The sequence below is a fragment of the Centroberyx gerrardi genome, chromosome 5, assembly GCF_048128805.1.
Source record: "Centroberyx gerrardi isolate f3 chromosome 5, fCenGer3.hap1.cur.20231027, whole genome shotgun sequence".
Classification (NCBI taxonomy): Eukaryota; Metazoa; Chordata; class Actinopteri; order Beryciformes; family Berycidae; genus Centroberyx; species Centroberyx gerrardi.
In genome coordinates, this window is record NC_136001.1 from 30640408 (window position 1) to 30712496 (window position 72089).

The following is a 72089-nucleotide window of genomic DNA, read 5'->3' on the forward strand; positions in this document are numbered from 1 at the left end:
TAGTATTTACCTAAACATTGATGCTGAGGTTGTTGAAATAAGTTCTGATCCTCACTGCTAAAAGAAAGTCTTTGAAACTCAGAAAGTGGCAGTAACTGATTCATGATCTCATATTAGTGGTGCTAACAGACCACACAAAAAACACAGACAAAATCAGTAAAGAAAATGATTTTGAAGAATAGTGTGGTGTTTACAAAGCGTTTTGAAACGCCATATTGGGTGTTTTGAGCCAGAACTCAGAGATTTGGACCTCTGATTTAAGACACTTTTCCTTTGAAGTGAATGATCTTTGCACATGCTCTGTATTTTTGTTTACAACACTTCACAAGTACAGCTGGCAAACTTAGCTTTAGCCTGCTGGAGTTTAAAAACGCCCACAAACTCCCATTCAGGGCAGACACCTTAACCTCAAGGCCATTGGGATTTTGTGACGTTTTAAGTATGCTTTTTTGGAAAACTACATTGATACACAGGAGCAAATAGAGACAGACAGATAGACATTTGAAGGTTTTTTGGGTTTCACATCAGACTTTATATACAGTGGCACTGCTATAAACTTATTTCAGAGTTTTGCTGCTGTTTCGGGGTGTCCCAAAACAGACAAATGGATTTAGGCTACAAACATCACATTTCAGATTCAATAAGCTGCTTGGTGAATAAAGGAAATTTAACGCTGTTTTAAATCATATTTCCTGGTGCCAAAACATAATCATGGTGTTTCAAATCACTTTTTTTTTAAAGAGCCCTTGCTGTCTAAAGGAGGTTGAAGTGGTAGGCCTAGTTGTAGACTCTCACTAAATATCTTTATTTATTTACAAATTATCAGGAAAATATGTTTGGTTAATTGAGAGAACATTACAGATTTATCTTTTTTTTCTCTCATTTCAGTTTGCTTTTACCATTATGACATGATTACAGAAATATAGTTTAGCCACTATTTTAATGCCTAAACATCACTCAAAATGTAATTGTCTAAAATGTATTTTCAAACAAGCAGTTACTCTGGCCTCAAATAGAACAAATTGGAGCAAAATGACATAATCTGTCATTGTGGTAAGTATTAGTCTAATAACCGTCGCCTGCAGACTGCAGGCGGTTGTGGATGTGATGTAATGTGATGTGATGTCAAGGTTTATTCCACACTGCTGCAAATTGTGGAGCAAAAGAAATAGAAACGTCTGTTGATGAATGCTGATAAGAACTAACTGGTGAATCATGTTGACGCAGTGAAAAAGGTAGGCATTGATATTCCATGCGCACTGTATTTGATCAATATCTGACTTCAAGGTGAATTTTGTTAGATTGCTGTATTAGATTGAAAGAAACGAATGAACGCGATTTTTTATTTGTGCGTGCGTGTGTGTGTGTGTGTGTGTGTGTGTGTGTGTGTGTGTGTGTGAGAGAGAGAGAGAGAGAGAGAGAGAGAGAGAGAGAGAGAGAGAGAGACTACACTAGCATTTCCCTTACGGAGGGAGTAATCCTATAATACATTTTAGAGGGATAAAGAAATATCACAGCTAAACTTAGCATAGGCTACTATAGGAATATTTCAGTAATAAAGCGTACAAGAGTACAAAAAAACCATCAAGCACAATAAGGTCGCTGTAAACTCACTATTGAATACCACAGACACAATATATAATGATTTTTCGTTTGCGTTTGAAACCGCATTTTTAAATCCACAGTTGTAGTTGTATCTGTTTTGCGTGGTTATAGAATCTATTGGGCCGAATTTACTGTATGCTGAGTGAGCTGCCTGGAGGCCATTGGCTGGTTTTCAATGTGCTTAGGCCTGCATTAAATGTGAATAAATGCAGATATGAATTGGCCTGATTGACAAAAAAGACGCAAACCTTTTTGTTGAGCTGAATGAACATAAGGAGTGAAAACTATTTAAACCCTGTTTTGTACCTCGGCCCTATTGGACCATGATAGCATAGCTACAGGCCAAAGTAGTATCAGTATCATTCATAAAGCTAGCATTTCCTAAATTGAAAAGCAGAATGGCTATAGGCTGTAACACCCATAATAGGTCCATCAACAAGAGTGTCAGACTAACCAAAATACCTGAAAAATCAATATGCTATTAGTTTATAGTGGCCTTACCGCGCTTAATGATAATGTTTTATAATATTTATAGGGACATACTGAATATGGACTTTATAGTGACTTTATCTTAGCCTACGTCATGGCACTTCTATCTCTTAGTATCACTATAATATCCCTACTCCTATAGGGATTTAAAGTGTGTCTGTAGCACCCAATAGTAAGTTCATGGAGACATTGCCGCACTTTATGGTATTTTTTCTGGTCCAAAACGTCTTGCATCCACGCATCCATCTAAAATTCATAATAGGATTACCATAGTTTTCCGTAAGGGTAACATTAAAACCTGGAGCGTCACTTTGACCACAGTCACTTACCAAGGACACTTTAAATTTTACGCACGAGGCATAAGGCCTATAGGGCTCATTTGACTTTATGGCGCATCCATTAGGCCTCCTGCCGTGCTTGTTGTGTCAAGCCTAATAAATTAAAATACTCTCACCATTGCCAGTTCAATGATATTGAAACACACGTAGGGAAGTGAATTGACTTTGTACTACAGGCTCTTATTGGAGATGACCTCCAATATGAATGCTTCATAGCATTCCTGAGATCTACTCTTAATTTCAGACAAACCCAAAGGGATACTATTCAAATGTCACAGTGAAGCTATTGGGCTATTATAGGAACTCTAAAAATTCCATAAAACACGATAAGGTCACTTAACTCACCATTCATACCACAGACACACTATAAGTCCCTATAGAAATATTATAGTGAATGTTCATAGGGAAACTGTGTACATTGAGCCAGAAATCTATCAGTGTTGACAATTAGTCTTCGATTTATGCACCGTGAGAGCATCCAGGCCCTCAGATGAAATATAAAACTTGACATGTAAAAAATAATAATAATAAAAAAGAATAGGTGCATAGAATCCCACCTATGTTGCGGTATACTGTTTTTGAGGAAAATAATGTTCCCTAGCTTTTATCATTAGAATTGGTCATGTGATAACGTCAGACCTGTGCGCGCTGGCTTTGATCATATATAGTATCTCAGTGTGAATTAACGCCCATTTGGTCTCTGTTAGACCTTCAGCCTGAGACTCAAATTTCCCCGGGCTTTGTAGTCTAAAGATTGGATGTATGTTGTGTTGTCTATTGATTATGGCCCATGCTTTCATCTGAGGCTATTCTTTTTTTTTTTTTTTTTTTTTTACATATTTCTGGGTGGATAAATTGGCATGCAACAGAAAAAAACGGACAAAATTCCCGACCTGCATTGAAAGAAAATGTAACATTTTTCCTTAATTTTTTCTGCTTGCAAATAGGCTAAGAGTGTAAATTACAGTCAACTTTAAGGAATTAGTAGTAAGAACTTAAAGCAGGGGCTGTTATGGGAAATGTGACCTCATATTCATTTTTTTTCTGCAAGCGTTTTCCCAGAGCTGCAAAAATGCGTCTCCGTTGGGGTTTAATCCCCGTGCCATCTAGACATCATTCAGACACAACAGTTTGCTGGATGCAGCTTTTTCCTCCCACAACACTGAATGGTGGTTGACATAAAGCTTTAGTATTAATTATAAATAAGCATAAACATTGCACACACAATAACTGAGCTGTTGTCCTTACCTGGATGATGAGAAAAATTCGAATAAACTGCAACAAGTAGAACAAATTAAGGTTTGATTAATATTCAAGTTTTCATGCAATCTTGCTGCGATTAGATTCAACGGCTCCTCCCCTATAAACGCAACAAGCACCGTCAACCCTCTCCCTACTGTCATAAACTATTTCTCTCATCTAATTTATAATTAATCCAGTGTGGAGGCTCAAGGTAAGGTTGAATGTTAATAAAGACAGTATCTGTAAAAATAATTAAAAAAATAATAAGATAAGAATAGAAATAAAACAACATTTTGAGCATCTGCCTGGCCGGCTCATTCGCCTTCAAGAATTATAGTAATACATTTTAGAAGGATATATACGTATATATACAATATCAGCAAAACTTTAAATACCACTATAGGTCAAAAACCAGAGAAAATCCTATAGTAATATGAGATAATAAAATACCATAAAGTACGTTAAGGTCACTATTAACTAACTATTGAGCACCACAGACACTGTATAATCCCCTATAGGAATATCATAGGAATGTAACAGACTAGTGGTTTTTCGTAGCCTACTCTCAAGCGACTGATCCATATATAATAATCCGAATATAACATGCAATCGACTATTGAGATGAATATGAAATAACATAGACCAAATTAGGTTAAATTGTGGACATGAAGCCATGTAATCACAGTGTTCTCATAACTGCAATAAGATACATTAAAACTATTAAAAACAAAAGTACTACTAATAATGTCACACCTACATTATAGTGGGAAATACTAAACAAACTTTAACTAATGCATTTCATTGATTTTAAGTGACATATGGCCACATTATTTTTTAGGTAAAGAGTTCCCTTGGACTCTTTTCTTACTTTCTACTTAGTCCTTTTGTCTCAGTCTTGGTCTCTTATTCTGCTTAAGACTCTCTCACACTTACAAGAAGCAGAAACCTCCATCTGAGAGCACTGTCTCTTTTTATACTCAATTAAAAACAGAGTGGTGGTTCACTACTGTTCACTACACTTCAATACATGCATGGTGTCATGTCCAATTCTAAGCAAGAGATGCATGGTTCCTACTAAATGGGGATGTGATTTTCTTGATTATACAGAAGAGATGGTAACAATAAACCTGGATGCATTAGTCTCTCTCTCTCTCTCTCTCTCTCTCTCTCTCTCTCTCTCTCTCTGTCAAGCACGTCCATTTGCGTGTGCACCAGTTGCCATATGGCCACATGCCCTCCAAAATATGTCAGGACTTAACGAGACGTTTTCTGATGATGACGCTATGTAGCCATATTAGGCCCTGTGCCATGTGAATGACTGTGTGTGGCTGATAAGCCTATAATCTATCATCATCACCGGCATAAAAACCCATATATTCACTTGTAAGCTAGACAAACTAGATCAAAAGCCCAACTTGGGGCCTATTCCCTTTAGAATGAAAGGAGAACCGTATTAGTGAAAATATATTTAATAATTAAACATAACATAGTTACACAAAAGGAATGCAAAAAACGGAAGAGTGAAAGTGGGTCCTTAGAATATGCAATGAAAGGGTAAGACCTACTGCGAAGGTTTGTGTTCCCTCCTCAGCAGCGGGCAAGTTCATGGTGAGGGAATGCATGGTGGGGCAACTGAGACAAAACACATGGGCCTTGAAAGATGACGGCTTGCAGCAGCCTGGGCCTTTCTGCAGGGCCTGTCAGTCCTTTGCAATAGGAAATAGGAGGCTGCAAAAGAAGTTCCGCCTTCGGGAGGATCAGTGCAGATCTTCTCCACGCCGTAATGCCATTTTGGGTTTTGGGGCCTTATCCGAGAGACGCGCATGGAGCGTCCCAGACGTTGCGCACACGAGTCAGAATTCAGAGTCAAAAATATCTGGCAGCCATCTGCCGGGTCACTCCTCCTGATTGTTGTCTGAGTGGGAGCTGGAGGCTTCGGACTGACGGTCGAGCTCGCCGGCAGACCTTTCTTGTTCAGAGAGCTGCTCGCTAGTGGGTATGGAGTTCTTCTTGGGACGGCCTTTGGGTTTAGTGGGCGACTCCAGGCCTCCTCCTTGTAACACCTGCGGGTCAGACGTGAAGAGAAAAGTCAGGTTTAGGTTGATTCCTACAGGCCTACAGACAGTGATGTGGTGGTAAATGCAAAGAAGGGTGAACTATGACCTCCAGTCGGTGATCATAAGGCCCAGCAATAACTAATATGATCAAAAATCAATTATACTCTCAGAAAATCATTCATTTATGCTGTTTTTCCCTTGAAAGACACCATCCTTATATAACTTACATCACTTTAATATTACTTACTATGATGTATACAATGGATTTCATATGATAAAAGTTTATGTCCGCCTATAAAGGTGGTAATCTCTTTTCCTGCAAATAAAAAGATGTGCAAACTGATTTATAGTTGGGTTTACACTCCGTTACATCCCATACTGTACATCTAAGTCGACCCTAATGCAAAGGTCAGGGTCAATTTGATTCCATTTCAATTGATTCCATGCTAATCCATTCCACTGCAGTTCATTTCCCATAAGGCCTGTATTGCACAACGAACATCTGTATCAGTAGTGTAAAACAGAACTGATCCCAATAGGTTGTTGTTGTATTAACCTTATGTAAAAGTCCATTACCACAACATCATTATGACAGTCATCATCATCATCATCATCATCATCATCATCATCATCATCATACAGAAATATAACTTACTATTTTCTTCCATTTCATCCTTCTATTCTGGTACCACGTTTTCACTTGCAGCTGACTGAGGCCCAAAGACTCAGCAAGATCTATTCTGTAGGAAAAAAAACAAAACATTTTTTCAGGCTATTTTTTTTATATATATAGTCATATTTCTTATTGTTTTGAAGCATAATAGGCAGTTTTGGTGTGAGGTCTTTTTCTCATTCCATGATTATAACAAGGGTGTTAATTCACTAAACCATTTGCCACAAAAAATTCCATAAAAACTACATTTCTGGGGACAAAGTGGAGCAATGACTGATGACTGATGATTATTATTTGGTCAATGTGATAAATGATTAGATGTATGTCACCAAACTATCAGCTTAGAGGGAACATTGATCCTGAATGCTCCTCTGATGTGATTTTATTATTTTTGGCATAACAGTGTAAATAAAAATAATATTAATAATAAAAATAATAGTCATAATAATAACAATATTAATCGGCTATGTAACATCAATAATAATAATACAACATTATAATAATAATAATAATACATGTCATACGATTTCATACGATTTTGTTTGACCTTTGCTCTCCATTCTAATGATAAAAACTACAGTATTAAATTTGTACTCGCGCCTTGCCGTACCCCGTACGGACTACAACCCTACCTGTCCGGCGTGGAGAGATACTTCTGCTTCTCAAACCGCTTCTCCAGGCCCATGAGCTGCAGCTCGGTGAAGACTGTGCGGCTCCGTCTGCCCTTCTTGGTCTTGCTCCCGTCGCCGCCGTGCTCCAGCTTCCCCCGGAGGTGGAGGTCCAGCGGCAGGTGGTGGGACGCCGGGCCGACCTGCAGGCCCGGGGGCCCGGCCAGCAGCGGCGAGCCCAGCGGGGAGCCCAGCGAGCAGGACAGCGGGGACATGGGGAACTTCAGCAGGCTCGTCTGGTCGGCCTTCAGGACTGCGGGACCGCGGGGAAGAAAATCATGGAGGTTGTTTGATAAATGTAACCGAGGCTATGGGTTGTTTTTATTGGTCCTGTAGGTTCATCTAAGCTGTTGTAAAAAGAGATAAAATGCACGGTGGCCTATAGGAGCCACAGGGAGACGGATGTGCAGTAGGCTATGGGGTCCTGGGGAGCTCCGGGGGCCCTTGAAGGAGTCTCCAGCAAAATGAAGAATCATTTAACTTTATTTTTTATTTCACTCAGTAGAGGTTAGACCCTTATAATTATCCACACTTGCAGTGTAGACAGTTATGTAGCCTATGTAGCCTATATAAAGTCATATCTGACAATAAAATCCTCTCAGATGAGGGTCAATAGGGTCAAATGTTATTAAATGGGGGCCCATGCTTGGGTGTCCTTGATATGAAAAAGTGTGGGAACCCCTGGCCCTGGCCTCATAGGATTTTTATCAATAATGTTCATTAATGTCTTTATAACAAATATGACACTGTAGCTATTATTCCTGGTGCAGGAGGAGTTTCAGGACAACAATAACGGGGCCTAATAAACGCGCAGGGCCTAATATTTTGGGATATGACATTTTATATAATCATGTAACTATTTAAAACATAGGCAACTGGTCAATAATTATGTCAATCCGACACTTATTGAGCCCACTCGTTAGAGTTATGTTACCTAATTTGCTTCATAATATAAAAAATAATATTTGGGATAGAGCCTACACAACGCATGACATGGGCTACTTTTCATACAAATTGGAATGAATGGAAAAAAAATTCTACACTTGTCAACACCGTCTTAAATTATTGTTTTCAGTCAGATACATTTTTTAAAATGTTTTGGTTGTTCTTGCTCTGTGAATCGGGTCGAAAACCTCCGAGACACGACGCGCGTCTCTGCGCAATTCTCCTCCGTTTTTCGATTGGTTTCATGGTATAAACCGGCCTTTGTTACAGAAACGAATGGATGTTTTGCATTGCGGTATTTAAATCTACCATAACTATAATCACGTAGAATATTTTCATCTGGAGAGCTCTTTGGGCACACTGATGCGCCTGGATCCAGGCTATTATCACGCAATTTTACGCACCCTACGCAAAATATTTAAGCTTGTATTGAGTCTTAATTCCCCCCCCCCCCCATTCTTCTTAAAACAAGTGAAATCTGCCAATAGGGTGAGATAACTCCACTTGTTTCTAATGCGAATCAACTTGTTCCAAGAGTTTTCTTGAATTAAGAGCCACTTTCTTGACACTAGTGGAGCGATCTGACTTATCCTGCCTATTTCAAGTCATTATTAATTCTAAGAAAAAAGAAAGAAAGAAAGTAAAACAGGAATGAAACAAAACTACATTTGAAAGAAGTGAAATTATCTGACCTCACACTGGCAGATTGTTTCATTTGTTTAAGAAATAATATTTTCAGACGCAACACAGAATGACTTCTTCAGATGTACATTTTGCACTGCTTTTAATGCGGAAAGCTCATCGTAATCTTTCACGCAAGCAAATAATTAACCATTACAATACAGAATCTATTAAAATCCTACAAATTTCACCGCAATGCCAGACCGCTCATATCGACACGACCCCGTCGCTTATTCTAACTTTTCATAGCCATGGAGTTGAAATCCGCCCAGCTTACCCAGGTGGCTGTGGAAAGGCCGGGCCGACAGGAGAGCTTGCACCCCGAATTTGAGCAGCTCCCCGGCCGGGGCAGACACCTTGTGCTCCGGATGGTCGGTCAGGATCTCCTCTATCATGAAACTCCTGTAACGATGGGATCTGTGGTCGGGGTGAGCCTCCGGAGGATAGTAATGCGCCCCCAGGTCCAAGGGATGCTGCATTATCTGAGTTTTTCTTTCTTTTATTGTCACCGTAAAAGACACCAAGCGATTACGCACCGATTCTCACTCCTTCAGTGGCCCAAGCCAGCGCTCATATTCCCTCTATAGACTGGAGAGCGGTGCTGTAAAGAAAAATATCCTCAGGTTCTGGATCAAACAAAAAAAACAAAAAAAAAAACACAAGTCCAGGTAAGTGCTGACTTCTTGTCTGCGCGTCCTCGTCGGGTTTTGCGCGCTACTGGAGCCCAAATTTGGTTGAATTTGGCGAGGAAACGGGGAACCAAGCGCAAACCTTTGACCCAAAACTTCCAAAGCCAGCCTTGTTCATGCCCAGTGTGTGTGTGTGTGTGAGAGAGTTGTAGAGCTCTGAGCGATTTGTCAGCCGCCGAGCGCGTCACCTTGGCAGTGAATTGAAGAATAAGCTTTGGGTTTTATGAGTCTCGTCTCTTAGCTCCACCCCAGTCTCAGGGCTTGTCTACTCGCTGCCTTCCCAGGACCCACAGTTAAATGCAAAGTCGCGCTACTCCTGCGTGGATTTGCATGCAACAGGGGGAACATGGAAGAGGGAATTAGGACCTAAAACGACAGACATTTTAAATTCCCTGCAGGTGATACTGAAAGTCAGTGTAGCCACGAGTCTCAGATCACTATCATGATGATGTGGGGCTGCAGGAACCTCTGAGGTGAGGAGGTGAAATGAAAACTAAAAAACAACAAGATATTCTTTTTTTTTCTGCTTAGGTCTATGCAAGGTCATCAATAAAGATTTGAAACTATAGCCTATTTCACTGCTTGATAATACCCATACAACACACCTTCAGGTCTTATAGGCCTATAGCCTTATAAAACATATAGGATTTTTTAGATGATAGAATATATACATGTACTTTTTTCTTTTGTTTTTAGGACAGCAAGATTATCCAATGCATTTGGAGGTGTCAGACCATACCAGCAAATCCAGATTTTTTTTTAATCATAATTATTTTTGGGAAAATATGATTTGTTTGCTATTGCAGATGCTTATGCTGTTTTATGAAAGAAAAAAAAAAGAAAACATGTCTCATTGGCGCATAAGATTGATGGCTGTTTGTTTTGTAGCATGTGAACAATAAACCTCATCACCTTGGGCCTAACACTTGTTCATGTAGTTAATAGCAGTACAACATGTCTGTGTACATCTGATGATATAAGGCCGTTACAAAAGCAAGCAAACATCAGTTGATGATATCAGTGTTTAAAGTCTGCAGTGAAGACACTGAAGCAGTGCGAGGGAAAAACTATCATGCTAGAGATCACAAGACCCATTCCACAGCACCTCTGGGATTTTTCCTTTGAGGTTATTTGCCCCAAAAAAATTGAGAAATATCCACCACAGCATATTTTTAGCATGACTCAGGGTTTATTTGTGAAAAGTTCTCTGGTCTTCTAAAATCAACCATGGAGCTGAGAGCTTCAAAGAACCGTAGAATGCATGACTGTTGGTTGCCTATTTAGATTTTTTCTTATTGAATCCTTATTTATTTGACTGTTTTCTTGAATGCATTATATAGTTTACCGTGAAATGTGAAAGGGAAGATTGAAGAGAGAGGGAGGTGACATGTGACAAACATTATGAGCCAGACTCAAACTCACAACATCATGAGAGGATCATGATGGGAAGCAGGATGCCACGTTTAACCTGCTGAGCGACAGGAATACCTCTTAAAACCTTTATTTAACCACTTATTACGCAAACATTTTCAGGTGAACCACGGCAAGATCCAAAAAAGTTACAAATTATACATCTGAAAAAATCCAAGCTGATAAAAGCGGTATAAGATGCCAGAATGTGCAGCCTTCCCTTCCCAATTTCAGTATTCTCATCCTGTTTTGTTTATGACCTGTGGATGAGCATACAATGACAATGCCAAAGCACAATATTGTTGAATAGTAGCATGGGTCGACCACTTCAGGGACAGCGGTGAAAATCGGAAAAAAAAGGCACTCCCTCAAAAATGCTAGAGGTTTTATGGGCATGTGTTGCCCAAAAAATACATTTTGAGAAACTGCTTTTAAATACTCATTTCTGGGGAGAGAGGGCTCGTGACTTTCAACTATTACATTAAAACAGCATCAAAGGCTGAATCTTTAAGCATCAACAGAACAGAGAGAAACATTAGAGGAATATAGTTTTCAAAATTTCAAATTGCTCTAAGTGTTAAATGTATTTTGAATCTGTGAAAGGCATGTTGAGGTATGTGTGCACCGTATGCAACACTATGATTTCTAAACAAATCAGCTGAAAACATGAATACTGTAACGGTATAAAAGCTTCAGGAATTGCGGAATGAAAAAATAGCAAAATCTTTTAATTTCATTTCATAATTTCATATGCCTTTTGAGAATCTGTGTACACCTTAACATAGTCCACTGAGAAAAGAAGGAAAGATTAAAACTTTAAAGCAAATGAAGCTCTAGCAAAATGAGATGAAATAAGTCTAGTGAATTGCAATCAGATGCCAATTACATTCTGTCTGCTACACTGTGCTAAAAGGAAACCGCTTCTCATATTCAAGATGATCTTCAGCATCCATCCCACAAACTTTGAGTCACCTTGTCTGTGCCTCAACACCATTCCATAAAGTCTGAAAAACAACTGCTGTCCTCAGGAATGACTAGTTAGACTAATACTGTTGTGTTCAAAGGTACAAGGAGGTGGCAGCTTCTAGTTTACAGACCTTAGTGTGTCTTCTCCAGTAGAATGAACTGACATTGCTGGACCTTTTCTGCCTCTGTTGGTCACTGCTGAGACTGCAGGTGGAGTAAAAGCTTTCCCGCCTGCTCATGTTGAATTGCTGCCACTGTAGTGCATGATCTGCACTGTTTAAGCAGAATAGTGGGAACACACTAAGAGAATAGATGTATTGTCTGTTCTCACTGGAAAAGATTACATGCAACAACATATTCGCTGCTGTAGAGTCAGATGAAGATTTGTACTGGCAGCTCCATCCATAACTGTTGCTATTGTTAGTCTAGTCGTATCTATCGTGTTTTTGTGATTCTATTCTTAAACAAAAACTTAAAAATGTTACTTTCATTAATGACAATTCATGAGCTATTTTCCATTTTTTTGCATTTCTGCTTCACTGGATATTTGAAAGAGAAGGTAAGATGGGAGAGAGGCAAGAGTGTAGATTTAATTTCAGCTTTGAAGGTGGTGTGTGTGTGTGTGTGTTCGTGTGTGTGTGTGTGTGTGTGTGTACTATGGGTAGTACAAGAGTAGTACAAGAAGGCTAAATGCAGCTCCGGTTTCGCTCACTTTATTTAGCAAGATTGGAACAAAAAATATACATTTACATGAGAAAAGTATGAAGAAAGAGTGATGAGAATTATTGGTTAATGTGAAATCCAGTGATAAATTGTTAAACTAAACCCTGATCTGAAGGGCGAACATTAATCAAAATATGAAACATGGCTGTCTAATTTGTTGTTGAAATGTTTTCTAAGGCATTAATGGGAGGACTCCATCTTTAAGGGGAATGGGGTGTTTCTGCTTGTGACCCAATCTGTTTCAAGGAATATAGACCAATGTTAGTGAGTTTTCTTGCTCATGTCTATCATATCTCCACCACTTCTAACCCATTTAGATCATTGTTCAGAACATCTTTAGTTCAAATTTGGATTATCTTCACACTGTTCTTGAGATCCCGTTCAGGTTGAAATGCCACTGATAAGAATTCTAGTCAACTGAAAGCCAGAACAGAGTCTTTTCAAGTAAAACCTTAATAACAGACAGCTCCTGGATCAGTCGTGTTTAAATCAATACGCTCAGCAGGAAAAAAATAGTTTGCAGTGGAGCTGACATTTATTGGACAGATATATTGTTCATGAAGGAAGTGGAAATCCCTCATCCAGCTGGCTCTTCCTGTGGGTTTACACTTTCACATTTACACAGTATTTCATTCATAAAATAAAATCAGGAAATATTAAGGGGTTAAAGTGAAATAAAAAGTATTCTAAGAAAAGGCCCATTAAATTGCAGTGTCAGTATCAGTTGTAGAAGTGAGAATAGGTTTTTTGGACACACTGACTTAAAGTAAATACAGTCACAAACTATTATTAATATTAAACGTTAATGGAATTGATGTTTCATGTTTGTAATACATCAGTAAAATCACACTGCTGGTGTCTTCCTTTGCATCTCAAGTGAGTCATGTGATTGATTCAACCTCGCATTACTCTATTACAATGGGAACATTTTAAACTGACAATTTGTGACATATTACAGATTTATTTTCAATAGTTTAAATTCCCCCTAATGGGTCATCCTGTGGTACCATGTGTTTAACCTCAAATTTCCTGGGGCAAACTAATCAAAAAGTAAGGGAATATCTTCAGAACACTTCACAGAGTTGGAGTAATGTAGCGGATCAGGTTACTGATTACAGTTTTAAATGAGTAATTAATAACCTGCAATTAATTATGTTTTGAAAGTACATTTCTAAACGGAATATATGGATGACAGCCAAAAATCCTCCCACTGGGCTGCAGGAGGATATGAACTGTCTGATGATACTGATAGGGGTTAGGGTTCTTCTAACATAGATTATCGTGGAGGCAGAAAAATATCCATGATCAAAAGCTGACAATCTTTACTTTTGCTTCATATTCAGATTTTGATCTGAAATACAGATCAGATAAGTCTTCAATCAAAAGGAACAATTTTAGCTGACTGTCTCAATGTGCATCTGTATTGCATATCCATTCACAATGCAACAGCGTCATTTTAATAAATAACCACTAGGCTGCAGCAGAGGACTTCAGAATAAAGATAAGACACATTGAACACAGTCACACTGAACACTTGCTGAGCAGAACTGGGACTCTTTCCCTTACACCTAGAAATAAAATAAAAAAGGAAAATTAATCTAACATTTGGTGATCTGAAAGCAAATTACAAAATAAATTGCAATGTTACTCCCTTCTTCATCGAAAAATTGAATTAGGTCATTATCTGAACAACCAAAACGTACAAGAATGAACAATCCTTACAAATCTGTGGATTAGTGATCTTAATCTGAATATTGAAAGGGGGAGATATAAAAAAGTATGGTGCCCAAAGACTAAAGGCTGAGACAGCATTGCATTTTTCTATTAGAATGTCCAAAATATTAAAGTATACAAAAAATATACATCCCAAAGTAAAGTGCAATTTGAAAGTGCCATTGTTAATTTCTATTTCCTCCGAAATTCATTCACACTCCCATATAATTACTGTATTTGCCTATTCTTCATTGCACCATATACATCTGTGTTGCACCTTATTTTATCCTGTACTATTGTAATAATCTTTGGCAACACTACTTGATTCATGCCAATAAAGCTTTCTCTGAATCTGAATCTAAAAGCAGGTACTTTGTAAAAACTTTGCTTCCAATACAATGTCCACGACAACATCAATGTGATTCACAGAATGTCATAGGTATACTAGAATGTTTTTTTAAAATATGTTTAATGGGATTTTAATTGTATTTAAGAAAACAGAAAAAACAAACAGCACATCGAGGCACTCTTGACAGAATGGGGAAAAAGAAAGGAAAGGGTAAGAATGAGTGAGTGTATGAATGAGTGAATGAATAACTAAATGCTAACAATAAAACTGCCTACTTTGAAAGTTACCTACACTTGTTTCAAAGTACTGTAGGCTGTTTCATTGTTAAATTGCCTGTAAATCAGGCTCATCCTACTGTAAAAATACATGAACAAACAAACAAAAATTCAAAAAAGTTATTATTTATGACTATATAGTTACATTATCAGAATATGATACAAATTTGATATCTACACTATTGATCTCTGGCTGTGGTCACGTGATGCTACTGGAGCGTTTCAAAATGACAACATGTCAGGTTGCTAACTTAGCTAGTAAGCTAGCTTTGCTTAGCGAGCCAAATGATGTGGCTAGAGGAAACATCTAGCTTGCTACGTGCAAGGGATGAAATGACTAACGTTATGGCTTCAGGTAGATAAATCGACTATGTCAAAATTCCCACGGAAAGTACCGGACCCAGAGGAGAAAACCACGGTAAGTTAGGCCTACTGTGGCTACCAAGCTAACGTTAGCTAATTAGCTAACGCGTTAGCATGCAGCATCAGCACCAGTCACACCAGTTTGGAGTTACACAACACTCAGCGAGAATCAGCGTTGTGACACTCGTGCATGTTGGCTATCAACTAACTTAACCTTAGTAAACATTATGAGCTAAGCTAGTTAGCCAGTCAGCCAATTTAACCAGAGAGAGCGGACAGTTGTGCAGCAAAATAGCAAAGATAATCTGCTTGCTAGCTAATTAGACTGGCCAAACGTTGACTTGTATCCTATTTTTTACAGCCTATGCTTGTACCAGACTTTGACACGTACAGAACCTCTGAAAGCATGGTTATCAACAACTTATCTCAGCTGGACATATTCTTTGGAGGACCAGGCTACGTCCTTGATACACATATTTCTATCCTGGCTCATTTAGAGATGACAGGTGGAGTGGCTCCTTTACTGTAGCTCTGTGGCTCAATACTATTGTGCGAACGCTCCATCTATTGAATTTGAGGTGATGAATTGAGCTCAGAGTTTTCAAGGACTGTATTCACAGAAAAGGTCAAGCTTTTCCAACAGAGAGCCTCATCTGTTAACACATCACATTTCACTTGAATGCAATTCATCAACTTAAAATCGGTTATCAGCAAGAAATATTAGACTACACTTTTAATGTAGTTCATTTATGGTCAGTTTGGCCCCATAAGATCTAGGCTGATTATAGTGTAATGTTAGTCATAGAGGTACTGTGTCTCACAATGTCTAACATAGCGGTTTTCAATCTTGGTCCTCAGGACCCAGAACCCTGCTGGTTTTCATTCTAGCCATCTAATCAGGGACGATTGAACACCTGGGATGCAAGGTAAAGCAATCAACTGCAATTAACTACGTGGGCAGATAGAAACCCAGCAGTACCCCAGGTCCTGAGGACCAGACTTGACAACCACTAGTTTCTTTACAGTACACATTTTTAGCCCATGGTTATCATTAGTCCTTGGCTAAAGTTGACCCAGGGTTATTTCAGCCCTCTTTCAATCTGCATCCATTTGCCCAGGACCAGGTTCTCATGCCAAGACTGCCAAATCAGAGTTTCTTCTGCCATTCTCTGGGCTAACTGTTCCTGGTCTACAGTCAGGGTTAGTAGCTTAGTTAGCACACCATTAAAAAGGTCCTAGAATGCTGTGAGCCCTGGTCTAAGTACTATGTCCAACAGGATTGCAGATAGCAAAGCTGTAGTGTTAAGGCAGTCCACTCTGCTCTTCAGCTTGCTGTCTGATTGGGATCCCTTCAGACACGATATCTATCAGATAGAACATGGTGTGACTGTGAAAAGCACCATCTCATGGGGCATATTTCTTTATTAGCAAGCTCAGTGGAAATGGCTCTCGCGTCCCTCTCTCATGCTGACTCATTGGCAGCATCTCTACAAGATCACTCTCAACCTTCACACTGTCTCTCGCTCTCATATCCACCAACAGATTGGCCTCCTAGTGGACATCAGCTTATGGTTCCACCGAGAATGTGTGAAGCATGCTTTTGGTTTGGTTGTCTTCAGAAGTGGATGAGCTGAGGGGATTGAGGTGGTGTTATGTGGTAGCCATATTAACCCTGTTTCATAATATTTTATGCAAGCACATGCCCTTTGTCTGGAAGAACACCACCTCATTCACCAGCTTGTTACCATCAAGAGCTTCCTATAAACAATGGCAAGTGGTGTTGGGCTCCAGCTGGACAGACTGGTGAATTAGCAGTAATGTCAGAGACACTTAAACCACTGTCATATTGTGTTTTGGTGCCATATCAGTTTGTAAAGTGACGTGTAGATTACAGTATCAAAGAAGTCCAAAAACACTGCTGGAAACACACAGACTCTAACTTTACACCATGAATTATACATAGACTACAGGAGCATTGGGTCTCAACTGGTTTTGCATCCTCACCTAAATTTGACCCTGTCCATTAAGTTGCAACAGTTGCCACTAAATAGGTTATGCTTGGTATTGCTTAATTTTGTTCCAGCTCAAAAAAACGTTCTTCACTTAAGAAAGTGGCACTTGCAGCGCAGTAGGGAACAACGGATCACAACTAGTGAAAGCACAGTATTTCCCCAACGGGCACAGAAGGACATGTGAGCACAACATGAGCATTTTGTTGGTTGGTCTAGGCTATTCTTGGTGGGCAAGCCAAATGAATCTTCCCTAGGAATCTAACAAGCTTTTTACCTATTATTATTTTATTGAGAAGGATTATATTATGCAACTTTGTAAAGCCATGAAAATGGAAGTGAAACTGTGGTTTGTGCTTGGAAATTGCTCTTAATACAACAATAAAGATAATACTGGAAAGGTGATTTGCAGAAGTTTTAAAAGGTAAAAGTGCATTCAGCTTGTAGATAAGTTGGCAACAACACTCACATTTTCTATTTGGGTGAAAAATGTAAACAAGTCAAACCGTCCCTCAGGTAAACTCCTCCCATCTCTTTGATAAACAGTGGGCATAATCCCTGACCTTTGCCCATCAAAAAGTTAACATGTGATGTAGAGTGTGCCTACTCAATTGTTAATGGATCACAGTGAAGCTGTAAAGGTGCCGTGTTTCAGTTGTGCAACACTAGTCAGTACAACAGTGATGAGGCCTATTAGGGCTCTTGGTGTAATGTGAGAAACATTTGGTCCGCAGAGTTAAACTGACACTCTTGGTGCACTATGTGACACCACTCTGATATTGGGCTCATAAATCAGATGTGTAAGTCAAGACGTGTTGCTTTAAACCAGCACAATAGCCAGTGGATACTGTGGTCACATCAATAATTGATATATGTGGCATCTTCCTCCTTAAAATGCAGGATTTAATCTCAAACGTGGTTTAAGGTATTCTTGCAATTAGTAGAGTAGAGGCTCAGCCGAGTGTAGCTGAGACTGGAAAGGCTATTTGAATGTAAGCCCATTTGAAAAGCTCTTCATTTTCCTCTGTTGGCGATCTTAAAGTCGTCGTGGTTTGTAACTCGGCACCTCGGCTCTCGGATGCGCTCCTGGCTCCCTCTGTTCTCCCCAGGCCACACCCACCTGCTCCCAGAGGTGCAGCGGTCAGACCGACACATGAGCTGGTGACATGGTGGCTCAGTTTGCACATTTCCCTCTCTCCCTTGAGTTATCCTGCCAGGCAACGCTGCTCCCGCTCCTCACAGCTCATCAGTGTGCACCTTGTGATTGTTTGCTTAATCAGCAGCAGCTTAGCTTGTGCTTGCCAGCGTTTTTTTTTTTTTTTTTTTTTGGTCGTCTGCCTTTGACACAATGTTTATTCACACCTTTCAGCCCCTGCCATGGCAGCTGGTGTCAGTCTGCTGAGTGACCTGCCTTACTCCATCAGTAGAGCTTGCAGTGGAGAGATCAGCGCAGACATGGAGACAGGTAGGGAGAGCTCTACAACACAACAACGGCGGGAAAAGGAAAGCGGTTTGATTTTTACTTAGCAAAGCCAAGGCACAGGATTGTTAGCTTGCGATGGTCTAATTCAGTTTGGTCATGTAGTCTATTTATAGCTTGCTGAAGTTAAAAGAGAATTACAAATCAGATTTTTTTTATGTGGGCTTATGGGTCAGTCGATATCAAGGTCAGCTTCAGCATCAAGAAATGAACTTGCAAATGTCAGATGAAGGAAATTATACATTTATTTCAATGGTCAGATTTTTTTTTACCATTTCATTTACCATAATGTATCTGTTTTTACTATTGGCTGGGGTTTAAGAAAACTATAAATTGACCTGAGTTGACCATCTTAAACTTAGAGCTTAGTGAAGACGAACAACAAAAATGCAATAAATCTGTTCTCTGATTATTATATTTGATTTAAATAACCATACACTAAGAAATAGTCAAAGACATAATAGTCTGAGCCATAATTGCCTATAAATCATCACCAAAATCAGTGTAATTTGTTAACCACTTAAAAACTACTCAAATAAAATTAATATGTCTAAAGTCTGTGACAAAAACAGTGAGTTGAACGATATTACGAATAGAATTGTTAAGAAATCTGTTATAAATAATTGGGTATTTCAGACCCTGTTACATCGGTAACACTTGAATGTCATGTCCATATGGTTAATTTTCTTCTGTTTTGTAAGGAACATGATGCAAACTTGTCATATCTATGCATATTAAGGCCTTCTAGCCAAAGTACCGTACCTTACAGCTCCACATTTTACAGCTTTTTGTTAGAATGTGGGCACTCTCTCAAAATTGCTTGTGCGTTTTCATACATGCTGTTAGCCATTTTATTTAAAAATTTAATTTTGGGTTTTGATTCCTTCACTACACTCATAGGACACTATGTGCATTAAGTTTTTCAGTTATATTAAATAGTTGCTCTTCTGAGGTGTTCTGCCAGTCTAAAGTCCAAAGGCTCATCCATAACACTGGACTTGTCCTTATCTAGGCTTGCTAAAATGTTCTAGTATTAATTTCAGAAGAGTATGGTCTTGAGCTCATTTGTGTGTAAGACAATAAATCAGTTTCATGATAACATATTAACTGGTACAATATAGAAGTCAACTGATCAATGTGGCCGGTTCTCAGTATATTTAGTGAGCGTACTTATATAGTTTCTACAACTAGTGACTCTACACCTTCTGGCCCTGCAGCCTCTCTCATGGCTGCTGGATGCTTACAGCCAGCCTGCCTGCTCTTCCCACACAGAGAGGTCTGAGTGAGCCAACAGTATCACTTCACCTTTTGGCTTCAGTTTGATGGGGAACTGGGCGCTGAATTGTTGAGTGGACTTTCAAGCCTGCATTAATACCACAAGTCTAATACAAGTCTTACCATTGTTTGTAGCTGATCTAGTGTTTTTTTATCTTAAAGAAAAGTGTGAACAAAAAATATACAATAACAACATAACTGTTAAGTTGTTTTAGTAGTAGTAATTAAATGTAATTATATTTAAAGAATATATATTCTTTTAGATGAAAAGAAAACGACTAAACTAGAGAAGAAAAAAATAGAAACTGTGATGTTTTTCAAATAAATATAGTTCAATTAATATTATTTCTTTAATGAATTGGAAGAATAAGTTTGAGTTTAATGAGCTTATATTCTACAATTTTATAATTGAAAGATTTTTAACCTTTCTGTTAAAGCTACTAATTTAAAGTCACATCCCTGTGCTTTTTGTGTTAACCACTTGGCTGTTGTTGATGAAATCAAATGGCAGAAAAAATCAATCAATCAATCAATCAATCAATCAATCAATCAGAAAGACTGTTGTGGAGGCAGTGTGTTGGGTACTTTATGCAACCATATGTTTGGCCTTTAGATAGAGTACATGCAGCATTATCATCTTTCAATAACAACCCGATCGCGTCAGAGCGCGCACGTGTATGTGTTCACACTATTCGCCCCCATCCACCTCCTACTGACGATTTTGGAGGTGGTTGTCATGGAGACACTTCAAAAGCTGCTGATGAACTGATAGGTTGTATTGGCCTCTCTTATGCCAACGGGTGATTGTTCTGCGATGATTCACCGTGGGCACAGAGCTGTCGAGCCCGGAGCCTCTGTCAGCAGAGAGGCGCTCGCGCTGCGACCGGCAACACAGCCTGGACCGTAAGATGCAGCGTCGAGGCCGCCGCTCCCTCGGGGAAACGATGGGCAGCGGCAGGAGGCAGGACCGCAGGCACTCTGCCTCGGACATCCTGCTGAAGGTCCTGCAGCGCAGACGGAGCTCCGTCGTGGAGATCCTCTCCTCCTCCTCCCAGAGGGTCATGGTGGCTGTCAGCGTAAACCAGGCTCAGCCTCCCACTGAACGCAAGACCAGGAGATGTAATGACAGCTTCAGCAGAGATACCGTCTCACTGATTGTTTACCGCTGATAAAATAACTAGCATTTTGCGTAGGGGGTCGTGCCGAAGACTTGAGTCGCAAGGGAAATTAATCTTAGAAGTTTAGGAAAAGCAGTGATGTGTGTTGTTGTATTGTTTTGATGTATTTTTTTCTGTTCTTCCCAGCCAACGCAAGGGTCCCCACAGCAAAGTATACCAAGATGGGGGAGACACTGAGGCACGTCATCCCCGGTCACATGCAGTGCTCCATGGCATGTGGAGGGAAAGCCTGTAAATATGAGAACCCCTCTCGCTGGAGTGATGAGGAGCAAGCCATCAAAGGACTCTACTCGTCCTGGTAAGTTGTGCACTCTTAACACTTTGTATAACTCTCTTTTGTTGCATTATTCGTGTAGGGTATCTTTCCCGTCAGTACTAAGCTCTGTTAGAGTTCACATGGCGTCCACATCAATAACCACACACATGAAGTCCACATCAATAACTACAGTACACATATGAAGTCCACATCAATAACTACACAAAAAAGTCAATATGTGCCTGGCTTCTGCTTTGTACTGTAATCCTTTGTCTCATGTTGGAATGGAATAATTGAACAAAGCAGAGATTTTGTTTCAGTGCATCAATATGTTTGCGGGGCTGCTTTGATATATTGAGCTCTTGCAAGTTGTGTGTTTTTGCTTTGTATTAAAGTGAAAGCATGAGAAATTGCCTTTGCTCCTAATCAAGCCTAATTAAACATTCCTTTCTGTTTATGATTATGCTGTTTATATCACAGACCCCGCACACACACACCAACCTTTTTGTACTTTCAGCATCTAAAATTACCCAATGCCCTCTCCTTAATCTAACCTGTAATATCCTCCACTTACAGGATTACAGACAACTTGCTAGCTATGGCAAGGCCTTCCACTGAAATTATAGAGAAATATAATATAATTGAACAATTTCAAAGGTACAGTATAGTTTCATGTTTTTTTGCAAACCTTATTTGAATTTGAAATTTGAGTTTGATTTACTTTTTATGTGATGCTTTATTAACCAATTGAAAAACGATTAGATTAATTAGATTGATTATCGAATGATTTGTTTTAGCCATATAATATGCTGCAATGGTCTCAGATGTCGGTGTCAAAAGAGAACTGCGGATGGATGCGGTCTGTTGTCTTGTGGTCTGTCGTGTGGAGTCTTCTGCATGCTGACATGGGCATGTTGCTGTGCTCAGGTGCGGTTTGAGGACGGTCATTAACCTGCAGCGCCCTGGAGAACACGCCAGCTGCGGCAACTCACTGGAGCAGGAGAGTGGTTTCACTTACCGACCTGAAACCTTCATGGAGGCAGGCAGTGAGTTTCTCTCCATCTACCGTCACCAGCACATGGTCAGACCCACCTGGAAGGGTGAAACATACCAACATGTATATACTGTATGTATTGGTAGTGTGATTCACAGACTAGATAGGTGATTGGAGAGCTTTGGGAAAAAAATCACTGAATGTTGGTGGTGGACTGCACATGAACTGATGGTGATATGCATGCTGAAAATGTATTTTAATGTCACTCTAGAGTCGTGTTCACACTATTTACATTTTTCAAAATGCCAGTGCCTTTTTTACTTCACAGGAAAGAGGGAGCGGCTGCTTTTGCTGATGTTGTGTTTTTAGACAGAGTGGAGCGCTTTCTAAAATTGAGAAAAGTCATGAAAAGGCTTTTCCTCCATTTGCAACTTTTGAGAGATTTAGGACTCTAATCTGTAATGTGGCCCCTGGTCAAAGAAGTCTATCTGGGGCAAAGTCATGTCATGTCAAGTCATGTCTAATAGTATTGACTTAACATTCTGGTATTTCCACTTTGTTTTGTTTGTTTTCCTGTTACATACCAAGGGATTACACACGTGTTATGTCTTCTGAGGTTGGCAATGTTGATTCCTCTTCCTAATAAGCTCTCCTGAGATTCCTACCCAAGCCACACACTCGAAGCATGAGCTGCACTTTGAATAGTCTCGTCCTTCGTTTGACACTCAACAATAAGCCTCCAGTGTAAACACTGGCTTCTTATGCAGCCCTGGGTATTCAGTGGACTGCATGTACAGTTCTTCAAGGTTAAATCGAGACACTTCTTTTTTCTAAGCAAAACTCTGTAGCTAGATATTGATCTTTGAATCCTATTTTCTGACTTTTTGTATTTCAGTCTACTTCTACAACTTTGGGTGGAAGGACTATGGTGTGGCATCTCTAACTACAATCCTTGACATGGTGAAAGTCATGTCATTCGCCATCCAAGAGGGCAAAATGGCTGTCCACTGCCATGCTGGTCTTGGAAGAACAGGTTTGTAACACAAGCAATCATAATGGTTTTGAAAATGCTCAATTTCCCATTTACGCTTGGAAAAGTATCAATTGTATTTTTTCCATATAGGTGTGTTGTTGGCTTGCTACTTGGTGTTCACATCCCGGATGAGCGCTGACCAGGCCATTCTGTTTGTGCGAGCCAAGAGACCCAACTCCATCCAGACTAGAGGCCAGCTGCTGTGCGTCAGGGAGTTTGCCCAGTTCCTGGTTCCGCTCAGAAGCGTCTTCTCCTGCGCTGAACCCAAAGCGAACGCCGTCACCTTGTCCCAGTACCTTACCCGGCAGCGCCACCTGCTGCACGGCTACGAGGCACGGCAGATGAAGAATGTGCCAAAGATCGTTCAGCTGGTGTGCGGGCTCCTCTTGGACATCGCGGCAAACCGGCAGGTGCTGGTCGAGGAGGAGTTGCTGGAGATCCCCGACCTCACGGCCGAGGTGGAGAAGACCGTGTCCCAGCAGGCCCTCCAGCAGCTGGGGAAGGAGATGAGAGGAAAGGGGATCCCCGTGCCTTCACCTTGCTCATCTCATCCTCCCAACCCACCCGTTCAGCAATCTAAATCTCTTCACGATCAACCTCTCGCCAGCGATAACGAGCTGGACCCGCTCTGGAGACAGCAGAATGTAGAAAGCCCCCTGAGATCTCTTCTTTCTGGCATCAGGAGGCTCAGTTACAGTGATTCTGCCCTAAACAAACTGGGACCATGGCGGAACCATTTAGGGAGTCTTCGGAGTAAGAAACTACAAATCAACCACCTGATCAAACGCTCCCTATCTCACAACAGCCTTACAGCCTGTAACCAACCCAGATTTCATGACCTCCCTCCTCAGGACGTTAACAACAGCATTCAGGACCCTGTCTTTGCGACTCCTGGCTCCGATGGCGTGCCGAAAACGGAACCAAGCCAAGACACTGGATCCCCCTTTTTACAAAAGCAGCTACACAAGGGGCACCATAGTTTGTCCTTGGATCTCTCAGAGGGAAGAAAAGCACACTGTAATGCCACACTGCCAGCCTTATCAACAAAGAGTAGCTTAGTAACCAGTGAGCAGCACTCAGAAATGGATATGTCAGTGGTGGGAGGTGCAAACAAAGGGAATAACACAGAGGGGCTGAGAGATGTTCCCTTCATCACCCTCCAATCAGACCTCTCCCTAGAGGCCAGGCGCCTACTGGTGGCCAAAGCACTGGCCATGGACCTGATTGACAAGGATCTCAGTTCCAAGGTCTCAATGTGGCAGGTAGGGCACATTCAAGACTGGCATGTAACAACATTTTGCAATACCAAAATGTCCAAACAATATACATTATGGACTAGGATTCTTACTCAAACATGGTCAACTTAAAGGTGGTATGTGTAGCATTTTAACACCAATAACACCATCATTACTACATTCATTTTGAGATATTATAATTACCATAAACTAACGAGACCATCACCAAGAAGACTGGCAGCCTCTACTGGCTTCTACACTGTATTTTACATTGTGAGCTCTCTGCTAGATCACTTTACGGTGCTATTCTTCCAGCACAAGTAAAGCTTTCAGAGTTTCTCACTATGGCAGATGGTGGAAGGAGTGACAGGCTGATGGAAAAATTGTCTTTGTGTGTATTTGTGACAGAAGCAGGGTTTAGGGGAAATGTGTTCTTAATTTTGAGAAACAAAAAAAATGCTACACACAATGCAACACATGCTACCTTTAAAAAAAATTAATTGTAAGGTACAATTTGAAATTAAATGCAATGGCTTAAAATTTAATGTGATTATTATTGAATTTAACAGTTCAATGTGAGCATGACAAATTCAAAATGTATGCAATTCAAATACAGTCTCTGCTGCCGCCAATGTCTTTCCATACTGCTACTGTCTCCTGTGGAGAATGTTTCAAAGCTCCTAATTCTGCTGATGTTAAAAACTACCCTAAGGATTTTGAAAAACCTGACTTTAAAAAAAAAAATCAAAACGGCAATACTCTGCTAATACATAGATTAGCTATTGCGGCAATTCTTAACAACAAACTGTTTATCAGACAGAACCGGACTATTTTTTGCTTATTGATTCTTGTTCATTGTCAAAGTGTTACACTTGGTGTCGTGCTGTTTGTGATCCACAGGCAGAGCTAAACTCCAGGGAGGGGGCATGGGAGAGGATGTGCATGGAGAGAGATCCTCTGGTCCTGGCCAGCCTGATGTGGTCGTGGCTTGAGCAGCTCAAGGACCCCATCATCAGCAGTGAGGACGTCAAGGCCCTCAGTGAGAAGAACTACAACCCACAGCGTGCCCTTGATTCACTGGAAAAGGTAGCTGCTTTAAACCATCTGTCCTCATTCAGTATGGAACATCTTCAAATCTGCCTACTCACAATTACTATTTTATTACTTTAGGGCACAGCTACAACCCTAAAACAGACTTTGCACTGAATCTGTACTTGTTAGCTTGTTAAGCTTGTTACCATCTGGTTTAACACCAAAGTATGTCCAGATGACAAAGGATGATCCACTGTTAGGAACTAAAACAACATTTTCACATTCAGACTCAGGAGGAGGATTTTCCTCTTGGGCCACATTGGGCCGATCGATTCTTTTCCACTTTGCTCATCGCTGCGTTTTTTCTGAAGATGCTCTATGTAAGGTTTCTCTGCCTGCTTCTCCATCCTTACTTTTGATTCACATGGTGCACATGGAGCATTCAAAGGTCGTGATTGGTCACACATAATGGAAGCGCTTGATATACCACACCGGGACTGTCAGGGGAATTGAAAATGTAACAAACACTTCAATATTTGCCCAAATTACACAATTATTAATCGTGGAAACATTAAATCACAATATACGGTTATCTGTGATTAACTGTAGTCCTAAATAATCATTTTTATCTTGTCATTGAAATCACCAACACAGCCACTGTTTGAATGTGCAGTAGTGTAGGAGCTACATAGCTAAAGGAAATTGCATAAATCTGTGTTTTCATTTCAAATTTGTACAAAACATAATTGGACCAATTACTGCTAACTCCCCAACTTGTGATGAATAGAAATGTAAAGCAGTTTGAAGTAAATGCCACCATTTGGCTAGCAAATGCACTGTCATGGTATTCAAGTAGTGTGTGTATTATTTGATACTGTTATTGATTACAACATTAAAATGTTTTCCTGTAAACTCTGATAATATTGTGTATAAAGTCTACAGTACTATCCTCTCCTTACTCCTTCACAGGGCCACAGGCTGACTTTGCTGTGTGTTCTGGACTGTGCAGCTCATCTTCTGGCAATACCTGAAGAAGTGGAGACCACTTTTCTTAACCAAACAATAAAAATGTTTACCAAGGTGAGTACCTCAATATACAGCATAAGGTCAGGAACTATTCTGTAGGTGTTAGTCATATACTGTGCGGGTTGTTTTTTATTTTTTGCGTCTAATATTTCCTTTTCTCTCCAGATTCACGCTGCCTCAGAGAACAACCAGGCTTTATACAAGACTTTGAAAGCAATCCTGACACCAGTTCTGCATGAGATGCGAGAGAAAGCTATGGAGGAGAACGAAAACTCCTGATCCGGCCCTTCAAGTTCAAGTTCAACTTTATCGTCATCTGCGTCATAAACTTCATTTAAAAGATATTTAATTAGAAAACACAACAAAATGTTTCTCTCAGCCTTGGACAAAAAGAACGAGACACAAACGCACACTACAGCAGACACCAGGCAGTACAATCAACCAATAAGACGAGACAGGTGTATGCACCGTATTAGTATGCAGTGCCTGTGTGTGTATGCAAGTTTGTGCGCGTGCGGGTACTGTCGCTGAAACGAGTCCCAAACAAGGTTCCACTCTGACTTCTGGGCATTATTCCTCGCATCAGATACTGCTGAGTTCTGCCGACTTTTAGTCCGACAAAATATTTTTTTTAAACTTAAAATTTGAGGGTCATGCATTTCATCTTTCTTTGAAGCTCTTTATAGACTCTTTGTTTTACTAAGCACTGCCATTCTCTCTGTTCATGTGCCACAACGCTCGGTTTGAAAGCATTCCTTTGTCATTAAGTGTCCTGTTCTACTGTAATACTTGTGAGGGATTCTATATTGCTTTTATTATCTAACTGTTAGTTGGTCACAAACGACTGAGAAAAGAAATCTCATGAAGTGAATGTAATGTTGTTCAGCTTATTTAAATGTTTTGCCCAGCTGGTAAGGCTGTTAAAAAAAAAATAGTAATTTAAACCAAAAGATGTTTTTACACTGTGCAGATGCTACAAGGTGTCTTATTTATTTGAATATTCTCATTTGAAATGGAGCAATTTGTATGATAACTATAGCCTAGATGACAAAATGCAAGGTAGCTTTGTTTTAGATAGAAAGTAAGGAGTTCATCCTAGAATGAAATGCAAACTGATGCTACTGTTACGGTAATGCAAATTAGCAGGCCACAGTGCATTTGCTTTTCCAAGCAATTTTATGTCCTTAACACTATGTGCACCAAAAAAGACACAACTTCTGACTGTACTGTTGTACATGAATTTGTAAAACATCGACCTGCCTCCACTCTGCCTCAACTTAAATGGCCTATATCTGAACTTACTGTAATACGCTGCTGTCTGTGAAGTAGGCCTGCCTGTGTTATTTGTGTAGCTGTCGAGACGACTCGGTGACGCGGCTCTGACCTCATATGTGGCATGTGTGGACACAATGTAATGTAGATCTGCTGACACGTTGTGAATGTGGAACACTTACAAAGGTAATCTGCTCAAGCCTCTGAAAGGAAATGAGACATTGTACTGTGGGGAATTTTCAACAAGCACTATTTTTTCATTGTTACATTGGGCTACTTCTTGAAGAATTAAACAAACTTAACGCAAGCCGTGTGGATTGAGTCTTTTCCTTGATAGAAATGAAAGGCCAAGAAGCCTTCCTTTTTGCCATCTTTGTTTTTCATCAGTTTCTATCAACTGATCAGTGAATGAGTTTCCATTTCAAAACTCAGAAAGGAGGCGTACAGCGCCTCCTGGTGATGCTACAGCAGTTCAACATCCAACCTGAGATATTCACCATTCAATTTGAAAACAAATTTACACGTACTCTTACAAATTGTTGGCATGAAAGTAAAGCACATAACGGGTTAAAGATGATAAATATAACTCCTAACAAATACTAACTTGTTAGGAGTCATCTTTAAATCTTTGTACACAAAATAGTTTTTAAGCATAGAATAATCTGAGGTGTTTTTTTTCCTTTTATTCGTGACTGATGAATGTCAGGGAACCTTTTTTTTCCTAAAAATGGATATATAGTGTTTTGGGATAAAACAATTCAATTGTATGTAAATGATGCTTTATTTTTCAGAAATGTGTCAGTTGTGTGCAAATCACCCCTTGGGTTATCTAGTGTACTGTCATCCATTACATCCATCCATAACAGACTGGACTCCAAAAAAAGTCACACCTTTGATGACAGTTGTTTATGAGGGACTTGTAGTGTCATTTAAGAGATGTAAGAAATTTAAATCATTCCAGTGTGAATGTGTTGATCTCATCCTAACAGCAGTCAGGACAGACCTCTTGAATCAAAGTGGTCTACCTTACTAGATTCAATTACATGAAGGCAAACTTCCATTTGGCCTATATGGCTGCTCTTGCCTTCTCCTGACCTCTTAGGCTGTTTCCTCTGATGGATTTAAAGTCAAAGTGATTTATTAAAAAAAAAATGGATATAAAACGTAACCGCAATGGGCCACCATTTTATCCCACAGACAGAAATATAAGTGCATTAATAATATTAGCCATAAAAATAATAGCATGAAGAACCAAAGACTATTCTACAAAATACTTCCCTAAGCGTTACTTTAGATCCTGCAATGCAATGCATTTTGCTTGTTCTTTTATATAAATGTATTATATATTTATTATTACAGAAAATTCCCGTTTTCCCAGTCGTATCACTTTGTTTTGGTCGTTCGTTTGCGCCCACCTCTGACAGCGTTTGAAGACAGCATACCATCCGACCACTAGGCGGCGGTAAAGGACCTAATCAGTTTGTCAACTAACATTAAAACAAGACGACGAAGAAGAGCAGTCAGCATGTCAGATAGGTGGTTTCTTCTTCGTCTTTGAATACTTTACAAACTTGGCCGAGGAAACAATGACCATATAATTGCAAGAATTTTTAAAAATATTTTTCTACATATGCCGGCCTGTATAACAGAGTCTAAGCAAGTCTGAGGAAGCTGGAGTTTGTGTCGTCCTGTGGAGGGCAGTAATATGCCTAGTTGCATGTAAACTGCCGCAATTTTCAGAAGAACAAGAAGAGCAGCCAGAGGGTGGAGGAGCGTTTCGACATGGCAGACAGGTGGGTTGATAGTATTAGCCAACCAAATTTTAACAATATATCTTAATGCTTGGGCATATATTTATTAAAAAACTTCGTAATAATACATGGTATCATTCTGTACCATCCGAACCAGCTACCGGACTTTTATCCGACGTTAGCTTGCCAGGAGAACCACGCCGGAACGTGTTGCTAGCTAGTTGTTAGCTAAATGTATCTAGCTCGTTAACGTTAGCTAGCCAACGTAAGTTGTAAGGAGTAGTTAACAAACGTAGTTAGTAGAGTGAGATGCAACGATTAGAGCTTGCTGTGCCTTTCTTTGCTGCATCAAAACGATCTTTTACAGCGTTACACTCATACAGCTAACATACCGTAACAATTAATGCTCAGTCACGTTGGCTGGTTTAAAACGAATATTATAACTAGCTAGCTTCCAATGCCTCCTCTGATGGCAGAGGTCCTGTCCTCAGATTGAGGCAAAATAGCTTACTTTCCAACGTTAGGGCTAACATAGATACATAGATAGCTAGATACAAGTAAACTCCGTTATTTTACCCTCGATTTTGTCAGTTAAATGTATGTCAAATGACCAAAATATGTTAGTTGGTAATATCTTACTGGGACACACCTGAACAGACATCATTGTTACTCTGTTCCATTTGAAGGGTAGCTTCCTTTACCTGGATACCTAACTAACCTTGAACAGTAAGAGTAAGGTGCCTCTGCCTGGAAGTCAAAAGAGAATTGGCTTTAGACAGGATTGACTGCAGTCCCACTAAGCTGGAGACTTGCAGCCACCAAGAGAAAATACAGGGTTTACATGGAGATGGGAATGGACAGGCTGCTTTCTCCCTGTTACTTGGCCACAGTGTGTGCCACAAATTAAAAATGTACAATGTCAAATTCAAGATAGTCAGTTCAGGCAGCTGTAAATTCACATACCAGTCTGGTTTGGTCAAGATAGTAATGCAAGAACAGTCAGTGTTCTTCATTTTATTGGCTGTTTGTTGTTTTGTAAGTGTAATATTTCTAGATCTAATTCCGAAAGTGATCATCCTCCCTCAAGCAAAAAGCTGTTTTCTAGCTGAACTGTTTTCTGTGATCTTCAGTGACGCATTAAAAAAAACCAACATTTTAGCCCAAAGTCAGCCCAGTCCATTTGTTACTGGGATCAAAGACATAGTGAAATAATCAATGCAAGAATAGCACCATTTTGGAGCTCTATATATTTTTGTGGTAACAATTGTGTGTGTATGTATATATATATATATATATATGATAGTACACTCACAGCATTAATGAGTCGGCAGTTGAGGACAATTCAAACTCTAATCACAAAACTTGTAACTTGAAGTGCTGCCAATGGGAAGTAATGTATTAACACAAGACTCGATCCTCCCTCAGTGGCCTTGGTCCAAGATGGCGATGCACCAGCACAATAACCACAGATACAGTCTGCCACAGGGTTGGGCACACATGTGCCATGCAGTGCCAAGAGTCTGCAGGTTTGCATTCCAATCAAACACATCACCAGGTGATTTGGCTGATTAGTTCCTCCTCTTTGGCTGAACTGTTTGCTTGGAATGAAAACCTGTATACACATGGCTCTTAATGGCACATGGTTGAGAACCACTGATTTAAATCATTTAAACCATAACAGATGTTGTTTCGATTAGGCTAAGTCTAGTGGAACTAAAGTAATGCCATTCATCAATACATTAGTTAAACACAAGGAAAATTATCTCTAGTCATTGGCGGGGCTGGGTAATTAACACCCCCCACCCGTCAAATGTGGGTGATTTTGCGTAGTGGCTGGTAAATATTTTGGGTCCACCACTTCGTTGTGGTGGGTGAACGAAGTCTGCCCATGGGACAAAATCAAAAAGCGCCCACAGTGACGCTGATATGCTTTTTTTTTCCTCCCCATGACCGCTCCGAGGCACCATATTTGGCACCGTAGTTTAAAAAGAAATAGTTTTGATGTGAAATCTAGTTACCAAGGAAAACATTAAATAGGGCAGCCTCACCGCCCACTAGGTTCGTTATCCTGAGGCTGATAAGACCGTCAAACCGGGAGTAGAATGTGGCAACATATTGTTTTGGAGTTAAGATGTCAGCAGATGCAGATAAAAAGAGAAGTGGTACGCACTGCATTGATTGAAGAAGATATCAGGGCTGAAGAAAAAAGCGATATTTCAATGAGAAGTGGCGACATAAGGAGCAAGGCCAGATGCACGACTGGCAGCTTTTCAAACCTTCCAGCCAAACCATGAATCATATTGAGCCTTTTTTTTTTTTTTTTGAGGGGGGGCATTTTTGCCTTTACTAGATCAAAAATGAACAAATGAACAAAAATGATTCCATGTTGATTTCCAGCATTTAAATATATGAATATTAAATATTGAGTTGGCATTAGAATTCAGTGCTGACAACAGCTGTGATGTTTCACATTCTTTGTCAGTAATAATGATTTTAAGAGTGTGTTCACAACTCATTTATATTGTTCTTTTGGTCTGAACCATAGTGGAAAAGTTAACTGTTGCATTTTTGTATTTGGTTCGTTTAGGTTCAATTACAAGCCAACCAGGGCTTGTAAACAAAAGTCACATGACTCACAAGCAGCTCATTTATTGGACAGAGCTTTGGTAACCTGTCATCCTGTCAGGTTAGAGATTTTGGCGGCAGGAGAGAATCAAAACAAATGTGATTCCAGTCTCTGTAACTTTAGCTAAGCATGATGGACTTATCTACGCTCTTTAATATCTGCCTTGCCTACCTGTAATTCACCTTCTCTGGTGTTCAGACCAGTTTAAGAACACATGAAGAAATAGCTGAATATGAGCATCAGTCCAGACTGCGGTTTGCTCTCAGTTCATTTTGTTATGCGAGGCTTTCCAAGCGTGAGTAACTGCTGGCTATCAGAGGTCAACATACCTCTCCTTATACCCATAAACCCTTGCATTTTGATTTTGTTTCCTGTAGTAGGACCGATTCTGCTCACACTCCTAACAAGCCTCATCACAGTTCTCTTGGAACAGGACTGAGACTTTAATTTTCAGTCGTCTTAGTGCGGTTATTTGTGCGTTGTCCCCATGTGGCCAAATGAACGGAAGTAAAGCAGTAAACGCTCCAGAGTTTGAATGAACCACTCCTAACTGCTTGGTGTAAATGCACCTCGAGGATTATATTGTTGGTATAGAGCCTATTTCCTAACCAACCAAATCAATTTCTCTCCGCAGTCTGGGATCTCATCAGTCAACTGGTGTCAGAAGGTCTGGATTCACCAAGTGGTTTTTCTCTGGTCTCGAGGATTCTCTTCATCGTCAAGTTGGCAGCGGTCCAGTCTTTCACAGCAGCAAGCGGCTTTGTTTGCACTGTGGGATGAGGTAGTAGGTTGTATAGTTTTAGGGTCACACCCGCACTGGGAGATAACTATTCAACCTACTGTCTTTCTCAAAGTGACAAAGACACGTCTGAGTAGTCCGTCCTTCATTTCCTTCATTTCTGACTTTGCCAGCATTACCACTCTAATGGATCAAGATGGCACATGTTTTGGTGTTAATTTAAGCATAGTTTTACTGAAATTGCTCATGCAGTGTGAGGTAGTAGATTGTATAGTTGTAGGGTAGTGATTTTGCCCTGTTCGGAAGATAACTATACAATCTATTGCCTTCCCTGAGGAGTGGTAACTCTTCTATTTAATTTGAAAATGTTTGTGTTTGGTTTTCAAAGTGGAGTTCAGGGACCACCAGGGGTCTCTGAGGAGGTTCAAGAGGTCCCAAGAAAAAAAAAACGTTGCCATTATTTCGTCTGTTGGGGAAATGGAACATTAGTTAGCATAATCTCAGATCAGGGGGCCCTTGACCAAATATCTCCTTGGGCATCCTCACCAAAAAGCTTATGTATCCGGGTTTTCTTATGAAATGTTTTGAGAACCCTTTGCTTGCCTTAGTCAGAGGATTACATGGGTCAATTAGTCCTGATCCAAGTAGTAAGAATGGTTGACCTGTATAATATTTCTACAACCATAAAAGGATGCAGTTGTTTTTTGAATTAGTAGGGTTTTCTTTCCCCATGTCAGTTGTGATAGAGCATTGATGATCATCCTTATGAAACACTTCTGAAACATTTATCCACCAAAATATGACTTCCTTAGTGGAGGTTATGTTTTTAATATTTTGTTTGTGTGAAGATGGTATATTTGTTGCATTTCCTTGAGCCTCATGAAGACATTTTTTTCAATATGGAAAACAAGTGTTGGCTCTTAGTTGATCCACGTCAAACCAAATGTTTTAAATACATGTCACACTTCTAACTAAACCTTCAAATGGTAATGTATACAGTAATGTCATTTTGTTTTCCATTTATGATGAAGCTATTCTCTCTTTGTCTGCCATTTGGTTTTTATAATGAGGAATGCTATTGCAGTAAGTCATGCTAAAAAAAATCGTGTCCAGTTGTTGCTGGTTAGATTTCATGGAGCTTTTCTGCTCAAATGTATGGATGCAATTAGAAATGCTGAGTAACTGGTTAATAAATCTCAAATTATTATGATTTTTAAATTTGTCTTGTATACTTATATTTGCGTGAATTAGGGTGTTCAAGTGGACTACAGTGTTACCAAAGCAGTCACTTTGAAAGAAGTTCATCAGGCAACCCTCCCCCCTTTTTTCTTTTTTTTTTTATCTGATGACAGTAATTACACAATTGTGTCAGCAGATGGCGTAATAGCAACGCCTTTTGACAACTCATGACTTGACTGTGAAGACCACCCTGAACTGCATACATTATTGCAGAATTATTGGCAATAAATAATGCAGGTTGGATAAACATGATTTGAACCAGTTGAGCTGCAGCTGTTACAGAATATAGCCTACCTGTTATTCTTTGGGTCGACTGTGCACGGTATGAGAAACAGCTTATATGCACTGCATCAATTACCCGATTGTCCAAAAATAGAAATGGAATAAAGTGAATGAAGCTGTAGGTCTGTTAATGTGCGGTAATTGGCTGGAATTGGGAGCACGCCGCATCACAGGAAACGATCAGATATGAAACGCAGCAGGTCCTCTGTGGGGAGATGGGGGTCATAAGTAAAGTAAAATCCACTCGCTCAGAGTGGGAGGGGCATTTAGTGTTGGAAAATAAATAAAAACTGCCGGTAGTTGCCTATCAGATTGCTACCGTTCAGTGGCGGGGTAGACTCGTGAAATGAACACGAAGCCCGTAGTACCCGAGAAACGGATTGGGCTTAGAGCAGGTTACAATAAGATGCGATGCAACAAGTGCAAGGACCCGAATAGTTTATTGGTTTCTTACTAGAGCTGCACTTCTTACCGGCACTGAGCGTTTTTCAGCCCTGCAGTAGATGAAGAGATGAGCCTGTACCTGCAGGCTGAATGTGAGCGGCTCACAGGCAGAGACCCTGCTGAACACGCCCTGATAGAAAAGGTAGAGAGACGCGGAGCCTGATCATTAGAGGAGCCGCACAGCTTACCTGAAAACAAGCGATCCAATGCTACATACACTGACACCCGAAACATACCAAATGAAATCAGGACGAGTTTTTCCAGAAACTTTCGTTTGTCCCGAGGAGCTATTCACGTCTGCGGCTCAAAACACCTGGAGATCCTGCAAGGCTTCATAGAGAAATAAACCTGGTTGTTGCAACAGATCATAAATCCACCGGTTGAGCACCATGAGTAGGAAAACACGTCGGTGGATTTTCCATTTTTTCCTATGCCTTGGAATTGTATATTTGAAAATCGGGTGAGTTAATAGGATATGATTTTCTCTGCATTTTCAGATGGCCGCACGTTTTCGTAATGAATGTTGAAAAATGTGTTGAATCGGCTATTGCCCCGAAATTAGACGCTGCCCGATTGCTCATATTGATAAATTGTGAAATGTTAATTGGAATGCTCTCTGCTTATACTAGTCTATTCTGTAGATCTGTATAGGTAACTGAGTCATTTAGGTTAGACCAGTGGTCCCCAAAGTAGGATCCGGGGACCCCCAGGGGTCCATTGGGGGGTCCCAGGGACTCCCCCAGCAAATGAGGAATAGTTTAATTTACTATTATTTTATTCATGTGAAGTTTGAACGGTGTGGATATCTATTTTGATCAGTAGGCTATAGGCAATGCCATCACCCCACCTAGTTATTTAGGTCTGTATAAAGTCATATTTATATTCATATACAAAAATCTTCTCAGATGGTGGTCCCCACAAAAAAAACCAACTTAGGCTATCAAATGGGGGCATAATGGTTTATAACCCCCGTTACAACCAATAACCAACATTCATAGGGATATGTAATGTTTTATTTCCCCCTTCCATCTTCCTCACAGGGGTCTATCGTCCGTCGTTGCATTGGGAGCAAGCATAATCTGTAATAAAATCCCCGGTTTGGCCCCCCGTCAGAGGACTATTTGCCAGAGCCGACCCGACGCTATCATAGTGATCGGAGAGGGGGCTCAGATGGGGATCAATGAGTGTCAGTTTCAGTTCAAACACGGACGCTGGAACTGCTCGGCCCTGGGCGAGAGAACCGTGTTTGGAAAAGAACTGAAAGTGGGTATGTTACACTTTTAATTTCATTTGATCGCATGCAGACCAAACTGTACATCTGCAATATTAGGCTAGGCACTGGGAAAAAATCATGTTCCTGTAATATTCCTATAGGGAGTTCATGTTCTGTGGTACTCAATAGTGAGTTTATAGTGACCTTATTGCACTTTATTGCATTTTAATCTCCTATAGTCCCTATACGGATTTATACTTTTCCTATGAAATATGTTTAGTATCTTTCTATATTTTATTCTAGGATTACTACAGTTCTGCTTCCTAATTGTGGTTGACATATGCTTCACTTCAATATTGAGGTATTCTTGCAAAGTGCTATAAAAAGCATTGTTGAAACATGTCAGCACACCCTGGATTTCCATGGTTATCATCCAAGCAAGAATTTTTTTTTTCACTATTCAAATATTTATTGCTGTGGAATGAGCTATTTAATTTTTTTTAGGCTGTTTTCCCTTTCCCCTTTAATAGCTTTTTGTGCAAGAGCAGCATTGATACTTTGATTCCTTCCTCAACAATACTCACTTGGCATAATCCTCATGCAAACACCTTCTCACACAATTCTGTTTCTTTGCAGTAAGCTAATGTAATATGAAAACCCCCAGTCTCATATATAATGAGCATCTGCAAATGTAATGTTGCCTTTTTTTTACATTATCACTTAATATATTGCTGGATTACATTACAGCAACGGGCTGCTAATTCAGTGTTGTGTGCACATTGAGAGTCAGCACTTGATGTTTTCTTGAATCCTTAAGCTATATGTTATTCAGTTTGTTTGCACGGTGGAAGCAAAAGCCTTCAAGGTATATAGTAAAGCTGCATTCAAACACTGGAGAGGAAGGGTTTTGAACATTGCTATAAAATGTCAAAAATCATGCAAATTCTCTTCCTTTATAAACAGCATGTTTCCTCTGAGCTGTTGGACTGGTAACACTTTGACAAATGTCTGTAAAATTGAAACTCAGAGTCAGTCAGTGCATCTGTTCTTGGTGGGAAAATGAGCCAGAGATTTTGGCCTGTTTGTGGAATAAGGCTCGAGGCGATGGATGCTCAAATGACAGGACTGCGGAAATAAACGGGGAATCATATTTAACACTGGTTTCCCCATGCCTTGTTCATTCAATCCACCCAGTCACCTCAGTAAAAGGAGTTCGGTTAAGAGAGAGAGAAGTAGAACTTGAGTGTAGATTTTTTCAATTCAAGTTTCATGAAGGATCATAGCTCACATTTTTGTCTGAAGCATGACTTCATTATAATTGCTGCATTGTACATGAAGCCTCTTAATTGCAGATCATAATGTAGTCGGATTAAATGCAATCCACACAGTAGTTAACAATGGCGAGATGAATGCCTTGATGGGCGAATGAGTATGCCTGATATAAACAGTGATCTGACAATTATTAGAGCATCCTATCCTCACAATTCAGTGAGTTACAAAGTAACTACTAATTATGATGATTAGGATGAGACTTTGAACTGAAACAGTTCTACATTTTGATTGATGGCATTCCCTTGGTATTCATACTTTTTTCAATAATGCATGTCTACAGTAACTGGTGTGCTTTTCCTCACCATTATGTTATTTTTGATGTTGTAAGATCAAAACTTACGTGCTCTTTATCTGCGTTCAGCTGAACCACCTTCATGTATGTTCATAAAATACTTTTCCCTAAAAGACGAAAAGCTTCAAGTTCAGACAAGTACTTTCTAGTTTATAAATTTACCTCCAGGTTTTGCAGCTTTGGCAGGGGAGGTTTAGAATCATTTTAAGCCACTGCTTCAGGGAAGTACTAAAGCATTTTTTTATCTGCCATATCTGTGCTCAGATTTATTCCAACTCAGTAAGAGAAAGTGATTTGTCTTTCAGTAATGAAGACATAGTAAACATTTCAGCAGCGGAATCTTACCCAAATGTAGTTTTCTACCATCCTCCTAGGTATTTGAGCTATTAAAAAGTTGAAAATCTACAAAAGTGGTTCATTTTTTTGGGGGAAAGGCTGAGTTCCAAGATGTTTAGGTCAGGAGACAGCAGGCCAACTTGAGCACTACTTGGGTCTAGTTGCCCTGCACAAACTCTGTCTGAATCCATTGTTTTGTTTCAGCAGACTGGAACACTGATAACTGACACAAAACATAAATTGGGTTTTTATTGGCAGTGATGCAGTAATGTACAGTATTTTGGCATTAGGATCAAGTATCCCCCCCCCCCCCCCCCCCCCCTCCACAACTCTCTAGTTGAAGTAAGCCACCATTGGTAACCACACTGGCTTCCTGTTTACTGGCTTGGAGGCATGTAAATGATTTATTAGCAACTTAGACAGGCGAGAGTTCATTGAGCCAGGCCTCCTGTAACACTCATCTGCAAGGCAATGTCACATCTGATCAATGGCCTTGTCGATAACTAGTAATTTGTATTACTAATAATACAAATAATAATAATAATAACAACAACAACATACAGTATTTTATTTGTATAGTGGTACTCAAAAGCAATATTTTTAAACCTGGGAGTTGGGGCCACCCAGTTGGTCAAAACATTATTCATAAAATTTGAATGATTAAACCTGAGATATTTCATATTTCTGGTTTAGATGACCGATGAAGGTGGGATGACCGAATCATTGTATCATTAATACAGTTCTCTACAAGTGAGGACAGTGTGCGGTGTGCAGTGACTTCGTTCAAGTGGTGATATTTCAGATTTACAAATTCGTTAATAATAGTAGATAATAGTTTTATTCATGAAAAACAATCAAACAAAAAAAAAAAATCATTTTATTCAGCATCCATCTGTGTGTGTGTATGTGTGTGTGTGTGTGTGTGTGGATGATAGTGGTTGGAAGGCTATTAAAGCTTCATTCATAATTTTTAGATGATGTAAGTGAAAAAGTGTGAGCACCACTGCTCAATAGCCTACTCTTGTCCACTTGTTCCAGCAAAGCTCAACACTCACACATAAATTTTAATGGCTGAACTTGAAGAGGAAAAAAACATGACAATAAACTTAGAGTGCTATGGGGGCTTAAATATTAAAGTTGATGACTTTATTGCAGATTTCCTGGCACTACTAATCATTTTTGGATTTTTTTCACATGTGCTCCAAGAGGAATTATCTCCATTTTAATTAAAAATGCAGTTGACCTGAAGCACTCTGATTTATAGAGTGGAAATCCATTCTATTTGGCTGTCCATGTAGGGAGGTTCTGCATGCCTCTCAGATTCACCTCCACAGGGTGGATCCCAGTTGTGACGGAAGCTGGGACAAGGGCCAGACTGATGCCTAAACATATCATATTTTCTCTCCCACTAGATTGTCTCTAAAGTACAACATTGCCCACTGTATGTATTCAATAGATTGACCATTCCCTGGTGAAATGGTGTGATGACACCTGGATTCAGAGGCTGGTCACAGGCCTTAGGTTGCTATGATTGTCACTCAATTGAAAGACAGTTGAAGCTATTTGCTTCCTAAAAAGCAAGGCTTTTCTCATATTCCAAATACAAAAACCAATGCTCTATTATATCTTCTAGAAGATTCAGAGAGCCACTTTTTTGCCCTCACCTTTCTCCTGACATTTATCTGTTTAAAGAGAGCTTGATTAATGAAGAATACTTGGCTCAGCTCATGTATTTTATGATTTGGTTTGAAGCAGCTATGCCAGGTATGTAAGGAGGTTTGATGGTGCCTGAAACAGTGAATCTTGATGTCAGCAATTGTGATTAAAAATGTCTTTCTTTTTATCCCAGGCAGTAAGGAAGCTGCGTTCACCTATGCTATCATTGCTGCTGGGGTAGCCCATGCAATCACTGCAGCCTGCACCCAGGGAAGCCTGAGCGGCTGTGGCTGCGACAAGGAGAAGCAGGGCTTCTACAACCAGGAAGAGGGCTGGAAGTGGGGCGGCTGTTCTGCAGACATCCGCTATGGCTTGGGCTTCTCCAAGGTGTTTGTTGATGCCCGGGAGATCAAGCAGAATGCCAGGACTCTCATGAATTTACATAACAACGAAGTGGGACGCAAGGTATGATCATGTTATGCATATAGTCTATTTTCATTTCTATTTGAATAGATCCACAAATCCAGTTCACCTCATAATCCCCTCATCATCATAATCACCTCATAATAAGTCATTTACAGTAAAAGCCCAGCGTTGTGTTCTTAGCCTATGAATATTATACACAGTTTAAGATTGAAGATTGTCAGAAGCACTGAACCATTGAGCGTTTTTGAACAGGTGAGTATTAAGAGCTTTTGTGAAGGTGCCTAGTGAATTAGAGCCTCTGATGTTCCAGAGGGAAGGAGCTGTAATAGCGATACAGAGATGTCTATACACTTTGTTAGTTGGTCCATGTGGTGGAAGTCAAGACGTTTGCATCAGCTGATCTAAGCCTACAGGAAGATGTGTGACACCGGAGGAGGTCAGTGAGATCAGAATGAGCAAGGTTACTGAGGGCTTTGTACATAGTGAGAAGCAGTTTGAACATAAGTTTTTGTAGAATGGGAAGCTGGTGGACATTTTAAAGGACAAGAGTGATGTGATCTTTAGAGCGGCTGAGTGAGCATATGAGTGGCAGAGTTTTCGACGTATTACAGTTTGGAGGATGTGCTGTGGAGGATGCTGTGTCAGAAATGTGATAATTTCATGATTACAAGTTTCAGCAGCTGAGAATAACAGAGAGGGATGAGGACAGGTGACGTTCTGTCTGTTTTTGTTATTTGGTTAAAGCTGGAATCCGGCCCTTTATCCTGTAATAGTCAAGTTACACAATACCAGTTGGCAGTAATATGTCTCATTGGTCTCCATGGTTGGAGATGCTCTTCATAGACTGCTATTGAAAATTTTGACCGGGTAGAACAAAAGTCTGCTAACTATCCAACTAACATTAGCCAACAAAGATTACCTTCGCTGGGTAGCCGAGTAGCGCTAGCTAGTTAGCATACTAGCCTACCCAGTGAGTTTACATTGAAAAACATTTTTGGCTAACCTGCCTGATATGCTAGTGGCACACACTGTAGTCCGCTGTTACTGTAAAGCTGCAATATTTACACCATCATAAGAGATGTTATTGCCTAATTTCATTACAAAAGTTATAATCATTGAAAGTTAAATTACCTGGTATGGGCCATTATTACTAGGGTGGGAACTGTTTACTGGTGAGCTGACGTCTGTCTGCTACACCATTGATAATATAATACTTCCATGGGTTGTTTGGTTGTAGTCCGAACATCATTTCACAATAGACTTAGTGGCAATGTAGAGCTAAGTGTCGTCAGCATACGAGTAGAAGTAGGGACCATGGCAGCAGATGATGTGAACGAGGGGAAACGTAAAGAAGGAAAAGGTGGGGACCAAGCACCATACCTTGGGGGACACCCTGAGAGACTGGGCAGTGTCAGTTTTGCAATTGGTGTTGATTTCTGTCAGAGAACTATGACTTAAACCAGGAGAGGGCAGTGTCTGTGATGTTAATGGAGGACTTGCGCCAGGAGAGAAGTGGAGAGTGGTTGATGGTATTAAAACCTGCATTTAGGTTTAGAAGGATGAGAATGTTTAGAGAGCCCGAGTCAGAAGAGAAGAGATCATTGGTAACTTTTTGGAGGACTGTTTCTGTGCTGGGCAGTGATCTGAATCCAGATGGGACATGTTCATACAGATTATTTGAATACAGGTGGGACTTAAGATGAGATTCATGTTTGGAGATGGGTCAGTAATTATTGCAGATGTCAAGTTCAAGACCAGCCTTCTTGAGAAGAAGTGTTACAGCACCAAATTTAAGAGCAGGGGGATGTTGCCAGTGGAGATTGAGGAGTCAGTTGCTGTGATAATGAGATTGTGGGAAAACAGGCCTTGACTTAAATTGTATGATCTCTTGCAGAGGCAGGCAACAGAAGGAATAGGCAAATGGACTTGAACTTTTGGTGTGATATGGAGCGTTTATGTTTAGGTTCAGGGGTGAACCAGTTTATTAAGCAGTTCTAGAGATTTTGTGGCTAATTTTGAGTCTGAGAATTCAATCTGTATGTTTAAATCTTCCAAGTGCAGGCTGGAGGCAAGTTGGCATTAGGGTGTGTGAGGAGGGGATAAATAATAGAGGTAACTAACCAGAGATTCGGGGCCACAGATTTTAAGTCAGGAGTTCAAATGAGGTTGGAGCTTGCATGGTTATTTGACCGACTGTCTTGCTGGAGTAGTGCTGCAATGTCACCACCATGACTATCATGCTTTGTTCAGTGCAGACATTGTATATTGACTGAGTTTTTTTTGCCAGTCTTCAGTGATACAAAGAAATGATTATCATAAATTTGCTGACGAAATGACTTTGTTGGTTAGGGGGAATTTAACAGAGCAAGTTTTGAATGGTGTTTTGTAATTAGTTGATGACTACGATTTAGTTAGAGGTCTCAGATTGGCTGCATTCATTTGTTGTGCTGATATATTGAGAAAGTGGAGGGCATCTATGGGCAGAAATATGTGTCACTAGAAACTGAAATTGAATTATTTATATTTGAATTTGAATTGCTCAACTTGAATAATTGCATTAAAAAACTGAATTTGAATCACATAATTTGAATTTGTATTGTTTAACTTGAATAATTGCATTGAAAAACTGAATCTGAATAGCATAATTTGAAATTGAATTTATTAGTTTGAAACTGAATTCCAATAAACTTGAAACTGAATGTAATATTATGAAATTGAATTCATTTGCTCTGAAACTGTATTCAGTTCTCACAATTCAAATTCAGTTCTCATAATTCAAATTCAGTTCTTGCAATTCAATTTCAGTTTACTGAGACACACATCCTGGTCATTGAGGAAGAGCAATCGAGTACAGAAAATTCCAGATCCCTTCAGTTCTCTGGACATGATACTCCGAGCTGAACACCATCAGTCCCAGCCTCATCCACGATCGAAAGAAACGTTCGTTAACGTGTATCAAGTCCATGGATCAATGGGAGTGAAGGAAATGGTCAAAAACATACAGTAGGTGCTGATTGGCCGAAAAGGAGTTCTGTGAATCTGCACTCGATTGCTCTTCCTCAACGACCAGGATGTGTGTCTCAGTAAACTGAAACTGAATTGCAAGAACTGAATTTGAATTACGAGAACTGAATTTGAATTGTGAGAACTGAATACAGTTTCAGAGCAAATTAATTCAATTTCATAATATTACATTCAGTTTCAAGTTTATTGGAATTCAGTTTCAAACTAATAAATTCAATTCAAATTATGCTATTCAGATTCAGTTTTTCAATGCAATTATTCAAGTTAAACAATACAAATTCAAATTATGTGATTCAAATTCAGTTTTTTAATGCAATGATTCAAGTTGAGCAATTCAAATATAAATAATTCAATTTCAGTTTCTAGTGACACATATTTCTGCCCATAGGCATCACCCAGACTAGAGAGACTGGAGCATGGTTGAAAACAGTGACATCAGGAGCCTCTGCTGACAAAGCGTGGTCACCGCAAGGTCCCATAGTCATTTAGAGTATACATTTAATCCAAAGTCAAGGAGTGATTGTGTCTGATAAGATTCACAGTGGAGTAACTCAGGATCATGACCACCAGTGAGTGCATTAGCCAAGCACTGATGTTGTTAACCTATGGCCAGAAGTATGGAGCCAAATGGAAGATCGATAGACACCACAGGACAATCCACAAAATGGCACAGCGAGAAAGCAATCTACCGTGAAGCAATAGCAGGCAGATGGGATGGAGCGATGGGAAGTCTGGGAAAAACTGTGACCTCTAAGAGTACTGCAGACTACAAATGTCCACTGGATAGTTCTGAGATCTTGATGTGCTCAAAACGGTGTAAAAGGATTGCTCCTTCATATGTTTTGGGGCCTTCAGGTCTGTGAAGGCAGTTTGACTGATTTTCATTTTCACTCTGTTCAAGACACAGCTGCCTCTAATCCCTAATGACTCAAAGCATTATGATTTGCTGTACATCATCCAAGGCCTTCTGAAAGAATTCAGATGTAAATGTTGAATATTTATTGAAACAATTCTGTCCACACTTGAGTAGATGTATCCTGAGGGTTTCATTATGTAAATAACATAGCATAACAGTGATTAGGGTTAATCAGCACTGCATGTCCAACCCTCTTTGTCCTGATAGTAGAGTGTGTAAGAGATACACTGGAACAGTGGCTGTGCAAGCTACCCATTACCTCGCTAGTTATTGTCTCGCTAACAAGGCTGCTGTAACAGGAGAAACTCAGACCTTGTGAATGTTTTTTTTTTTTTTACAAACAGTGGCTCTGTTGAATACTACATTGACCGAGAGGTGTGCATTTTTTGCCAAAAGCCCAATCAAAATGTTGTTGGAGTGGTACTGGCAACATTCTAATACGCTAGTCAAAATTTCCACAATTGCTTTTCCTCTTGCCTTATTCTACAAGTGGTGTAATTCCCATTTCATTCCATGCATATTAGAGCAATATGAATTCACCCCATAAGGGTTTCAGAGTAGTACATGCTCATGTGCTAACACCCTCCAGCCAGTACTACCACTACCAGCAAGGCCCATCCCTATGCTTTGTATTTCCAGGATTGTCTGTTTGAGTGCCTCACATGGTCAAGTGCATCTTTAAATGCATCTCCTGGTCAAAGTTCTTCAGCATGTCTAGGTAATAGAAATAGGAAATAGAGTTTTGAGGGAACTGTGTATATAAAAATTTTGGGAATGTAAACAAATTCGCTGAAGTTCATTGGCTGTGATAGAGTTCTTGTCAGTGCCATAGCGATAGGCAGTGGTCCCATCCTGCAGGAAAGAAGAGGTTGTTTCAGTACTCTGGACAAGGCTTTGGGGAGGGGGAGGGGGAGGGGCTTCATACTTGAGGTCTGGCATCAGTCAAAATGTGATATAGTGTGCGAATCTCTTAATGTACACTTACTAAACCAGATTCCTCTGTAATTATTGTAGTAGGCCTTTCATATCTAATTTTAAATGATGTCAGATTCTTTTGAGTGCCAACCTTGAAATTTTCTTGAGAAGAATAAACAATGGTGTAAAAGGTGCCATGGGAGGCTTACAGGGGTTCTGTTAAGCAAACAATGGCAGCTTCGTTGGCATTTCACTTCAATGAACTCCATGAATTAAATGTTTGTCAGGTCTCGGGGGCATGACCACACTAAGCTGTATGCATCCAAGGCTTTTGACAATTACCCCAGGAGACTCCAGAAAGTCTGAGGGCACATGAGAGTGGAATAATTAAAAAGCTGGGTGAGGCTTCTTTAATGCCAGTAAGGGTTCCCACTCAGCGAGGAGGAAGGAGGGTTAGCTGATGTCATTCAGCCCGAGGCGGAGAGAGAATACCCAGTCTGCTTTGCCAACCACACCGAAATGTTCCACTCTAACCTTGAAAAGGCCATTCACCGCTGCCAATCTGCTCTCTATAGATGCTTCTTTCTGGAGACAACTAAATTGTCCTTTTAATCACCACATGCTCTCGTAAGTTAATCCAGCTTCTGTGTGAATTCACCACCTTATACAAATCAAGTTCTTACATCCCACATACGTGGAGGGGTTTTGTGTTCATTGTGTCTGTTTTTCCCTGTCTGTCCACCAAAATATCTTTGCAATTGGTCGAGAGAGAGCCATGAGACAAAAACAAGATTGCTCTGTGGAGGCAGGCAGGGGACAAAAGTACCATGAGTCCATGAGACATCTTTGATACAAGCATGGAAGATATTGCAGTCCTCAGACTACCTTATTTCATTTTGTTTTGTTTGATTAATTGATCTTTTATTGAATTGCGATTTAAATAAACCCTCTTAAAATCAATTGGATTTCTGAACATGTTAATGACACAGCCTCATTTATCAATTTGCTTGCATGTTGTTTAAATATGTATGTGTAAAATACAGCCATAAATCTTACGGCACTTTTATCAACCATGCGGACACTCATTCCCATCTGTCTACCCTTGCCTTGATACATCTCAAGTATCAAAAATATTCATCAAAAGTCCGCGCTCATTCATCCAAAAATATTAACATGGATTAACAAAGGACACGCCCACCCATGTCCATATTTGGAATAAACTGTCAGTGGGCAGTTACCTGCTTTTAGAGTATATCAATTACATTTATTAGCATATTTGTTACATCTCTTCTGGTTGCTGTAGCTGTGACTCTTGAAATTTTGAAATCTTTACTATTGGTTGATTGTAATGTGTTCTAGGAATTTAATGCAAAAATTTGATCTAAAATTTAAATAGGGTTAGAGTTAGGGTTAGTACCTTCCTAAATTTCCTTTCCAATTTTGGAGATTCAAGGATTTTCATTAGTCATTTATAATATTGCATAACAAAACATGCAATAAGGTAGGGAGAGTGCACGTGTTTTTGTATGTGTCTCCCATTAGTGCGTCTTCTTGTCTTTTAAAAGAATGGCACATAGCTACATGCCATATGGAGACATAGCAGGTCTAAGATCTGTGGAATGCTTACGTTCAATTGGAATGCTAGAAAACTTTTGTCTCAACCTGTTGAACTATTCATGAAATATGTTAGACCACGTTTTTCTGTGAACTCATTGTATGCTATATGTTTCCTACCTGCTCATTACAAAAACGACATCAACAAAGAAATTATTAGAATTTGTGATTAATGTTAGAAATTCTTAGTGAAAAAGATCTTCCGCACACTCAGATCCATGCAATATACATTTATCAGGCCAAGCTCTGATGAAGGTTGTGTAGACCAAAAGCTTGGCCTAATAAATGTAATTGCATGGATCTAAGTCTGCTGAAGATCTTTTGTCTTGTGGATTCGACTGTTTCTCCAGCAGCCTCGCTTCACCTGTGTTTTCTCCTCTTTCCTGTAGCTCCTGGAGAAGAACATGCGTCTGGAGTGCAAGTGCCACGGAGTCTCGGGATCCTGCACCACCAAGACCTGCTGGACGACGCTGCCCAAGTTCCGTCAGCTGGGCTACATCCTGAAGGACAAGTACAACCAGGCCGTGCACGTGGAGCCGGTCCGAGCCAGCCGCAACAAGCGCCCCACCTTCCTCAAGATCAAGAAACCCCATTCCTACCGCAAGCCCATGGACACGGACCTGGTCTACATCGAGAGGTCGCCCAACTACTGCGAAGCGGACCTGCTGACGGGCAGCATGGGCACCCAGGGCCGTCTGTGCAACAAGACGGCTCAGCAGCCCAACAGCTGTGACCTGATGTGCTGCGGGCGAGGATATAACACACACCAGTACTCGCGCGTTTGGCAGTGCAACTGCAAGTTCCTATGGTGCTGCTACGTCAAATGCAATACCTGCAGCGAGAGGACAGAGGTGTATACCTGTAAATAGAAGTATTTATTGGATGTGTATTCACGCACAGAGCTAGATCTGGGTGTGTGTGCGCGTGTGTGTGTGTGTGTGTCCATCTGTGTGCGTGCGTGTGTGGGTGTGTGTGTGTTGCTAATGTATTTTAATAAAAGGGTTCTCTGTGGCTGATACACAAATGCGTGGAGAAACCGCCTAGCTGCTGGCCTGTGAGCTGGTCTTGGCATCACAACAATCACAGCGAGTCCTGCCTTGAACGTAGGCTACTTATAGCCAGGACAATTGGTTCCTCCAACTTGTGTTGATTCTATTGATGCCAATGGACATCTGCCGTGACACTGGACTCCGCCGTGACTGGACGGTCTGAGTATTAAGCAGACTTATGGGCTCATGAGCTTGTTTGTAAAGTACCATGTCAGTTGCCACGTCATGCCCCAAGCTCGACTTTTCTGCTGGACATACCGGCCTGTCGGCATGAATCACCTCAAACAGCGATAGAAATATTTGCATTTTTTCACATAGGAACTAGACTAATCATAATTTATAAAAAAAAAAATGAGAAAACTACTGATGTTTTTAAGAATTCACTGTTGACTAAATCTGGTAAGGTTTTCAGATGGTGTAGATGCCTGACGTTTTTAGTTTAAAAAAAAAAAAAAAAAAAAAAAATCCAAGTGCACTTAAAAGTATAAAGCATTTTGTTGTTGCTATCTTTTTTTTACAGACACAGCTTAAACACTGGAGTGGTATGTGCATCATGTAATATGGAGGCTGATTTGAGTCGATGAGCCCGGTCCCCAGTGTCTCAAGTCATAGAGTAGGTCAGATTTTAACTTGACTGAATTCAATATTTGGGACAATGCAGCTCCTGTGCATAAGCCTGGCAGAAGAGCGCTTAACTACTGAAAAGTGGGCTCAGTATGATAGTATTGTTTTTCTTCTTGTTTCTATCCCCGTTCCCCTTCCACTTTGCTGCTAGTTGTCTGGAAAATCATGGAGTTTGTGACTGAGCAGCCATATTGACTCTTCGAGCTAAGATGACACCACCAGGAGCAAACATGAGACATCCAGACATAAATCCCCCTTAATGTTGGTTGATAGAATATATTTTGTAAGAGATTATTTTTATATGAATATTTTTTTATTTATTTTCTATTTCTTTCTGTAAGATATGCTCCCTACCCCGTTTCTAACTGTGTTCACTGAGTCTAGCAAAGGAAAGCAGAAATTGGAATGACCCTTAAATACTAGTTTGGAAAATGTGCCTTGTTTCCTTTTCTATACAGTTATCTCATACTGGACTGTGTAGTAGTGTGGTTCATAACCCATCTCAGAAAACAAACATCTAACTCTGCTTCACTATCCATTCAACAATCAATGATCTTGTCAAGTTTATCACTAACACTTAGATAAAACCGTCAGACAGAGGTACCTTGAAAGGGACACTAGTGATCAGTCATGATATCACAGTATAATGACAGTTTGATCATAGACAGACTTACAGAATTATAAACTGCCTTTGTATTTTGCAGAGATTTCGCCAAAATAATTGTGGTATATCGTGAGCTTAGAATTATAAGTTTCTATCTGGCTGGAGAGCTATTCTGAGATATTGAGCATCAAAGATTTGACAAACCATCTGGCAAAAATGTTACGTGTTTTATTATGTTTTTTTTTTTTATATATATATTTCATCCTAAGAGGTACTTTAAAAAAAAAACATAACACCACACAAGCATAAGTAACATTCAAAGATGATGAATATGTGGATAACTCAATTTTGACTTATAGATATATATAAAAAAAAGTCATTTAGAACCTTGTAATTCCAAGCTCACAATGTTTGTTTGGTTATTGATAAAACAGTTTTAATTGAAGTGCCAGTGTTAATAAATATTGGCTCAGGACATTCATTGTCTTTGCTGACTTATTACATGTAAGCCCACATTGTCTTTTCATTCTTTCTTTAGTTAATAAATGTTGGCTCAGAATGAACCAAAGGTGGTCTTTTTGTATCCAACGCAGTTCTGTTTTCAGGGCAGGAGCAGAGGAGAGCGAGGTAGGTGTAGCTGGTGCTGAGGGTGTCCCAGCAGTGCTGTGTTCCTCAATGAGGACTGGGAGTTCGGGAGCTGCGGGCTGATGGATTACTCTGACATCTGCTTCATTCACTCCTCGGCAACGTTGCTACAACAACCGCACTGTGCCCCCCAAAAATGCTCCTCGCCTCTCCAAGAGGCCAGACTGCCCATTAGCAAAATGGTAACCATGCAAAACCCAGATAACTTTTGGATGCTATTTATTTTGTGGCAAAGGCAAATGGGAAGAAAGGGGGGGGGAGGGGGGAGGGGAGAGAGAGAGAGCTTTACAATTGCGAGGGATGATGTCAAGAAGGATTTCAATCTGAGCGATAGAAAAGGTCTTAACTCCCGGGAATAATCGGCACAAAACATTCCTCGCCTAAACTTTGCCTCAATAGACTTGACGCTTTGAAAAGGCAGCTGGCCAAACAGCCTCGGTTAGAGTAACACCGAGGCTCTGTCACTGAGAACTGAACGACATTATCTCAGTGTTTCGGAGAGGGATGGGTGGTTACGTGCTTGCCTTTTCAATTCAGATCGCTCATAATATGGCTTCCGACTCATTTTATACACACGAAACAGAGGTAACAGAGAGACACGATCACAGATGGGGGAACTGACACCTAATCATACTTTTGTTCATGATATATTTTACGACAGGCCTCCCTCTCCTCCGCCCTAACTAATTCACAGACCTACTTCTGCACATATGTAAATCTGATCATGTGAATAGCCAGAGATGCACATTTGCATACCCTGCACATATGCTATTGCACTGGACGGCTTATTGTTGACTAAACCCTCTCCAAAGACACTCAACGGTTTTCACACCGGTGCTTTTCATTTTTGAGAAATTGGCACCAGTCTGTTAGCAATCCTGGTGCAAGTCAACGGGGAATGAAAGGATTTCTCTCAACACTGCAAGCCATCCCATTAACTTCCATAAACTGCACCAAGTGTCTTCAATTTTTGTTTCCATTACATGACGGGATGGATGCGCTTTCGTTGCATATTGAATTAAACCGCTTGCTTACTAAGAGGGGCGCAAAGTAGCTGGCACAGACTGACTGCAGAGGGCCACTGTGACATGAAGTCAAAGCAAAGGACTGACTCATCCTCCACAAGCCTCGCTCTGTCTGTCAAAAGCTACATGCCAAAAGGGGATCACTGAAACACTAATTAACTGCTTCATGGTGTTTTTCCTATAAACACCGCTGCGTCACTGCCAAGGTCCCTGGTGTTTGATGCCTCTGCTTGCTCAAGGGGTCTGGAGTCAGCCTCTCCGTGTCTCTCTGCACGGTGTGCACCTGTGAACACCTGCATTGGAGGTGGTAGTCCAAGATTTACGACTGCCAATCTGTCGCGTGAGCTGGCTGTTGCCGCTGCTGCTGCTGGATCCGTGCCTTCGCCTCCGCATCTGTTTCTGAAGCTGCTCGTGTGAGTGGCAGAGGCGCTTCCTGGCTCTGAAACAAGACCCTCCAAGTTGTAATCACCAAGGACTACATATTTCATTTGCGCAGAGCTTATTGCTTTGATTTAAACCTCTGTTTGATGTTACGTTGCAGATCGGGGCCTTAAGCGAGCGAGTTGGCGCTCCATTGTAAATGGCACTGGGTAACAGTAGGAGGGTATCATACTAGGCTTGTGCAAATGAGATTCTTTGTCTCAACATTGATTCCTCAAGACGGAGCCTGCTTAATAACTATCATTATACCAGCATCTTCACAAGAAGGATTAATCAGGGTCCAAACAGAAATCTTCATCTCTGCGAGCAATGACGTCGTCGGCCAAGTATGAGCCAGAAACAAGGAGCGCATACCTTGGAAAGCCAAAGGGTGTTATGAAGCTTTATTCTAATTGAAGGATGCATAAATCAAACATTTCACGTCACATTCTTTTAAACAGTGAATCTATAATAAATCATCATTTGGCTCAGAGGTGATTGAATAATAGATGTTGTGCTATTATTTGAGCATGCCAGGTAATGACAAATCTATAGCCCTGAGGTAAACTTCTCCGTGTTATTTTTTTACTTAGTGTCTGGTTGTTAAATTTTATCAGTGCTGCAAAGGCCATGCTGTTATGGCATTAGGCAATGAAATTGTTGGTATTGTGCATGAAAGCATGAAGAGGCATTTTAGAGGGGATTTTAGAGGTTATAGCCTTTATCTTTTAATTTTTTTGCAGCTTTTAACTGCGGCGGCCTGCATGCCATCCACTCGCCACTTCAGGGATAATCTCACCTGAGCCGAGGCGTCACACTCCCGATATTTTCTCATGATATTCGTGACAAAAACACATTTTGTAAATACTACATCGAACTCTATATTTAAAGGATTACATGGGTTTTAATATTGCACTCATGCCAACGAACTGCTTTTTTGGTCCAAATGAAGGCGTTCTTCCCTTCGTCCTGAGCAGGTACAAAACTTCTGCCACAGGCTCTGAGGCGCTGTGCTGCTCTGCTGTGGTTACACACTGGGAGATGCAGCCATGCAGGAGGTCCCAAACCCCCTTTGTCTCCTCCGGTGATTGACAGTCGGCCTAATCCCGGAGAAGCCAAAGGAAATATCATCAAGATGCACTTAATTACACTTTTTTCTCCTGCAGGCCTTTCTACCACATGTGTGGCATGTATCTGAAATTACACTCCACGTATGAAAAGGCTTAGCGAACGATTCTCGTGCTTGTGTTAGCTTGCCGTTCACACCAATTTGTGGAATATGTAGAGGAGCATCACGTTGTTATTAGGGCTTACAGATGGAACAAAATTACGAGTTGTCCCTACAAAGGTTTACATCAGACGCTACGCCCTCCGCTCCGTCTTTCACTGTAAAAATGTGTGAAGAATGCAGTAATGACACACAGTGTGCTGCACAGCGTATGAACCGGTATGCCGAGAGCACATGGGAGGTATGTCCCTGTGGCCATGCTAACATGAAAACTAAATAAGCATGCATGAATACATCAGCCACGCAAAACGACTTCCTGCTTTACGCCCAGCAAGCTATAATTTACTCTTTTTTTTTTAAATAAAAGGATGTAGAAACTTCTTGAAGGACACGGAGCGCATGAATGATGAGAAAACTCTCATGTCTGGTGCCTGCAGCAGCGTGTGGGTGGTGAGGTTGAATCAACAACTAATACATATCCTGCAGCCTGCGGTTTTATTGGCTGAAACCGTGGAGTTCCTGCATGAAGCATTCTGATTAATTGTAGATGAAAAGATTTAAAGGTTTTTTTCTTCACAGAGATAGAATGGACGCTTTCCCCTCGCAGAATTTGCTCCTTCTTGGCGGTTTCATCACCTCACACCATTCACAGTTGATTTAGGCTGAGGAATGCGGCGGATCATCCCACAGAGGGCAGCTGGAGGAACCTGAAAACATGGCTGACAGTTGTGACAGTCGTGCTAAAATAAGTTTGAGTAATGAACAGCTTGATGACAGACCAACGCTATATCAATGCGCCTAAAACAATTGCGCCCTCTTCAAATGGTTTTGAACGATGAATGAAAAGGGTCTGACTCTCAGCCAAAGTGATTCTGATGTTCCCATTGCTTATCAGCGCTGTTATCATATATAGACACTGATGGCTGCAGAGGACACTAAAATGTTATTTTAGATGGGCATGAATTACATCATACAATATATCATATTGTTCTTGTAAATAGTGCATATTATTTAGTGAAAGGTCTTGGTAATAGCAAACATTTAACATGACATTTTCAGATAAATACATTTCTGTTTTGCTACTCTCTATCACCGATTAATATAGCACAATAGTGATTCAACCTATAGTCTTTTTTTGGAATAAATAGAAGAAGAACTGGGTAGTTAGCATGAGCAGTGATAGCCACCATGGCTGAACAGACAAAGAAAAGAGCGCCACCTACAGAAACTCAAACTTCATCAACAGAAGATCCATGGAAAAAGACACTGTTTGATTGACAGGTGATCTCTGGGAAGTGCAGTGCAGAAACACCACAGCGATGAGCGCTGAGCACCGACAACCTGCAAGGCTTCAGCGGCCTGCTCGTCGCCCCTCTTCCGTCTGCTCCACACTCTCCTGAGATTTAAGAGCGCGCTGGAAACCTGAGCTTTGTTTTCCTCTTTGAGTTACGGGTGCGCTTACAGTACCTGAGCAGAACGTTATCTTCTCGTCCAATCACTTGTCCGCGTTCACGTGCGCATCGCTTCACAGCTAGGGAAACTATTCTGCTCGTATTCATCAAGCGCATATCTTGATGAGCTTCATGAGAAATGACCGAGATAAGAGGGGGGGGGGGGGGGGGGGGCTGCTTTTGTAAATGTGCATGAATCTGGCGTTTGCACCAAAGCGGCGTGCTTCAACAGCTTCTGCGATAGAGCTCTTAATCACACTGGAAGCAATACAGATTTTTTTTTCTAAGCTTACTGGTATTATCTGTGTGCAAAATGCCCAGGTGTTTTTTCTTTTCGATTTAGAAACGACTGCATTAAAAATAAAGTCTTTTGATTTGTCAATTTCGTAGTTCACAGTAAGGTCACTACAATGGCACGGCCTTATAAACTGTGGAAACTAGGAGATTAGTATAATAATGATGACTGCAAGGCTTAGTCATTTGCGCTGGCAACATTAGGCCAGGATTGGATCCGTGAACTCTCCCAGCGAAGCTCTCCGCCGTGTTGCTTTAAAACAACAAGTTTCAACAAGCGACAAGACATGGATTCTGCGGGGAAAAAAAGACCTCAGCTCCGCTCTGTGCCAAATGTCATGCTGTGGAAGCCGAGGCAGCGCCGACTAGCAGTTGTCTGCGCCCTGTTAAGATCGTGCGGTTCCTATGCAAGACCGTGTGACACATTAAAAGGCCGATTCCGTGTCAGCTGTCAAGGTCATGATACTGCGGGGGGGGGGGGGGGGAAACAATAGCGGCGACGGTACCTGTGGGTTCGGTGACCTTTCATCTCGCTGCAGCCTCTGATGTTCAGACGAGTCTGGCAGAGGCAAAAAGGGGAGAATGAGATCAAAACCTTTTGAAGGGCCGTAATGCAATTATCCTCCGCAACTTTATGCAGGTTGAAAGCGATTGTGTGGTTGTTTTTGCATGGGCCTCTGTCCTTGCAAACGGCAACTGGCACTGTCGGGATGGGTCTACTGCTTGATATTGTTTGAAGAGCAATTATATTAATCTTTAGGGCAGGGCAGGAAACGGAGGCACTTTCACTATTTAACCAGCCAATTTGATTTTTGGAATAGAAAAGGACATTGAAGTGATAGAAGCTGGTTAGCTGCCAGTGGCTGGTAGAGGAGACAAATTTACCACTCACAACCAATGGTTAGTGTTTAGCTGATGACTGGTGTTAATTCTGCACCCTGCAATTAGGGGATTAGCTCTATTTCATGTAGGGCTTCAATAAAAGACAGACAATAACTCGGCTTCAATGTTGACAGTAAGTGCCGTCTAACTTGGCCGCTGTCGGTATCGCACGATGCATGTTAATGTGGGCTGTGAGAATGTGTACATGTCAATAATACAATGTTGTGAATCGGCGGAGCTCCGCACCTGGCGACTCCAGAAGTTAAGCAAACACACGCAGGATCTAAGTTCATATTTCTCGGAATAAGGAAAATAAAGGCTATTTCTTTCTCCTGCTCTCTGTGCTGCGCATTCTCCCTTTTCCCATGCCTGCCTCATGTTGCTTGTTGCTGTCCCCCCTCTATCATTGTTTAGACAGCTTGAGGCCTCTTCAAGAAGGGAAAGTTGATATTTATGTTGAGGCTTTCTGACTGACCATAAGCAGGAGGAGCTCTCGCCTGAGCTCGGGCAGCCTGGCACTGATACAAGCTTTTATTCGCCGCTCTTTGGGGAGAAATGGACAGGTTCAGACAGCGGCGCTTGTGTTTAACAGGTGAGGCTTATTTCCCCGTGTCTTTTTCTCGCTCGCACAGGCAGGCTGCGTCACCGGGCCGCTCCACTAACACACATTTTCCATGGAGATACTCTGGATGCTCTTCTTTTTCCAATTGATCTGGAAAGACATTCCATCTCCATTTAGCCCTTGAGTGCGCTTGAGCGTGTTCCAGTGATAGCTAGCTGCGGGAGCGGATTCCTGCCGCCGCCTGATTGGCCGAGAGCGCGGTTCAACCCGAGGTCAGAGGTGTCCGTCGGTGTCATCCTCCGCCCAGAAAAACACAGCTGGCCAGACCAGTGATGTCAGATAGAGGATGTTAATTAAATAACTGATGCCGCCAAGGCTGATTGACATGGAATTAATATGTTGAGACAGAGACGGTCGGCACGAAGAAGACGAACAAGAACAGATTCTGTACAGTCCTACAAGTGGTATTTGTGGCAACGACATGTAGAACTACTGAATTATTAATTATTTAAATGCAATTTCAGCTCTCTAATCCCTAGTTGACTAGCTGCTGTTGTTTATTCTATGGAGAATGTAATGTTAAGCTAGCTAGCTGCTAGTTAGCATTAGCAACTGCCGTTAGCAAACATAGCTTATAGCATATTACATACATACATAGAAGCACTGCTAACAATGTGCTTTATTAAAAAAGTTAGTTGTCTTACCATCATTCGACGATTTAGCTATGTAGCCTATATCACTATAAATCACTATAACACAGCAGTCCATGCAAATCAATAGCCGAAGAACGCAGAAGTTGTCCGTCACGTTGACAAAACTCATTTGCATACAAAGAGGATAGGAGATTAAGGTGTGAAGATTTATAGATAGTTACATTTTCACAATATACAACTTTTACTTCATTTTATTAATGATATACTGCTCAGTAGAGAACAGAGTTGAACAAGTGTCTCACTTCTAGTGTCGTTGGCTGACTTTGGCTCTGGAGGACCACAGTGCCAAAAAGAAGAACAGTAAGAACCAGAAAGGACTGTACTCCTATTGTACACCTGACTTGAAATGGTAAAAACAGATCAAATCCAGCTATTTACACACTCCTCCCGAATTTCTGGGCCACATGATAGGCCGAGCCAGCACTGTGCCATTGAGAGACACAATGGCCATCCCTCCCCAGGAATAATGTAGCGCTCCTCTGGAATGCCTAGCAGGTTCCTGGAGGCCATTCCCCATTCAGCAAACAATCACTGCCAGGTAATAAAAGAAGCATTTGTGTGATATGTCAGCAGTGTGTGCAAGGCTTAAAAGCAAAAAGATGGTGTGGCAAGATTGCATTCACTTGCTCTCCCAGAGGGGAAAGCTATACTATTATTACCAGTGGCCATTCACACAGCTACCTCTTTGAAATTAAATGTGGCAAGGCACTGTCAGACGATACTTGTGCGATCACAACCGCCATAAATTGCAGTTCCTGAGGAGCACTGATCTCTGGTTACAGCTGCAGGTACAACAAAGACTTATCCCTAGTCATGAAATCCCTCATGGATCTAACAGGAAAAATTATGTAGGATTCTCTCAAAAATATGACAGAATCCAACTGGAATCTTGCCTTGTTTTACAACTACCCATCCTTGAGGATGTCAATTGGACAGTCCAATAGAATTGGATGAGTCCTATAAAAGACGAGGTTAGATGCCTTTATGGGTTTTGTACAATTTTAAAGTGGTAATCTGTGAAATTTTAATTTTTATTCAGTCTCCATCTTTGTTGCTCAGCGCTCATAGCTGTGGTGTTTCTGCACTGCTCTTCCCAGAGATCACCTGTCAATCAAACAGTGCGTCCAGTTGGATTTTCTGTTGATGCAGTTTGAGTTTCTCTTTTCTTTGTCTGTTCAGCCATGGTGGCTATCAGTGCTCATGCTAACTACCCAGTTCTTTATCAATAAAACTTATTCCAAACAAACTACCAGAGCTACCAGACACCAGGTGTTTAGAACAGCAAATGTAAAAGCTTTCATGAACTGGCTACTGGGTTGAATCACTATTGTGTTATATCAATCAGTGGACCTTTATTTATATGAAAATATCTTGGATTATTATTTTAAATCCTGTAGTCATTCTACTAAATCTTATAAGACTAATAGGATCCTGGAAGATGGGTTTTTTTCCCCCTATTGGATTCTCTCTCTCACACACGTTTACACACATACACACACAGACTCACACCATAAGGGAACAATGTCATTCAATTTTTGACACGATCATTCTGTTGACATAATCCGTTTATGTGAAAACGCCTCTGATAGGACTGACTGGAGATCCACCCGCTGCGCTTTGTCTTCAGCTGCTACAAGGCTGGGTGCCACCGAGCCATAAAGCTAGTCTGTACATGTGTGTTTTCTACATGCTTCTTAAAACACATGGAAACACACACGTTTGTTTTGTCTCATCTGCCTGTGGTGTAACCCTGAGCTACAGACTTATTAAACCCATTCATCATTTCACCCAGCGCAGACTGTCACAGCACTTTTAGCTGGAGGACAGCACCAACAAAATATGTGGTTTGGAGCAATCAGCTTTTGTTGATATTTCCTTTTATTTGGTCTAGATTTGGGTGAACTAATTACTCCTTATGCTCACTTCTGTCCCTAAACCTTTTTCACACATGACCTTTTATTTCCAAATAGTGATCTGAAACCGCAGTGTTTTGGCAGTCTGAGGCCGGTAGTGCCTTCACTATAGCTTGAGTGTATATTTGAATGTGTTGAAATATATACAGTACAATTCTGCACACTGAAATGACAGTTTACATGTTGTAGAAAAAGGGTCAGGCTTCTTGTGGAAAAAAGGTTTCATCTTGAACACATATGGTTTACATATATATATCTGTCCATTGCATCACAACTCACTACTGAGTCCTCACATCTGGACCTTAAGTAACTCTCAATTAGCTAATGACCTCATCATTCTGCCTGTACAATTATGTCTCTGGCAGACCGATGGGCACATGGTCATTGTCTGAATAACAAACTCATGCTTTCCTTTATAATTAAGACAGACAAAGCTGTTGTGGGGCTTACATTGATGTCAGTGGAACGACCGAGTGCAGTGAGTTAAAAGCTACTACACCCAACCTATGACACAACCCATGTAGGACAGCCGCTGTCGTGTCAAAGCGTAAATCAAGCTATATATATTCTGAGCACATTTCCCTGCAGAAAGTTATAAAGAAGTTTACATCAAAGAGTTTATCAGTCAGTGAGTACACTTTATTCCAGGGGAGACTGTGTCCGGTGATTTACGGTTAAGGGATTCTGTACGAATGTATGCCCCTGTCTACCGCTGGATTGTTAAAGTTAATCCTCTTAGCTCCAGCCCAATGTTAAACGCTGACAATGAGGCCCCATAATGTGGCTATCAGGAGCAATCTCATGGCTGTGGAGATGCTAAACAGCCTGCTGTGTTGGGTTAGGCCCCCAAAAAGCAGAATTACGCCTTGAAAGAGGCAATATTTTTCAAATTGTCGAGCTGTTGAGCAATGATAAAGCTGCCTGTCACATTTTTCTCCCTGGCTACAGAGGCTCCCTTTCAGAGGAGCTCCCGGCCCTCCGATGTGACACACAAACCCCCTTCCGGCCTTGTTTGCATTCAAATGTGATAAAAAGTAAAAGGTGACTTTCCCTCACAGCTGGGCAGAAAACGGATTAGGTCAAAGTGACAGGCTTCTTGGAGATCCCGCCTGAGCGGCGAGTCACACTGTGGAAGAAAGGAGGCCTCACTAAGCTCAGCTTTGGAAGCCAATTGAGGGGTTTTGCTATCCCTTTCACACTTCCAGTGTTCCCAATGGCAGCTAGCCAGCCATGGTGACCAGCTCAGAGACAAGGTTAGTCATTCAGCAGAATCCCCTCCCAGTGCCAGGGTGCAAGCCTCCCCAACCTGGAGGTTTGACTGTGACTATATGGGGTTTGATTCGAAGCAATCTTAAGGTGCTGTCCGATTGTTGAAGGGAATATGTGAAAAAACAAAACACGTTAATCATTTTAGCTTTAACCTCAGTCGCTGAGCATCCACTTGTTACCGAGACATGTTTCATTCCAAAATGTGTGGCATGCTGCAGTATTTATTTTCCACTAGACCCCTACTCTATGGCTGCTGGCCCCAGATTACAACCAATTGACTGTCCCTAAAGCAGAGTTTGTTTAAAGCTCAACTCCCTGTTGACATTGGCTTAATCCACTGCAAGACACAGGATGCTTCTATTTGAAAACAAGCAAAGACAGTTCCATTTACATGCTATGGGACACAAGTTCACATCACCAGATGACTCGCACAAGTCTATGAAGTTGCGCTGAACTTTTTTTTGTTTTCAATCATTTTGGTGGAATATTTCACCGGTAATGCCCTTCTGACTCACTGATGAAAGAAATTATGTTCGTTATCATAAGAAATTCAGGATGCAGCATATGAAAATTTGCCAGTGTGGGCCAAAGTTAGAACTGCATACTATTTCAAACTGCGTCTTATTAGAAAGACAGAGGAAGTTTGGGACAAACCTGGGTCTTTGGATTCACTTCAACACTTGACTTGATTATTATAGGGCTCAGGCACTAGGGCGCCATCTGCAGGCTCCTCTCACTTTCTCTAAGGGCTGAATTTCATGATTTACTCACACGCGCACACACACACACACACACACACACACACATGGTGTGGTATGTATGTCAAAGACTTGACATACCATCTGGCAAAACTGTTATGTGCTTATCTATCTTTTTAAAATATTTAAAAACACACAAGCATAATATCATGAATATACGGATAACTCAATTTTGATTAAAACGTTTTTTTATGATTAATTATTGTTATCCCAAAGTTCAGTCAGTGTTCAGCAAACAAATTACAAACTTTGCCAAGACCATGATCTTAAAATGACATAGGCCTAATATGCTGCAACATGACATAAACACATTACTTGTCATAATTATGACTTTATCCTGACACATTATTCTGCATTGCTACAGTATAACCACTGGTGACCAACCAATTCTGACAAGCTGCCTCTGATAATTTTGTGTTCACTTACGTCTGAATTAGAATTTACAACCTCGCAGAATATATGCAGTTAGCTGTGCAGGTAAATGCATGCATGAGTCTGTTAGGAAAGATGGTGTATCAAAGGGAATACTCCAACGTTTAGTGTTGTTTCAAATATACGAGAGAGAGAGAGAGAGAGAGAGAGAGAGAGAGAGAGAGAGACTTTAGAAAGAGTGTAGCTATGTTGAATACGTAAAGCTCTAAAAACCTCAATGTCATTTGATGTATCCCTGTGATCACAGTCACTTTAAAATGCATTAATTATGCTGATTTATTTGGCTGATTATATTTGCCTGCAGGGGTTTCTCCATTGATTCATTAACAGAAAGGCTTTGGAAAACTAATTCTGGCTACATTCAATTGGGAGTCTCACTGATTAAGCACCATCAGCTCTTCATGAAGCTAACAAAACCGCTTATTCAACTTGGTCTGGGGTTTCCGGGCTTGAGGGAAATGTTATTCTTAGCTGTGTCAGTTGTAAGCCTCTAAAGCATTTGAAGTTGTTTCATGAGTTGTGACAAGTCTCATTTACAAGAAAAGCTGGTTACATCCCATTTAAATCAGACTAGAAAAGAACTAAATAATAATTTGCTCATTTTCATTACAAGCCTCTAGGCCTGCTGTGTATTTCAAGTCACTTAATACCATCTTAACTTATTTCAACTTGATCTGCGAGAGCAATAAGTTGTTCTTACATCTAATAAATCAGTTACAATGTCAAAACAAGGGATTACAAAGTCATACAACGAAATAAATCAATTCTGTCACAATCAACCACATTAGATAATTTATATATTTACAGTCTTTTTGATCATGATTCAAGGTGCCAACACCATAAATAAATATGTGTGCGATTTAGTTGTTCGGCTCTGTTATTACTTGGCGTGTAACACGTCAGGGTCACGCAAAGGTGATGCCCTTTTTCCATGATCATCAAATGATTCAGATCAGACTACATGTCAAACCTGAAGGTACGCCCATGTTCAGATGGTTTTCCCTTCTGGATACATAGGGACTGATATCTGGTAATTAGTATAATTAAATAAAACTGTGGGCTGATAGGGAAGAAAATTCTATTGTCCATTAACTCTCCAGGTTAGGTAAGCTCGAGTCGTTTTCATTATTATCTCATCTGTAAGGAGAGGGGGTGTGAAGGTGTTTTTCATGAGACAAAGGGCTTTGAAGAGGTTCAGACAGGATATCTGAAGGTGGATAAGATATCACCTCAAAGCTGGAGTGTCAAACCCCCAACCAGGCAGCTGTGTATATCCCTGTCATCACTCACACATTACCTGTCTACACTTCACACACACATATAGACACCATACAACTGAAATCTCCCAGTGACACACTCATCGTTTTCAATGTAACTTTAATGAATAATCCCATTCTAAAAGATTTGCATCTCTGAAATTCAGCTCTGATAAAGACACAGAGAATCATTATTATAATCCATAGAGACAAACATTTGGAGGTGTTGGTGTGTTTTCTGCAAATTTTGAAATATCCCAGCTAACTTAACAAGTAAAAAAACACTCTTACCCCGAGGCAATTCCCTGTCAGTGAAATATACAGCGTTACTGAATATGCTGTTTTGTTTGAATGAGTCCACAGTACAACATGCAGTATGTACAGAGTGTCTTTAAACACAAACACAGACCCAATATCTAACATCAACACAGTTAAACCAGGTAGAGTGTTTTAGAGAATGTGGGCATTTGTGCAACATTTGTGTACATTTTGTTACAGTTATATTAAAGGTGCTACATGTATCGTTCTAACATCAGTAAATCATTACCACATTCATTTTGACACATTAGTGTAATTACTGTATACATCGCCAAGAGAGAAGAACTGACTGACAGCCTCACTGCATTTGGCGGGCAATCTGCCGGATTGCCTTACGGGAATCCACTGTGAACTATCAAACTGATCAAAAATATATATGCATGAAAAAAACCCAACATATTCTTCACACTACACCGGACAACCTTCATGCAACACTCGGGTGATAGAGCCTGATCCTTGAGGTGCAGACGGTGTTCTTTAGGCAGAAAACGCAGAGACCTGAGGAGAATGGGAGCGATGTATATGTTTTTTTGGGACTGCCCAGAGCCTGTCGGACAGGTTTTCTGCCTTTCCGCCGACATAGTTTCCAGGCCCTCGAGGCTTCCACATACATCTCTGAGAGGCACCGCGGAGCTGCAGGAGCGAGCAGGCACCGCAGCAGATAAAGATGACAAACCTCCCCAGTTTAACCCCTAAATCTGCCATTCAAAATCACTCTCTGGATCTACAAAGACAGCTGCTTCCTCCTGAAGAACCGACGCAAAGCTTTATCTTATCTTCTCCTCATCCCTCTCCTGGTTATTCCTGAAGGGGAAAAGTACGTTCAGTGAATGCATTTTGAATAAAAAAAACAAAAAAAAAAACAGTGCATTGACAGCTTAAATCTAATTTAATAGTGTTTCTTTTCGTGCCCGAGCAAATTTGGGGTAATGAAGTCATGGAAAAAGCCTCTGGAGACAGCAATTATCTTTAAAAAAAAAATTGTCTCATGGAGTATTGTCTGCCGTAAGGAAGCGGATGCCATTTCCAACGCAATTTGAATTCTCTAAGCAGATTGTGTGAGGCTCTTGCGGTATCTAAGCACACCCGCCGAAACAGACAAACAAAACAAAACAGTCGCAGCGTAATTTGGCTTAATGATGATTAAGCAACGCAATCCAACTTAATTTTCCACACTGGCGACATGTTGCCATACTTACCCATTAATAAGACACAACACGCTCATGGTGTCAGGAAAGCATCACCTGGAGATACAGTGTGTATGCGATTTCACATGTCTGAGTGTGAGCCCGGCCTGTCAGGAGGTCTCTGGAAACCGTCTTCCAGTAGACATTATATCATCAGCTCGTTTTATTGCGCTATGATGGCAGCCCAGTCAGCTCTGGCAGTAATTGCTGGAATGTATGTACTAAAATGAAATTAAAATGAATCTTCGCAAAGGTTACCGCCATCAGCAACGTTGTTATCATCGTTATCATCATCGTCTACACCCCCGTTGCTATTTGTTGTTCATTTTGCCATGTGACTTATTGGATTGAAGACACTGGTTGACAGAGTTCTTTATCCGAGGACTGACAGAACATGTCATCTAAACGGTCTTACATGCATTTTCAGGCTGTAAAAGGTTTGTTAACAGCGGTAATGTAAACACTGAAGCAAAACAGAGCTGCATTTTGAGTTATGATGGGCTATGATCACTGAAGAAAACGTACGTTCCATGAAAGTCTTCAAAAATGAATTGTGAATGTACTTAAAATTTAGCTGCCCTAAAGAAATCCTTGATTGGGGATTTTAATTTTGTCATGTCTTCTTAGATAAAAAGTGATTGACAGACTCCAATGGAACAGTACCAGCCTCTGTCATTTCCCCAGGGTTCAGTTTTATTTACTCTACTATATGGGAAGCCAAAATCTGGTTCTCTACTATATTGATAACATATGAAACTTTTTCAAAAACCAATTAGATAAACTCAAAAATGCATTGTCATCAAGCTAAAAACAAGGCTGTTTTTCTTAGATCCTGTAAAGTTGACATTTTGGAGATACAAGGTTTTCACTGACAACAACAACACCGACAACAGTGATATATTTAATTTGCTGTTCCTGATCATGGTTATCACATACATTTCTTTGGAATATACATGCAACCGTGTATATATAGACATAAAAGGTTGCAAATGTTACAGTTGGTGGGAAAATGAGATGATACTGAGGAGGGCAGCCGGACTGTCATGCAAGAGAGGACCAAGGTCACAGTTCACTTCTGCACCTGGTGACCTTGACATAAATGATCTGCATAATAGGGCAATTAAGTGTTTTATCTATTCTATCATCACCTTCATATAGCTGCATTTCAGAGCTAAATTGATGTCTTTATATTGCATGTGCTGAGAGAGAATGAACCACGCAGGTGAATACACTTGACTGGGAAGGATTCATGGAATAAAGTGTTTCCAATCATTTTATCGACAGCAGTGTCTCCAACACCTGTTTTTCAAACGGGACTCCCTAAGACTTTCCTCGTGAAAAAGTGAAATGTTTGTGGTTAGTGTCCCCGTCCCGGCTAAAGCTTGCCCCTCGTCTCAAGGCAGCGAAGCTAATTATGTCTTGAGTGGCTCTGATGACTCCAGACAACAGGAAAATTACTGAGCTGTCCCCATCAGTCAAAGGGCCCGTCTGGGGAGGAACGGTAGATCACGGCGGAGCGAGACAGATGTGAAGCGCAGGCCCTCCTCCTGTTTCCTGCCAGAGGGCCGATGAAAGAACTGTCACTTTCCTGAAGCCTCTGGTAGCACAGCGGCTGAGAGATAAGCGATAACAAAGACAGCGAGATAGAGCCTGATGATACCCAGTCATACATCACAGCTCCTCTCCGCAGTTCACACAAACAGCAGAGGAGGAGAAGGCCAGGGGCTGATCTCAATCATCGGATAGTTTAAGGCAGGCGTGAGGCAGAGGTGCTCCGAACAGCGAGCGTGAAGGGCGGACATGAAAACGTAGTTGCCGAGAAGAGTGTAATAATACCACAACTGGCATCAGACCAGACCAGTGGTTCACCACAAATTAGCACCTCCATGTGATATTACCAAAATAGGTAACAGGTGGGTCCATTTGGGAGTCGTTCAGCCTAGCCTTTAGTATAAAGCTGCTCTAGGCAACACTGCACACTGGCGGCCCCAAATGGCAGTGAGAGGTAGCTGTTTTCAGCTGTCGCTAGATTTAGCAACTTTTCAGACCCCCCTTAGCAACTTTATTTCTCAAAAGCAAGTAGTGACAAATCTAACTACTTTTTTAGCCCATGTGGGGAACAATTTTGATGTGTTGACTCCCTGGGCATTTGGCGACAAATCGGTACAGCTGATGCCAATGCATGCACATTTGCGCTAATGCTTTATCTAATCCAAAGAGGTTAGATTCACAGCGCTTCCCATACACAGCGTAGCCCTATGCTAACAGCGGAGGGGAGAGCAGGGTCGGTGTAGTAAACATATTCACATGCAACTAAGCGCATGACGTCATCTGGCGGCTTCTAGCGACTTATTGAGCAGCCAATAGCTACTTTCCTTGGAAGAGAGTTGGCAACACTGCAAGAGAGGCAAAGAATCTAGTCCAGCTTTTTCTGTTTGCTCTTAAGTTTTTGATTCGTCACTTCCTGTGTGCGGAGGAGATTCTATGGAAGCCCATTCCCGCCACTCAATAAAATAAAAAACAACTAAATTCTGACTTTTTTTTCCTTACAATTCTGACTATTTCTTCCACTTCTGACTTTATTTCTCAGAATTCTGACTTTTTATCTCACAATTCTGACTTTTTATCTCGGAATTTTGACTTTTTTTGCACGAGAAAAAATAAAGTCACAATTGCGAGAAAAAAACTCATAATTGAGTCGTTTTTTATTTTATTGAGTGGCGGGAATGGGCTTCCATAAGATTCCTTGCCATTTATTAAGATTCCTTAGTGGTGATGGGACATGCTTCTCTGTTGCAGCCCCACTTTGTGATTTAGGCTGATCGGACAGGTGTATTTTTACATACAAATCTTGCCTATAGTGCAGCTTTAAGACGAGTAGATATAGCCGCAGTCATAGTTGTGACTTTGGCTGGACAGGAGCAACCTGGCTGAGGTATTTGGGGGTAATGAGAGGGAGCATGACAGCCCTTTCACAAGCATGTTGAATATCTGTGTTCAGGAAGTTCAACACCTGGTCTGCGGTGTTCTTCGTCACAGTGAGCGCATGCAGGCTGTCTCCTGAAATTATCATGTCTTCATAGACGTCCCCCCGCTGATCTCACCTCCACATTAAGTTATTAAGTTCTCAGCCTCTCCCCAAAACCATCTCCCATCCAGGTTATTAATAGACATAATTTGGGCTTAATTACAGGTTTATAACTCACCACTAATAATAGGAGGCACTGAGGCACTTCTCTTTGAAGAAGAGATCCCAATCTTCTGGAAGATGGATAAGCACCGGTCCTGCAGATCAAGCTGATACCTTGACTTCAACAACCTTGGGGATCTTAAGGAGAAAGGTTTATTAATTTACCTTGTACTTACACTATTGCTTCAATTAGAAAGTTTACATAGAGCTACATGGAAGCAAAATGCAAGCCTACATATCGTTTTGTTGTATAGTGGAAACAAATATATGAGGTACCACTGACGTTCTACCTCTCTTTTATGTGTGACTGTGATGTGTTTATGGGTCGCTGTTGAGGGATTCAAAGCCTTTACCATTTGTACAGCTTCAGATACAAACACCCTGTTTGAGGAAACTTTGATAACATCTTTCAGAGGGATAATTCAAATTTTTGATGTAACAGTTAAATAGTGCAATATGCATCTTATGTACTTTACTAAACACAACTGGACTTCAAGTCCCTTAACAATTAAAGTCCTGGTGTCTCTTTTCTTATTCTGTCCATTTATAGTTTAATAACTTTAATCAGCTATGTTCAGTCTGAAACAGGCTGGTTTTGTCAGATTTGTTTCTTTTTTTTGGTTGTTAAATTGGTCTTAAATTCAATGTCAGGTGGAATTACGAAGGTCTTAAAACGTCTTAAATTTGGCTATCTGAAACCTATAGATACCCTGTTCTGTATTAATCTAAGGTTGGACATGCAGCACAAAGAAACCTGTCATTCCATGGTGAAAAAATAAGCCCTATAATAACTGCATTTAAGACATTCTAACACTTTTAAGGCCTTAAAAATGTAAGTTTTGTGAGTTTTTAAGGAACTGCGGATAGCTTGGATTTTTACTGTCCCACAACTCATTTCCAAACGCAGATATACAATATGAGCGGCTGATTCGGAGGTGGCCTGATTCGAACAATGTTCCCTTTATGTGTCCCGTCCCGTGAGCGTCTGTCAGCTGCCCCCCACCCCCACCCCCTCCTACCCCCTCCCTCCCCGTTAGGTTTCCCAGCAGTCAGACAGCTCCAGGTCAGTCTCTCAGGTGAGTTTTACCTGCAGTTGAACTCTCCACTACCTCCTGTTGTAGCCGGCAGCACCGGCAGCACTCCCTCTTATCCGCTAAACAAACGGTGAATTCCAGCTTCGTGCCCTGGGGCTGTGATACTTCCACCACACATAGGCCTAATATGTTTTTACATGAAGCTTCTAATAAAAAAAAAAAAAGGGAGGATTCGCTCCTGTGCTGCAGCTCACATGTAGGTGGGGATTATGTAGCTGGTTGTCAGAACATTTTCTGCTCAAAAATGACATTTAAATGCCATGATTTCACTTGAAGGAGCATTGCTGTAATCTATGCTCTGTTTCTGTGTTTGTTTTCCACCTTGAGGAATATTTCCCACACAGTGATGTATTACAGCGACCCAAAGTTTACACAACAATAATCTAACCATTACCATCTACTGTAAGTACTGCGAATGCAAAAAACGACTTTTTGTTTTTTTTGGTATGGCATGAATAGAGATAAGAGCTCCATACATAGAGGTTTCTGCTTGGCACGGCTTCAAATTTTTATAGCCACAGGAACAAAATATCAATTTACATGCAACAGTAAAAAAACAAAACAGGATCATGCCAGATTCTGCCAACTTTGAGGCCCGTGAACCCCAGTTTACCTGATCTGTCTTTGATGGGGACTCAGGGATGGAATCCCCCTCATTGGCATTGACAAACAACAAAACAGGTCATGTTTATGACAGATCTGTTTACTGAGTTTACAGCAAAGCCTCTACACGCCCGCACATTTCAGCTGGGGATAATTTGAATGTATATGTGCATACGGATCTAACACAGATGTTGTGCAAAACAAGCTATCTACCTAGAGCTAACCACTACATCAGCCAGGCTGTGATGTTGCAGGAGTGTAGAAAGTGGATTCCAGCGGTGCAGCTGTGCAGGAGTTAAGAGATTAGGAGGAGGTGTCTGAGGACTGGTCAGACTTTGGCAGCCAGGCCAAGGTCTATAAAATGAACATCTTTTTTCTGTCTTTTTATAGTGTGGAGATATTTGGCAGCTATTTGTGCCAATTCATCACTTTCATAGGATTCAGGCTCATCTAAAAATGTACCAAAACACATAGAAAACCTATAAAATTACCATGTTTGATGAAAATTCCATGAAGCATTTTATGTGGTATTTGAAATATGGCAATTTTCATTGGTTTAAGAGGTGTTGAGGATCTGGCCTGTTGGTCAATTTACCCATTCAGTGATGAGAACACAGACACCAAAATCATTCATGTGTCCCTGGTAGATCATTGGCTCCGGTGCTCCATGCTAACGCTTTAGCATACACTATGTTGAGTGATAGGCTCCATGCTAACACTTTAGCATTACACTATGTTGAGTGATAGGCTCCATGCTAACACTTTAGCATTACACTATGTTGAGTGATAGCAGGCTCCATGCTAACACTTTAGCATACACTATGTTGAGTGATAGGCTCCATGCTAACATTTTAGCGTACACTATGTTGAGTGATAGTAGACTCCATGCTAACACTTTAGCATACACTATGATAAGTGATAGCATGCCACCAGCAATATCCAAAGTAAGAATACTGACCTTTTAGTAATAAAAATGTTGTTAATGGTTTTTATTATTTGGTGTGTAGATTCATACATTTTAAAAACAAAAAAAACATTAATTCAGTATGGCTGACGTAGCCAGGTTTATTTTTTGGAACTATTTCAGGTGAACAACCATGTATTCATCTGATACACATCAGCTGCAAGATGTACAATCTCCCTTCTAGTTCAAAACAGTCCCTGCTAGTTTAAAACAGTATGTTATTTTTGTATCATATTTCTTTATGTAACCTATCATATTTATTTTGTGTAAATGCTACCAGCCTCCTACATAAAACTACCAGACTTACATATCAGGCCTACCTACCATTTAGCTTTAGTTCTCACTTTCTTACTTTTGAGATAATGCGAATTGCCTACTCAACATAGTGTATGCTAAAGTATTAGCATGGAGCACCAGAGCCAATGATCTACCCGGGACACATGGATGATTTTGCAGTCTGTGTTCTCATCACTTAACAAGTAAGTTTGACAATAAGCCAGTCTCCCAAAAACTTAGGACTTGATGTCAACACTGCCTCAAGCAAGAACCAGATTTTTGGCTTTCCACTGAATCAACCTTAAGTGGTTATAGTATGAACTGTTTGTATATGGTTCTGTGAAGAACTTACATGGAATGGTTCTAGATGTTACAATGCTACTTTGCAAAACTACAGCAAAATGGCTCTATCTAAAGTCCATATTGGTTCTTAGGGGGAAAATATTAACAATACTAAAATTCAAAACAACATTTCAAAGATGTTCACAGATCTTTGAAGATACACTATCCCTTATAGGTGACATTCAGTATACTGTAGTACATACAGTATTACCCTGACTAGTTACAAAGAACACCAAATGCCAAATGGAAATACTGTAAGCCTCTAAGCATATACCTAACACTCTTGGCACTCACATAAGGAGTCTTTCACATGGATTCATTGTCACATATCATATTGTATGGCGCACAGGTTTAAATTGCTCAGAACTGGCCTAGACCATAAAGCTTAGGGTTACAGTTGTGACACAGTTACCCAATGAGCCACACACAATGACAGGATTCATTATATTTTCTTAGTCAGGGTGGCATGAGAATGAATACAAAGGAGGTGCAATTATGGTTTTGTAATTCATGTTTTTGTAATAATCAGCACAAATGATCAAACAGGTAATTTTCCTGCACGGCTTTTGATGCCCGGCTAGTTTAATAAACAAAGCTATTACTCCTGAGAATCATTTTATATCAGTAACAGGAGGTGGAGACGAGACTGGGAGGAGATTAAATGAACATGACTCACGTTTAATACAATCCTCAAACCTGGAATTTAAAAAATTGTCTCTTTCGAGAAACGTTGACCTTTAAAAACAGCGAGTTATCATCAATCCAGCGTTGAATCATCATACTCCATCTGCAAAGCATCCAGATTCTCATAAACAACTTTAGCTGTTGCATGAATCCATGAAGGTATTGCTTTTTCGCCCTGATTTATTCAGGATAGGGAAGAGCACCTAGAGATGTGTTTATGTGACAGGTGGAGAAAAAAGAAAGCACTTGTGCTTTGCAGATTCCTACCACAGACAATTAAACACATGGCTGTTTGGAGCTGAGCACACAAGCAGGTTTTACTAGTGAGGACAGGACCGGGGTGGAATTCCTGAGGTGTGCACTAAGTCGGCAGTAAAAACACTCCATGTATCTATCCCGGACTCCCACACACAGGCAGCCCAGTGTAAAGTGGTCATGCATCCCGACGGATCTGTCACCAGATGCTTAGTGTGTCCCACAGTCGCTGACGGCCGTGGCCCGGCTCTTTGTCTGCCTGACTGCTGCACAACAGAGCAGATTCACATTCCCAGATCCGCAGTCACCACTCGGCCTCACTCTCCGGGAGAATACTTTATGATGACCTGACACACATTTTGTCTCCCCAATTTGTCATCCGCTGAATGGATGTTCATTAGTTGTGGATGAGAGCTATTCCCAATCTGAAAAGGCAGCAGCAAGAGAGCATCTGGCCTTTGTGGGGTGGCCTCATGCTTCAGCCAGAAACCCATACCGGTCTGGACTGGGCCGGGTCCGCATTCAGCCTACAGTATGTGTTCATTCAGAGCGATTATCTCCTGGGCTGTCGCTGGGAGCGGGAGAGGTGTAAATCACACTGAGGAGACAACAGCTTCCTCCTCTAACTCACCGGGAGTCGGACCTATCAGATGGACATGTTGCGGCACAGGCTGAAACCCGATGAAGATTCCACATTAAAGAGGAAAGATGCTTTTTGTAATGGCAAATTCTTGTAGCGAGCTCAATACTTCAGCGACATCGTTTCTCCCGAGGCGAGCCCCGACTCTCCATCATTATGAAACTCTGTCCATTACTCGGCTTCGGAAAATTTATTAGCCCTAAGTCCATTTACAACAGACAACATGCATTCCTAAGATGATTTGTTACTCAGGGCCACAACAACTCACTAGAAAGCATAGAGGAATGCCCAGCTGAGAGGAGATGAGCTGAGGGGAGAGATACAGATAGAGAGAGAGAGGGAGAGAGAGAGAGAGAGAGAGAGAGAGAGAGAAAGAGAGAGATTTAGTGGTCTTTAATGACCAGTGTACCTGTATATGGTATTTACAACACAGTCAATAGAAACTGCATTGTACAAGACAGTTTTTTTTTTCTCCATCGCATTTACCCAAATGTGTGAAGACACACATTTCCACAATGTTAAAGATCCTCTTGTGAAAATAAGTGTTGTAAGATAACCATAAAGTATAAAGGAAAACAACACTGGACTCAATGAAACAGGTGAGGACAGATAAATCCTATTTGTAGAGAA

At 40.8% G+C, this 72089-nt stretch overlaps 3 protein-coding genes across 4 annotated transcripts; 2 read left to right on the plus strand and 1 right to left on the minus strand.

Annotated features, from left to right (window-relative positions):
• Positions 1-5187: 5187 nt before the first annotated feature.
• Positions 5188-9528, minus strand: barx1 (BARX homeobox 1). The gene is made up of 4 exons (XM_071911638.2): positions 8976-9528; positions 7037-7325; positions 6387-6471; positions 5188-5737 (listed from the first exon to the last, which is right to left on the minus strand). The coding sequence occupies exons 1-4, from the start codon at positions 9175-9177 to the stop codon at positions 5570-5572; spliced, it is 744 nt and encodes a 247-aa protein (XP_071767739.1). The 5' UTR covers positions 9178-9528; the 3' UTR covers positions 5188-5569.
• A 5565-nt stretch (positions 9529-15093) lies between these two features.
• Positions 15094-28275, plus strand: ptpdc1a (protein tyrosine phosphatase domain containing 1a). Of its 2 annotated transcripts, none has more exons than XM_071911636.2 (10): positions 15094-15241; positions 18565-18660; positions 21255-21426; positions 21961-22041; positions 22312-22430; positions 23274-23411; positions 23502-24673; positions 25547-25732; positions 26648-26758; positions 26870-28275. In XM_071911636.2, exons 2-10 carry the CDS (start codon positions 18573-18575, stop codon positions 26981-26983), a joined length of 2181 nt encoding a protein of 726 aa, XP_071767737.2. In that variant the 5' UTR covers positions 15094-15241; positions 18565-18572; the 3' UTR covers positions 26984-28275. The 2 variants fall into 2 exon arrangements, with proteins under 2 accessions (XP_071767737.2, XP_078139804.1); XM_078283678.1 differs by lacking the exon at positions 15094-15241 and adding an exon at positions 16099-16112.
• Positions 28276-34990: 6715 nt separating this feature from the next.
• Positions 34991-49299, plus strand: wnt7aa (wingless-type MMTV integration site family, member 7Aa). Its single transcript, XM_071911619.2, has 4 exons — positions 34991-35517; positions 36098-36324; positions 40080-40351; positions 47171-49299. The coding sequence occupies exons 1-4, from the start codon at positions 35447-35449 to the stop codon at positions 47648-47650; spliced, it is 1050 nt and encodes a 349-aa protein (XP_071767720.1). The 5' UTR covers positions 34991-35446; the 3' UTR covers positions 47651-49299.
• The last annotated feature ends 22790 nt before the right edge of the window (positions 49300-72089 follow it).

Excerpts from the sequence above, each read along its gene's own strand:
- barx1 (XM_071911638.2), bottom strand. The coding sequence starts at position 9,177 with ATGCAGCATCCCTTGGACCTGGGGGCGCATTACTATCCTCCGGAGGCT. Across the intron at positions 7,326-8,975 it reads GCCTTTCCACAGCCACCTGG|TCCTGAAGGCCGACCAGACG; the intron begins GTAAGCTGGGCG and ends GCGGTCCCGCAG. Across the intron at positions 6,472-7,036 it reads TATCTCTCCACGCCGGACAG|AATAGATCTTGCTGAGTCTT; the intron begins GTAGGGTTGTAG and ends TTTTTCCTACAG.
- wnt7aa (XM_071911619.2), top strand. The coding sequence starts at position 35,447 with ATGAGTAGGAAAACACGTCGGTGGATTTTCCATTTTTTCCTATGCCTT. Across the intron at positions 35,518-36,097 it reads ATTGTATATTTGAAAATCGG|GGGTCTATCGTCCGTCGTTG; the intron begins GTGAGTTAATAG and ends TCTTCCTCACAG. Across the intron at positions 40,352-47,170 it reads ACAACGAAGTGGGACGCAAG|CTCCTGGAGAAGAACATGCG; the intron begins GTATGATCATGT and ends TCTTTCCTGTAG.
- ptpdc1a (XM_078283678.1), top strand. Across the intron at positions 21,427-21,960 it reads AAAGGACTCTACTCGTCCTG|GATTACAGACAACTTGCTAG; the intron begins GTAAGTTGTGCA and ends CTCCACTTACAG. Across the intron at positions 26,759-26,869 it reads CAATAAAAATGTTTACCAAG|ATTCACGCTGCCTCAGAGAA; the intron begins GTGAGTACCTCA and ends TTTTCTCTCCAG.